The sequence below is a fragment of the Phasianus colchicus genome, chromosome Z (genome assembly GCF_987193195.1).
Source record: "Phasianus colchicus chromosome Z, bPhaCol1.hap1.1, whole genome shotgun sequence".
Classification (NCBI taxonomy): domain Eukaryota; kingdom Metazoa; phylum Chordata; class Aves; order Galliformes; family Phasianidae; genus Phasianus; species Phasianus colchicus.
The window spans coordinates 38,282,005-38,354,093 of NC_143476.1; the positions used below are offsets into that span (position 1 = coordinate 38,282,005).

The 72,089-nt window shown below is 38.4% G+C and overlaps 1 protein-coding gene and 1 long non-coding RNA gene across 4 annotated transcripts; one reads left to right on the plus strand and one right to left on the minus strand.

Moving 5' to 3' along the window:
- Positions 1–23,179: 23,179 nt before the first annotated feature.
- On the minus strand, positions 23,180–24,108 carry TUSC1 (tumor suppressor candidate 1). The gene has a single exon (XM_031608477.2). It carries the CDS (start codon positions 24,016–24,018, stop codon positions 23,323–23,325), a length of 696 nt encoding a protein of 231 aa, XP_031464337.2. The 5' UTR covers positions 24,019–24,108; the 3' UTR covers positions 23,180–23,322.
- A 4,436-nt stretch (positions 24,109–28,544) lies between these two features.
- Positions 28,545–43,442, plus strand: LOC149912890 (uncharacterized). Of its 3 annotated transcripts, none has more exons than XR_016461758.1 (5): positions 28,545–29,188; positions 33,854–34,000; positions 36,361–36,395; positions 38,029–38,159; positions 43,382–43,442. It is a non-coding gene; the product is annotated as an uncharacterized LOC149912890 (long non-coding RNA). The 3 variants fall into 3 exon arrangements; XR_016461757.1 differs by lacking the exon at positions 43,382–43,442 and adding an exon at positions 40,695–40,769; XR_016461756.1 differs by lacking the exon at positions 43,382–43,442 and having other exon boundaries at positions 38,029–39,233.
- Positions 43,443–72,089: the final 28,647 nt, after the last annotated feature.

Below are 72,089 nucleotides of genomic sequence, written 5' to 3' on the forward strand. Positions count from 1 at the left end.
TTCCCCAGAGGAAGTGTCCCAACATCTCCAGCTGATGAAACCAGCTGCAAAGCTACTGAGAAATACAGGCTGTATTTTAGATTGACTGCAGAATCTGGTCCTCACTGTCTTGGCAGATACCTCACAAAGCCATGCAAGATCCCGTGTCTTTGAAAGGTTATAATGAAGACATTTGTTGAAAGTCTGTAGAAAACTAGCTGATCACATTAACACAGATGATAGACTATGGTAAAAATGCACGGTTCTGATTACTGTTTAGATATAAAATAATACAAATGTTAATTACTTATAAAAAGTAAGAAACATTTTCCTTCCTTTGGAGTTTTAATTTTCAGATTCAATTATAAAGAAATGTGGTCTTTAATTATTATATTGACTTCACCTCTTTCCCAGAGGTCAGCTAATTCAATTATTTCTAATTATGTGGGTCAGGCTAATTTCAAAAGACCATCCTACAAACACAGGCAGCTGTGGAAAAGCCATGTCTCTTCTTTTGCAGAGAAAGAGAGGGGAGTAGAGAGTCACTATAAAAGATTAGACAGTTGTGATGTTTGTCTGGAATCTGCAAGCAGGTTTAAATCAGTCTTTGGCAGAAGAACTGAAAGAAGTCAAGAAGCCCAGAAGAAAACAAGATTAGGCCTTTGAAAGCTCAGATGAGCCAAGGTCCTGTAGAGTCACAAGACCTGAACTCTGTAACAAAAACAATTTGCAGAAGTGAAATCTCTTTTACTGAATTACCGCACGGAACAATATGTGCAGCATTCAAACTGAGGGCACCTCTTTGTTCTAACAAGAATGCTTCTCTTAGGAAAGAGACATTTCCGCCCATAGTTGCACATTTTGTCTCATTAAGTCAATTTTCTGTATAAACACTGCAAATTATTCCTTCCACATTTTTCAAAAAGTAACAATTGTCCTTCCTCTGTCAATATTTCCCTCTTTAGAAACTACTTCAGTCAGCTGCATGTGAGCTACCCATCATATATCACATGGACAAAAGTCATTATGACTAAGACCAGAATTTGACTTAACTCTGTGTTTTCTGTGTGCTTTTTCATCCTTATTTGAACAGCATCTTACACATTCACATACACAGGAATCTTCTATACACATTTATCACCCCATCACTGTTACAGAGCTGCCTGTATTTGCCTTTTGAGGATCTAGGAATAATGTGGGCAGTGCTCAGGGAATTTCTGGTATAAGAGGCTTATTCTGGATAAATGCATTCAGTACCTACATGCATGTTAAGAAATGCTTAAGAGCTGTTGCTGTAGCTGAAGTCTGATATTGGCTGAGATTTCGAAGGAAATATGAACTCACAAGCATGAGAAACCATCTGAATGATTCAATGAATAAACAGATAAATAAATAAATAGTACTGAGTACTATGCTCTAGTGGCAGACTCTCAGATTGGCAAAATTTGGATGGAAATATTGTAAGAATAGTTTCTCAGTACTGTCAGATTTTGAACATCATGTTTCCACTCACAGTGGAAATAATGAGGACCGAATTTCTGATGGAGTACTTTTGCTTCTGCCAGGATGGAAGTACAATGAAGGTAGAAATAATGGATTAAAAAGAAGAAAAAAGCAAACAGCAAACTGTTGTATACCTCAGACAACATTGGATTCCAACCCAGAGAGAAATTTTGGCAAGTGTTATTATTATAAATTTGGTTAAACTTTTCCTTCTGAATACACTAGAAAAGATATTTTTGCTGTAACAGTGCTGTAACACAAATATTGTCTAAGCAACATAGAACTTAAGCAATTACCAACCAATTATTTCCAAAATACATTTTGAAATTGTATAAAAGATTCAGAAATTTACAGCCCACTGATTTTATTAAGAAAATTATATCCTTCATACCATTCAGCCACAGATCAATCCATCTGTGGTGATGTAAAATCTTATGCATAATACATAGTGCTCTTTTTGCTTCACTTTATTCGATTAATACATAGTTTACTGAAAACTACACAGAGAAATTCTTGTTTCACAGACTCCAAGGTCTTAAATCCCACAGAACTCCATTGGAGCAGGATTTCATATATACTTCCCATCCTAAGACAAGATTGCACAGTTCAGGACTGAAACTGTATGACAAAACTCTTCAGAATTCTTATCTTTGGTCATTGATGAAACTAGTCTTTCTTTATTGACAATTTTTAAATAATCTTGACATATTTTGTTTTAAAAGAAAAAACTAACAACAAGAAAGTACTTCTGTGCAGTAAGGAGGAATAAAAGTTGTGAAATCAATTTCTGGAATTAATTAAATGACAATATTCACTGAGGACTGGGCCAGCACCACAAATAATTATCTCTTGAGACTACACAGGCAAAAAGGCCAATTAAGCTACCAAATATAGTTAATGGGAACTCTTAATTGATTATTTTTCATGCTCTTGGATTAAACTTGCATTTATCCTTAGTTTGTCACGCACACAGAATCATTTAAACTGCTGCTTCTGTGCTTAGTGAGTAAGAACTGTCTTACACAGAGAACGGGCTGTGAAGGAAAGAGATTCCTGGGTGTCCAGAGAGGGCATCTGCATAATGATTTAGCCATTATTATAAAGAATGTGGAGAAAAAACAAGCCCAAGAACTTGCTATTCCTCACAGCTAAATCTATTAAAATTATTACAAAGGTCCACAATATTTATGTGGTTATTACCCTATAAAGTAGATGTCAGTGAGAAGAAAATACAGCCCAAAGTCTCTACTACCTGCCTCTGCATATGGCATATATTTCTCCCCTGGCTTCACAACCATATGTCAATGAGAAAGCATTTGTTTCCACGTCCATCTTCTGCTCTTTTCAGCTTACCTGCCCATTTGCTCAGTTAATTTATCATTCAGACTTTGAACCTCTCTCTCTTTTCGTAATAATATCAAATTAGATGTTGCTAATAGGAAAAAAAAAAAAAAAAAAGAAAAAGAAAAAGGGGAGGTCTAATTGTGTATGGAGGGAAAAGAAAATCTGTTGAATAGAACCTTGTAAACACATTTCTTGGATCTCTGTAGCTTGCAGCTCCATAAACAAGATACCATCCATAACCCATAATGACAAGAACACGCACATTCCTCTACAAAAGGATGCTCAGCAGATTAGAGAGTAGAACAGTGCCTTGGTATTCTAAAAACTGTTTTCTTTGTATGTATATACATACAATGTATTGAGACTTCTATGTAAGGAATAGATACTTTGTTCATGCCAATCAGAACTGAATTGCAGTTTGGTAACTGTCACACAACAAAAAACATGCTAAAGAGCTCATCTGCCAGGTTTCGTTCAGTTACTTTTTAGAGGGGCTGGCAGTGGTCTTCATCCCTTCATAAGCTAGTTCTTCCTTGAGCATTTACAAGTTTGTCTGCCAGTTTGGGATCACATTTCCTCTGCCAAGAAACATCAACAGTGAGGTCCCCACGTGGCCTGGTGGTGATGAACATGAATCCTAAATATCACTGAGATGAAAGGGGCAGGCATGCTGACTGCAGACCAACATTTTTGAAGGAAACAAAGACAGCATCCAAATACACCGCTTAGAAACTCCAACTCTACTTCAGTTACATTAGTACAAATTCAGGTTCATGGCATTGAGTGCACTCACAGACCAGGCTGTGCTGCTTAAACAAACCCCAACACCCTAGCATGGAGATGCCTGATGCCCACGAGTGTGCTACTCCCTCTCCCTGTGGGGGAGGCCTGGCTGACAGACATGTTTTGACACACCTGGGGCAGTCCCTGATGCTTGCAGCTGCCTGCAGTGCCAGGACACCTGTGTCTCAGCATTCAGGTGTGCACAATAACTTTGAAGGTGCACCAGCTTACCATGCCTAACAGTGCTTGCGTTTAAGTCTCTGCATGTGCCCATTGTAATTTATTATCTAAGTAGATATGGGAAACAGCTAAGATATCAGACAACACAGCATCAGGCTACATGGGTTCAATAAAAGCCAGTAGGATTTTGTGTCCTACTCAGCTTAAAGACCTTGCTAAAAACAAGGTGAAATGTGTTGTGGGGAAAAAAAAATAGAAAAGAAAATTGAAGACAAAAGTTTAGTTCACCAGTTTGAAAATGAACCTTGCAATCAATAATACGTTTTGTAAGGTCTTTTTAAAATTGTTATTTCCAGCTCCTTCATCTACTAAAACAAAAAATGTTCTACTTTCTAATTGCAATTCACTGAGGCTTTGGGCTGCCACTTGCCATTTCTTTTCACATCTCATTCACTGATCTGTTTAAAGGCTGAAGTGTGTCTCATTTACCATTTTCAAGCACTAATTAGTGCTTCTCCTAATTGTATGAGGGACAATATCAGGATAAAACTAGTCAGTTTGAGTAGGGTCATAAGGTTATTAATGCTCCAGCTGACTCATTCCCTCATTGTGATTAATATCTAATATCACTTTAGTTGATTTTTGCACTACATTTTCAGCGAGTATACTATCTAGGTTAGAGCTAAGTCAAGCTACATAACTTACATTATTAAAAATGTTCCTTGTCCATCACTCACTGAATTTTCATCCCTAATTATCTCTCCATTGTATATTATAATCAAAAAACACAGCTTGCATGCAAGAAAAAGCAAAACCTATCTCTTCTGTTGGTGTCAGAATGACTTCAAAGAAAAGTAGCTAAAATCAGTCTGAAACTTTGTTTTGCACAATACTTCCTGCTCCTTTTGACTTCTAAAGCAGACTCTATATCTTCAGACATCAAGGCCTTCTTGAGGAAGGGACTAATCTGAAGGCTTCTTGAAGGCATCTTTGTATTTCAAGATCTTTTTTTTTTTCTCCTTTACACTTTTTCAGAATGATAGATAACCAACAGAAGAGCATTAAACTTACATTTTTTATATGATGTCTCTCCTCAGCTTCTTCATCCATTCATGTAATTTCTTAGAATCACAGAACCATAGACTGGTTTGGGTTGAAAGGGACCTTTAAGATCACCTAGTTCTAACCCCCTGCTGTAGGCAAGGACAGTTCCCTCTAGACCAGGTCACAGTCCCATCCAGCCTGGCCTTGAGTGCTTCCAGGGAGGGGATCCACAACTTTACAAAAATTCACAACAATTGAAACTGTTCTCTCTTTGAAAGCACTCCTCATATGTGATCCAGTGCCATTCCAGTAATAAATGCATCTTAATTACTCTTCTTTCATAGGAGCAAATCCTCTGTCCTATTCAGGGAGATGATGAGTCACCACTGATTTACAAGTAATTCATTTTATTTATCTGGTGTTTGTTCTGGCATTGTTATAATCCCATTGCTGATAACTTTTGATGATTCCCTTATGCCTTCTTATAAAGGCCTATTTTCCATCTATTTATTACTAGTGAAATTCCTGGACTTATCAGAACTCTGTCTTAACTATGCTGCCAAAATACCTTACATTAAAGTATTTTTGGGAAAAAAAATAATAAATGAATAAGCCCTGACTGAATCCTGTGAAATGCAGCTGTAATGGGATAACTCTAGTACCACAGCTCTTAATTCTTCAGTTTTCTTTGCACAGTCACGAAACAGCAGCAAGAGAAACATCTGAAGCCTGCCATTCTATTTATGAGTGGATTCTTTCTTCTTGCAGCTCCTGGGGAGAACACAGGCTCCACAGGTTGTGTATGTAGAAATGACAGTTGGGTAAGGAACTGCAAGGGCTTCCTGCAGAAATATAAATGAATTTGCTATGGGAGCAAAGCTTATTTGTTTTACTGTGTATAAGTGTTTTTGTCTTAGTTTCATCTGGTGTGGAATTGTTTTTTTCAGAGTGCCTGGTATGATGCCATGTTTTGGTTCTAGGAGAAATCAATGCTGATAATTCACCAGTGTTTCTAGCTGCTGCTAAGCAACATTGGACAGAGTCAAAGCCATTCTCAGTGAAGAGTCCAAGGAGCTGAGAGGGGACAGAATTAGAATAGCTGACTTAAACTGGCCAAAGGAGTATTCCATTTCATATGGCATCATGCAGAAGGAGTTTTGAAGGGGGTGGGAGTTCATCTTGCTCTCTTTCATTGCTTGTGGGGTGAGCTAGGCACCAGCTGGGGGTGGTAAGCAATTGCTTGCACATCACTTGTTATATACATTCATATACACATATGCATATATATATATATCATAATTATGATCCTTTTCTCTATCTTAATAAATAGTTTTATCTCAGCCCACAAATTCTACTTTGTTCTTTTTTTTTCAATTCTCTTCCCTATCCCACTGGGAGTGAGCAAATGACTGTGGTGCTCAGCCACCTGCTGGGTTAAACCACAACAATCTTAAAGTGTTTCATGGCTGCTCACAAGTACTGTTTGGCATGAAAGATAATAAACTACCCAGAGTTGGAAAAAAAGTTTCTGTACAAAGCAAAGGCATCTGATGCCTCTAAGTTATGGAAGTATACAACAAGATGTAATTAACCTTGAACATCAGTATAAAGGTACTAAAAGGTGCAAACTAAGAGTACTACACAAATATTTCCTAACACTTCAGTGGCGCACCAAGTTTTCCAAATGTATGTGGGCTGTGTAACCACTAAACGGGCAAATATGTGTAGTTGTATGGATGAGACTCCAAGTAAAAGGATGAAACAAGCAGAAGTGACAGATAGTCAGCATATCCTTCTCAGTAGACGAGGTTGACAAAGACAAAAGAAAACAAGATAAGCATTAAGAGGAATGGAGGAGACCTTTTTTCAGGCACGGGCAATAGTCTAAACACATTAGCCTTCAACCAGGAAATTTAGGCCACAATAAAAACAAGTTTCCTCTACTCTTACTTGTCCAACCCATCAGCTCTCAGACTGGACTGTGGAGACCTCCATGGTCATATGACAGCAAGGGAACTGACCTACCTATACAGCATCAACTCCTCAGGACCACGTCTTCACAGCACATTTAGGATGTGTGGAAGACTGACAACTTTGTACACATATCTCTGATGATAGTTTTTAAGAACAGATTATTAGCAATGGTAGTGTTGCTAATTAAAGAATAGTAAATGATTTCTTTGGAATTTAAATCTGACTTAATTCATCAGTCTTTCAAACTCTCCATCACAGCAGTCATTGGAAATGCCTAAATGATGCATAGATTTTCAAGAAAAAGATTGTGTTCAGTCCCAATGTTGGGAATGTGAAAAAACAAACAAACAACAAAAAAAAACCAGTTACTGGCACATAGGCTTTTGCAGGATTTACAACAATAATTAGCAATGAATGATCTTAACAATCAGCATGACTTCATTAACAAAGAAATTGATTATTTGTAAAAGAATGTAAATCTGGAGCCTCTCTAACTGAGGAATTTCAGTCAATGTTGCTGTTTACCACATGCACTTTATCTGACACTCCAAGAAGAATGGGCAGTTAAACATAACAGCATACAAACCCTGCAGCTGCACCATTTGGACTGAGCTCACATCTGCAGAGACTGTCATGCTTCTGCTCTGAGCTTTCCCTATCAGAATAACCTTTTCCTGCTCTGGACTGATCTAAATGATGTTCTGGTTATTTCTGCAGAAAATACATACATACATACATATCACAACCAGAGCTACTTGCACCAGCCAACCTGTAGATTTCATAGCTTCACATTTTTAACATCAACTGAATATATTCAAATATACTTGCAATGTTACCTTTATTTATTCTCTCATTTCCTTTTCTTCCTCTCGTATCTATTTATCTGGTTTTCTTTCTCTACTCTTGACAATAAGGAGGTCAATCTGTCTGATGGTGTTGATATGAAACATTATGAATTGATGATGGGCCATCTGAGCAAAAGAGCACAGCCTCTCTCTCTCAAAAAAAACCAAACCAAAACAAAACCAAAAAAACAAAAACCAAGAAACAAAAACCAAAAACAAACAAACAAAACCCTTCCTACCCCACAACTGAAAGAAAAGATCACCCATCACATCTTAAGAAGACTGTCTCCTCCCTTATTACACCACTTGTCAAGCTTCACAGGACAAGTGAGATGTTACCCATCAGCAATCAGAATGCTAACAAGGACGAGCAAGAAACTTGTTTAAGGTTACTGAATACAAACTAAACCACAATCTCTAGCACACCGCTCATTTCACCTGCAAGTACATTGTGCTCAAGCGCTGCACCCTTATATAGCAGCAATCACATCAGAAACAATATATTTCTATACAGAAGTAAAGGCACACATGCTGGTGTGCGGATAGAAACAAACTGATTGTACTTTCCAACATCAGTAAGTGATATTCCAAACTTCTAAAATTATATTCCAAATACTCAGAAGCTATCTGCATGGAGAGTTCAAATATTTAGAAAGAAAAGTATCATCCTCAGGTTTTTAGGAAGGAGATTTTCAGTGCAAAAAGGTTGCATAAATTCTTACAATCCATTCTTGCTAGTGATAGATTATAAAAAACAGGATATAATCTAGAAAATGTGACTGTGTCAGTCCATATTACAGCAAATGACAATCTGTGCCACAAATCCCCATTGCATTTGTTTATTTACTGGCACTCTCATACTGTTTTTCTCATGCTTCTTGAAGAGGAAAACTTGTGAACTGAAAAGAGAAAGAAATGATAAAAATTTTATGTGGTGGTTACCCTTACGAGTGTTGCAGAGAGAACGGCAACATTACCCATCAAACTTTATTGGATGCTGTAACCTTATAAAGAATCTATGTGTTATAAATTAGATTACTAATTAAGTTCTTATTTTTAATACATAATTAAATTTTTAAAAATAGCTTTAGTGGAGCGACAGTATCTAAACTGATTGCTAACTGTGAGTCATATTATTTGCTTTCCTTTCCTTTTATCCCTAGAATCTAACTACTGGATAACGGCAGTAATTAGCTGTGGTCAGTGACATTGCTCAGTCCAAACTTCAGTGCATTATCAAAATAAAACACATTCCCTAAGTGATTATAATGCTGATGTTCAACATTTGAACTTCTAACTGTAAACAGGATGTCAGTACAGAAAATGAACCTTTTAAAAACTAAATGTCTTAGACTTTTTTTTAGGGAAAAAGATATTAATTCAACCCAGTTTAGCTACAGGCTAGGTGTTCAAAACTAATGCATTATCTTTAAATTCAACACTGAGCAAGATGCCCTCAGAACAGCAGCAGAGCTGCCCTTAACATAAGCCCTTAATAATGGTGAAGTTGGTTGAGTAGAGTAAAAGTCATTAAAATCTTACAGAGGTCAAATACAGTGTGAAAACATTCTCAATTATAGAGTCAGGAGTTTTAATCTGATAGATATTTTGCTGCTCTAAAGGCAAATTTTTGTGTCGTGGAAGTCATCCTGTGAACCTTGCAAAACATTTTTACAACAAAATTCAACAGCTTATTAAAACAACAGAAAGGCTTGTAGAGAATTCATTATTTTGTTCACTTTTCATGCCTTGATGCTACCAATATAGGTTTATAGGTTTCCAGAGAACATGTTTTTAAAGTATACTCTTGTTATCAATGATACTCTGATATGTAGTTGACACAAACCAATTGTATCTTCATAGGTAAGAACTAGTCACATATGTCAGTAACTAATGAAAATTAAACAGTTGCTGCTCACAAATTAGAAAAATTGTCATGTTTATACTTACATTTAGTTCTACATTATAGCTGACTTTGTTATCTGTTTTTTAGCTGTGCTTTTGGTTAACTTTTGCTGTTTATTTTCAGAAGACATGACTGTAAGTAGTAGATTCTCTGAGCAAGAGTTTTGGACGAAGGTAACAGATTCATTATCCTGCTGGCAGCGAGGAAAAAGGCATTCAGACGCTTTGGCACATCACATCACATTTGTTCATTGACTGCTCTCACCTCTGCAAATATGGTTTGGCAAATGCTTATGCAGCTTAAGATCTTAATCTGGAAAAAAAAAAAAAGAAAAAAAAATTAAATATAATATGGTGAATATAATATTCACACTGCGAATGGCAATGCAATGAACCATAGCCACTGATAAAATAGAATCACAGAATGGTTTGGGTTGGAAGGGACCTTAAAGATCATCTGCTATGGGCAAGGTTACCAACCACTAAATCAAGCACTAGATCAGGTTACCCAGTGCACCAACCAACCTGGCTTAGAAAACCTCCAAGGCTGAGGCACCTACTCTGGGAAAGCTGTTCCAATGCCTCACCATCCCCCAAGAAAAAATTTCCTTGTAGCATTCAGTTCAGCCTGTCTTTGCAGGGGAGGTGCTCCAGCCCTTTGATCATCCTCATGGCCCTCCTGTAGACCCACTCCAACAACTCCACATCCTTCTTGTGTTGGGAGCCCCAGGCCTGCAAACAGTACTCCACTTGGAGTCTCATGTGGGCAGAGCAGAAAGGGAGAACTCCCCTCCCTATTCCTGCTGCCAGCCTTCTGTTGTTGCAGCCCCGGACACTGTTGGCCTTCCTGGCCAACTGCTTTATCTTTGTCTGCCTCGCAGATTTTTATTTTTTTTTCTCTTTTAAGCATATGATCTTCAGTAAACTAAAATTCAATCCTCCCTTCTCCAAATGTCAAGTATTTCAAATATTCTTCAGTATTTTAAAACTTCAACTGCTGCTGTCAAATACTTTCTCTTGTTCTCCTTTTCTATTGGCTAGTACCTCTAGTACCAGTACCTCCATGGACAAGAAGTACCAGATAGGAATGCCAAGACATTTTGCAAAATCCTTTTATTTCACACACTGTGTATTTTACAAAGTCACTTCATGACACAGAGAGTCCTTCGCCAAGACCAAGTATAGTGCTTGCAAGTTGGAACGTACAGTAGCTTTGTTTTCACTCAATTCCATGCTAAAAGCGTGTCCTGAAGTTGCTTAATTGCACTAACAGCCCGAGAGTGTATTACATTTTTAAGGAAATCCTACTATTAATTTAACATGGAAATGATTGAAAGTGATATTCCTTACATATTTTGGAATTGTTCCAGCCTATGCTAATGTGTAATTGGAAGGTGCCTGAGGCACTTGCATACATTAACTTCATATTCAGAGCTGATGAAGGAAAACTGTAAATAGCATCATGACTGCTGGCAATGAGATAGATAGGGAGATGAACAACTTCTGTTAATAAAAATGACCTTTAGTGGAAATATTGTCAAATAGGACAACATAAAACACCATAAATAAAACACAAAGTAATATTTAGCAGATTTCTTTCCCCAGAGCTGGTAACAAGCAAGCTTTCTGTTTGCAATCCTGAGTCACTGTTTTCTTTACCTGTTTAATTTGTTTTAAAGCAGAGCTATTTTAAGTGGAGCCATAATATCACGTTCAGGTATGCAGGTGACACATCTTTACCAAAAGAAATCTCCAATAGATTTCGTAGGAACAGATACTTATTTATATTTATATAAGTTGGCATAGGTTACAGTGAATTGCAAAACAAAGCAATAATGTCCTCTTATACCAATCACACAAGGTGAGCTACAATGTATACATTTTGTATGCAAGCTTATAGAAAGGAAATAAAACAGAAGCTGTTATCTAGAGCTATGTTTTGATCTAAATAGTACATGTGAAATTTATAACATAAGAGAACCATACACAAAGGTCTGTGTGTCAAAGCCCTCAGCATAAAACTGACAGCTCATGAGAACTCTTGCAAAACAAAGCAAAATCCAACATTTTTATTTTGATTCAGAGCACTGTTTTTTAAGAAATAACAAGCTCACTGGAGATCACTGTAACATTTGTGAGATGTCAAAATGTTTTGTTTCTTTTTCAAGAATAAAATGTTAAAGGCATTAACATACCCTGAAGTAATTTCTCTCCTCCCTCCCAAAACAAACAAACAAAAATAAAAAAAAGAAAGAAAACCCAACAGAACCTAGCATATGCCCATATTCCTGAAACATTCTGTCCCTGCAGACAGCCAAGGCTGGGCTGGGCTGGGCTCTGAGCACTGTGATCTGCTGCAGGTGTCTCCCTTCCAACTCAAATGATTCTGTGAGTCTATGAATTATTACTGTGTGTATTCATCAGCTCATCCCATTGTGTGAAAGTAACCAAGTTGTTCACACCAACTGAGCCAAGGAATTTGATTCAATGGCTAAAACCTGCTTTCCTCGGGGGGGCATAAAGGCCAAACTAATAAATCCATCCCTAATCAGGAAATGCAGTGTTGCTCCTTTGCTCAGTACTACACAGAAGAAATAAAATCATTAAATCAATTATCCTTTTCTTTGACTGAGATGACTAGCAGCTAGCATATGATGGTTTGGGAAGAGAGAATGATCTTCCAACTGGATTATCCCATGAAGAAAAAACAATTAATTTAATATATTTTAAAGAGGTATCTTTCTATTTTGAACACTAAATTTGAGTGACTGTGCTGTGGTTAACATACAGGTCTCTAAAGCATGAGAATTCAAGCAGAGAAGGAAATACATGTCATTTTCCTGACAACAAATACAGAATACTACTTTTAAACACCAGCAAGCCACTGAAATGAGAATATTACTGAATATTTTAAAACTGAACAAGAGGATAGCAGAGGCACCTAGTAATTATCTTCAGATCAAATCTGAAATCATTAAGCATAAAATTACAAAATAAGGAGAAAATCCCTAAAATCAGCTCTAAATATTTTTTCCTTGTTTTTCACCTTCTCTGACATTTTGCAACATCTCAGTGGTACTATCAGATGGATTTTTTAGTACAGTTTAAAGAAAGTAGATCCTTCTGGATGCTTGTTCAATACATATATATATACACTCACATGTTTATATATGCATATATGTTAGGGACTTGCCTGATCTACAGTTCTTCCTGAACCATTTCCTTACAAACTGAGTTTGGAAATGTGACAATACTTTTTACAAGGCTAAAAGCTTTCTAGTTCTTTGCCTGCCCCTGGTTAGTTGTTTCAACTTCAGCGCTACCAAGCACTCACTACCCAAGAAGGTTTTTGAAAGGTTGCGCTTCCAACTGGAAGACTAAAATTCTTGTACTTATTTATACAATAAGCAGGATAGCCTGTCTCAAATGTGTGTAAAACCAGGAAGAATAGAGGGGAATATGGGCACACCTGAAGATGAGTGATTAATTGTGCTGCTTTCATTGGAAATCAAGATTTAAAAAAATGCCTACCTTCCAGCTCTTTAATATCTTCCAATTCTGCCTTCAATATACTGAGCCTCTGAAAGTACTTCTTTCAAATTAATGAGCTAACATGCCAAGTTGTGGAAGATAAATTATGTGACGGTATTCAAAAGATATCCTGTGAAATAGCTCACACCAACATCAATAAAAATGGTAATTTTCCACCACTAAAAGCATCTAATTTTAATTGCTCTGTGCTGTTCATTTAAAATATCCAGCTCTATCATGTCAGTAACTTTTAAGTCTGAAATTAAAAAAAAAATAAATAAATGTAGGAATGGGAAGTGGTCATTTTTTCACATGCAAATAATAACAATTGTCACCTCCATTTTCAGAAGTCGTTTTTAATAGGAGGGGAAAGCAGCTCCTCCTGCTCACTTATGTAGGCACCTCATGCACAGTGAAAGAGCTCCATGCACAAGGTAGACGTGGGGACAGAGTTCTTCCATGCATTTCCTCTCTCGGCAGAATTTCTCACCTTTTGGCACTTAATGCTTTCCAGCAAGCATGCACCATCAGTATTAGTTGCTATGCTACTTCCATCTAAAGCAGTTGTGGTTATCTGAGAATACCCACTGACCATAGGGAAATGAGCCAGATGAACACTGGAAATCACAGACCATCCTTGCTACTTGCTGGGACTCCCGTGGTACTCCTGGCCATATCTGCAATGGCACAGCACTCGCCGTGCCTCTCCAGTGGTGGGCAGCTCAGGACCCTTGCTGGTGGTCCTCTGCAAGATGAGGTCCGTGCTCAGGTAGTGCCATGAGCTTCCTCAACCGGAGGAGGAAAGCAAATAGTCCCTATTAGATGCTATTAGATACAACGATCCGTTCCTTCGTGCACACTCTTTCTCAGGTGAAGGAAGAGATCTTCAGGGTTTAGGGTTTACAGCAAGATCTCTGTCTTTCTAAAACACAACCACTTAGTACAAGCAACAGTTCAGTGAATACTCAATCATTTCTTGCCACAGTTGTCATGTTTGTAGCAACTGTCTAGATTAGCTACTTCATCACCAATGATAACTGAATTTATTGGGGAAAAAAAATCTTCTCTTCAATATTGATTTGGCTGTTTTTTTCCTGTCACCAGTTTTTCAGAGTAAGGCAAGCTGCATTGCCCTTACACAGCACAGAGCCTCTCTCCATAATTATCTCCACTGACTGCAGAGGTACAGTTTCTGGAGATCACTAGAGACTACACATTCAGTCTGTCTCCTGCTTCTTACATGAAAAGTGCACTAAAAACCTCACAGAACATAGAGGAAGGTAACACAACATTGTCTCAATCAGAAGGGTCATTTTGTACACTTACAGATTTTATTCACACCTTTTTACAGCACTTTCTTTTACTGAACAGTCTGAAGAAGAAAGAACAATTAATCGATCTTGTCATTCCCTAATGGATTCTTTTAAGCCCACCAATTTCTGCTTCACAGTTTGCTTTCATAACTTCTTAAATGTTGTATTTGATATCACTTGCATTAAATAGCTAGCAATTGTGAACTTAGATACCTCCTTTAAGTTCATTTCTTCTCTTCTTTCCCAGAAATCCTTTCCTAACTCTGTATGATCATTTCATTAGGCCTTTTTCAGTTTGTCCTGGAAATGTTTCTACTGGTGACAACATTTATTCTCTATTCTGCACACTCAGTGCCTCCATCATTTTCTGCACTGCTTTCTCCTTTCTCATTCAATACCATTTTTCCCCGCAAACAGCTACCTTAAAAACCTCTAAACACTGATGGCTGGAAACAGAACACAGCAGAATGACTGTGACTGGCTCTTAGACTTTTTCCCCAAAGCATTTGCTACTAAGTTCTAGTTAGTTCTACAGGTCAACTTCATTTCAAGGTTTGTCTCTGCTCATCATGAGAAAGGCACTGTTACTGTTTTGTGTGGATATAATTTTCATCACAGGAAGCATCCAAGCCTCTTTCACACTTGTGCAAATTGCTCACCCTTCTCTCCCCCTTGACAAACACTGTATTTGCAGCTGGGAACCAAAGTGCTGAGTCTATATCAGAGTAACAACTACATCCCAGTAAAATTAAATAAGCACCATATGTTGCTATCAATACTGGTGTAGCAGAGGAAGCACTTGAATCCTTGTCTTGTGAAATGGAGAACACTCTTAAAAGTTCACACTGCAGACCAAGTCTTGAGAGAACGACCAAAAGCACTTCGGACTACATTTGCTTTTTAGAAACAAATCCTTCCCTGGATAATCCTAAAATAAAGGCACACAGATGCACTAAATTCCTGCCTTCAAAACCCTTGTGAAAGAATTTCAGTCGTTCATAAAACTGTGTTTTTGGACATATACAACATAGCCAAGAAACTGCTGTTTCAGGTAACAATAACACAAGTACCCATATGCAGCTCTGGACTATGGTAACCACAGCCACCCAACATGTTCAAAATATGATGTTTAAATTTCAAAGTTGATTTAATATACTTGAAAGGAATATTGTGAAGATGCATTTCAGGTTCAAACTCACTTCCATGACACCAAAATATTACTAGTATTTCAATAACATTTTGATTTTTTTTTAGTTTGTTTTTGTTTTGGGAGGGCTTTTTACTGAACAAAATGGAAATATGCTTTCTGTATTCCTTGGAAAGGGAGATTTTAAGGCAAGTTGTTCCTAAATCAGGCAAGATCTACTGTCTGGGTGCTTTGATCTCTCTTTGTTCTAGCACAGAAAGAAAGGTATTCTTTATAATTCCCAACTTTATGAGACACTTAAGACAAGAGGAACTCACATAGCTTACCTCTGCAGCTTTAGGACAGGCATAATTAATTTTAATTATCCCTTTATAGCAAACAAAATATCAGTACAATACCATCACTTTGGAAGGGTCAAAATTTGTTGGCTTTTCTCCCATGATTACTTTCCCTGTCTCCCAGAAAACAGAGTAGTAGTAAGATGGTTAATTCTTTCCTTACATGGTCTAAAATATTAGTATTACCTAAAAGATAATGCTGAGCAGCTGGTACATAGCAAGAGGGGAGAGAAGGAAAACAAAAGCAAAAAAAATCCAAGACGGTAAGTATAATTACAGACAAAGAAGTTATGTCCACTGCTGTGCAGAACTCAGTTAACTGTATTTAAGTGATGGGCTGAACTCAATGCATGTTTTCAACTGTCACGACTCAATGAAGTTACACTAATCCACCCTATTTCTATAATTTGCATATTAGTGTAATATCATATTGTTGTTCCCAAAATTCATACCTACACATAATGTTCTGTAATACTTTCCATACACCAGAGAAAACCCATATGCCATTTCAAGCAAAAAGCACCATATGCTGACTTAACATTCCAGAGAATATTATTACAAAAACACAATAGTACACTATAAATTTTCGAGTGAAGCAGCAGCACTGCAATTTGCAGTTAACTTTGAAAACATAGGAATAGCCTGACAGATTGAGCTAGGTCAGTTTCCTAACGAAATGGATCATCAACCTTAATTTCATTCAACAGAATTTATTCTACTATCTGAAAAGAAATTTCATAATAGGATTGCTACTTTCCAATTTAATGAGATAGCTGCTTTAAAAATAAAGCATTTGGTGTAAAAAGTCTGAGACGAATAATCATAACACTAAGAGGACTTTGCACACACACACGAAATGATATGTTTTTATAAATTTAGAGCAAGAAACAAAAAAGATAAATTCAAAATCTGATTGTGGAGACTCAATCCTATGCCCATATGCAAGATGATTACTTTTGATCGTGTTAAATCTACGCATAGGCACAAAATCACAAGCTTTTTTAAAGCAGAACTGGAAGCTTTCTTGATCTAAAAGAGACCTGGTTTTGGTCTGAATATGGATCGTATTTGACCCTGGTACAAGACCTGAACATTCCTATCAGATATTTTATTATATGAGACATGGAAATGACGCCACAAGAACAGGTAATAGGGAATACTCAATTCTCCTGGAAGGTCTGAAGGAGGAGCAACTCTTGTAAGAGTACTTTATACAAACCAAAGTGGCTTAGATCTCTGCATCAAATGTGAAAAAGTATTAAAGAAGATTTGAAAAATTAGAGTGGCACTATCGGTAGCAGCTAATTAACAAGGGTTATGTTGTGGATTAGTCAAAGTCTGACCAGAAGATTTATCTTTTTAGAGAAGACACACCAGAATGTTTCTGACTACTGTGTATATGGAAGGTACATGACACTGTTCAGTTCTGTACAAATTTCAGAAATTTTAACAAACTGAATGTTTACAAATGTAAATGGACAGCTGATTTAGACAGCAGTTATGTTAGATCTCATTTCATGGCAAAGCTGAGTGGTCAGTAAGTTTTTTGGCTGTTTTTTTTGAATATGGTCAGAATTACATACTTCCAACTTCCATAAAAAATGCTCATAAAAATGCATCATTCTTTTCTTACTGAAACAGCAGTGATAGTAGGGACTTCAATTACAAATAATGTAACTAAAAATTAAGGTGTTTCCTTTAGCAAACAACACCCCCAGGTTAACAACTGTGTTACAAAAATTACCTTTCTTTTTCCAGCAAACCCACGTAAGATGTGAAACACCTTCAAATAAAGGGGATATCCTTTACTGAAATGATTCCTTTTGTGAACTCATACCTTATTTCAGACTCTTTAGTTCTTCAGTAGATTCAGTCAATCACTGTGAAGAGCAAAGAACTATATGGGTTGATGGCTGGACTACATGGTCTTGGCTGTATTTCATAATCTTAATGACTCTATGATTTATCAAGCATTAAATGTAGTTTCTTTTTATCCACCTGCAAAAACAAACAAACAAATAACAGCAACAACAACAAAAAAACTTCCATAAGATTTCTTTGAAAAAGTCTGTTTTTTGGATTTTAGCTATGAAATGTTGATTCCTTGGGAAAATGTGTGTACTCTGCTCTAAGTGGTTTTACACTGTCCAGCTCGACGCTTTTTTTGCTCACCAATGCAGCTCAGCAAAATCCACTCTTCTTCAACCTACTAAATCAGGAGAAGGTTTTTTTTCATAATCTTAATTCTTAAAAAAGTATCAGTCCTGAATTAAAAACAATTGCAACTGTCAAAATTAGAAGTCGTAGAAGTCTCAGCTGAGAATAAGATGTTCTAATATCAGGCTGAAAAAAACTGACTGTCTCTATCTTGAAGAAAGAATTACCAAATGAACACAGAGTCATGGATCTGAGTGAGGAATATATAACACTGAAGGGTATTTAATAATGAGAAGAACACAGGTGCAGCTAATTGTAAGCAATATGCATACAAACACACTAGCTGTTGTTGCTGTAGTCCATGTAAATTTTGTAGACAGTTATTACAGCAGAAGAAATTACCACTGATTTACCAGAGTGACGGTATTTACGCACTTCTCAACCACCTCAACTCTGTCTATCATCTGGGCCCTCAAAAGTCAACCAGTGTTGGTTCGGGTGCTTAGTGGGGATACTTTGTCAAAGTATTCTGCTGGCTGAGAGCAGCACACTCCCTTTATTTAACCAGTCTAGGTGCTAAATTCTAAACTGCATGTTTGGAATTACTGACAATCTTACAAGTCACAAAATAGACATGCTAAACTGGCTTGCACTCAAAATTTCCACATGGAATACGCTGACCCTAATGAGTAGCACTGCTAATGTCTGTGGAGGATGAGGTTGTTTATAGATCAGTTCTTCAAAGCTCACTGCCACTTCAGACATCTAAGTGAATGTCACTTATTCTTCTCTGTAGTGTAAATCTTTTACTCTATCTCAACCTCAATATTTTAGTCAGTAAAAATACACCAGTATACATGAATATAGTAACTCCATTAGTTGCTGTCTAATGGCCATGTCTTTTCACAGTAATTCTCTTTCACAGAATATTCTATGGGTTACCCAACCAATTTGCTTTCTTCTCAGCCTACTGTCCTGCAAAGCTGGACCTAAAGCCACCACTTCATGCACTCTAAATGTAATGTCTTTTATATCCTGATCTGTTACAACAACATTCTGACTGCACAAAGACTTTTGGCAGAAAAAAGAGCAGACAACCGGCCTTGAAAATCATGAAATAATACAGGCAGCAAGCTTTATTAAAAGGAGCTTTATAGTCACTTGCTAATATTATCTTCTGGGTTTTACTTAGGAAAAAACATGATAGTAAATTCAGTCTGGATATTGCACATAGTGATAGTTCCCCAGGCAGTAATTCCTGAACTTCCCAGTCAACATTACAGATAACAGACAGCACTTTAAAACGTACAAAACAAACAAACAAACAAACAAAAAAACAACTCTGTTGCTTTGTGATCTGTCTCTTGGTCACTTCTTTAAATAATTTCTGAATCTGAAAAGGAACATCAGAAATACCTTGTTCAGCTTAGTCTTGGCTGAACTTAACAAAACCAAAACAGGATACAGAACATCGTGAGATACCTGGAAAAGGAAGTATAGCAGATGCCTGCTCTGATAGGAAAATAGCTGAACTAAAGTAATGCTGAATGGCGTTAGTTTATCATACAAAGACATTTAATTTATGTCATTATTCTCTGTGGACAGGTAAAGCACCCCAAGGCCTTCACATATTCAAGATTGAGCATAGTGGACAAAGGCTCTTTCAAAGTGCAATATTTAATGAAACTTAAATTATGTCTCAGAAGAGCAATAGAGTGCATATTAAATATGACACGCTGAGCCATTCTATTTAAATGCATGTGCTTTAAAGTAATTGCCATCAAGTTCATACAATCCCAAAAGGTTTTAGTCAGTATTTTAATACAGTCATGAATACAGCTTCCATGTTAACATACACTTCATCATGTTTTGTTTACATGAGGCACAGGACAGAAGGGTAAGTAAAGGTCTGCAAATAAGACCAAACATTTAGGAAACACAGAAGTATTTCTGCCATATCAGCAAACATGCAGAATACTACTGGATTGATTGCCTCAAGCCACAAAAAATGGGAAAAAAAGTGATTTTTTTCCCCAGTAACTGATGAAGGAGATAGTTAAAAGCTATATTCAAAAACCTGAAAAAACAAATGGGCTTGAATTACATGGTTTTGAAAATTGTTGGAATAGAACTGACATGATTTTGAAAAAGGTCAAGCTAAAAGAAGGATAAAGGAGAGCATGGTTGTGTATGCTGACTATAATATAGGAATTCTGTTATGTAATGCACTCCCTCTCAAACCAGGGAAGTAGCATTCAGACAAGAGGAAAAAAGGCTCAAAGCAGCAAGACTTAAACTCAAATACACTGCTTCAACAACTACAGCAAAAGCATGAATACTTGTCATAGTACAGAATGTGATAAACAGAATTAAAGACAATACTTGGGAGTAGGAAGTGAAAGCTAGAACTTCAAGATTTGACTCCTTTCTGGCACAAAGTAGAATGCAAGAACAAAACAGACCACAAGAAAATGTTGAGGAAAATGTAAGTATCTCATACAATTGTACTAGCACTTCATCAGATCATAGAATCCTTTAGGTTGAAAAGAGCTTCAGCATCGTCAAGTCCAGCCATCAAACATGACCTACCAAGACCCATAGCTAAACAATGTCCCTCAGTGCCACTTAGAAACACAAACTCATTTAGATTGGAACAGATTTAAAAAAAAACCAAACAACAAAGAAGTGAAAAACTTACCAGATAATTTGAAAGTTATTCTGCGTTTTCTGCCAGCCATGAACACAAGGGGTTTGGGCTAAATATCAGCTTTAAAGCAGATGAGATCATTTCTGCAATTATATTCGAAATACTAAATGTTAGAACTAGTGTGTATAAAAAAAAATTCAGATTACAAACAATAAGATTTTAACAGGCATATCCTTTAGGAAGTGTATTTAATTTTACAGCTTTGTAGTTTCCCATAACCAAGGATCATGCAAGTGTAAACCTACCACCCAAAGACCATTATGGGATGAAGTGATAATTTAGCATAATTTTATTGGAGATAACTTTATTTAAATTCTCAAAAACAAGAAGATAAGACAATTGGTTAGATGAAACTTTTGCAACTAGACTTGAGAAAAACCTTACTGTGAGAGCAACAGAGAACTGGTACAGAAAGGTTATGGAGACTCCTCTGGAGATGCTCACAACCTGCTTTCAGGTGCAACATGTTCTATGGAACCTGCTGCTGCAGACTGAATGATCTCCAGACATCCCTTCACTTTATGGTTCTGTGACTGCGTGACTTCAGTGATAACTTACTGAAGTTCATGCAGACGCAGCAATCTCAAAAAATGCTTAAAAGCTCTTTGTTATCACTTTACGTGGATTTGCCTCTTATCAATATATACCTCTGAGATTTTTATTCCCTGCATTTTATAGATCTCTACTTTCTGCTCAAGAAATGTGTCTGCTTAAGAAATTAATAAGAACACTTTATATAAAACTTGTGTATAACTGTGAAATATGTTTACATTAGCTAGCCTATAGAGACTTCCATTACTTGGAGGGACCCTAAAGTTTAATTTAAAAGCTTTGCACATTATATTAAAAAATATATATATAACACAATCCTTTCTTTTTTGAATATGCCAACATATTCTAAAAGGATGTTTTCAGATTAACACTTTAAAAGTTACAGCTGCACTCTTTTAGCACTGTATCTTCACATAGTTCTGTTGCACTATTGGATTCTTCATGTTGCACATGGATTCTTCATGCTGCTTGGGTTATGCACATCGCAGTGAAACCTGCTGGTAAAGCGGACAATCCTGTGGCTGTTGGGTGATTGTACCCACTGTAATTCCTGAGCATTTAATTAACTCACACATTTCTAAGAATACTTCCACATATATAAAACAAGCAATCAAGTAATCAAGCAATACATCCAAACAACACCCAACATTTATCAACAAGTCACAACTGCACCATGTGATACTTTTTATTACATTTTGAGAGCACATTATTTGATGCTGTAAATCCAAAGAGAGAGACAGAATCACCAGTGTTGCAAAGGTCCTCTAAGACCATCTAATCCAACTGTCCACCTATCACCAGTACGTTCCCACTAAACCACATCCCTTAGTTGACACCTCAATGATTACTAAATTCCTTCAGGGACGATGACTCCATCACCTTCCTGGGCAGCCCATTCCAGTGCCTGACCACTCTTTCAGAGAAGTTTTTTACTAATACCCAACCCGAACCTCTCCTGGTGCAACTTGAGGCCATTCCCTCTGGTCCTATCACTAGTTACATGGGAGAAGAGGCCAAACCCCACCTTGCTACAACCTCCTTTTAGGAAGACTTGTGCTCCAGACTCCTCACAGCTTCATTACCCTTCTCTGGACATGCTTGAGGGCCTTGATGTCTTTCTTGCAATAAAGGGCCCAAAACTGAACACAGTACTTGAGGCATGGCCTCACAAGTGTTGAGTACAGGGGGACAATCACCTCCCTGCTCATATTGGCTACATTATTTCTGATACAAGCCACAAGTGTTAGCGCACTTCCTAAGAGGTTTATGCTGACATTATATAGGAGAGGAACAACTACTACTAACTATTGTTAGTTTGACACTGAAATAGAGTGCTATAAGAAACCAGTCCCAAACCTGAAAACACCAGGGAACTCTTGGGGGAGGAAAAAAAAAAAAAAAAAAAAGCCTGAGTTCTTTGCAAGTTATCATTACAAACACTATTTTCTGAAGGAAGATGGGTCAGGAAAATGATTTCTTTGACTTTGAGGAACTGCATTACAGAGGCCTGAGGTGCGTTTCACCTCACAATTCCAAAATAACTGCCAGTCACAAATCACACTTGAGATAACCATTTGCTGAATCACGTTTTTATTTAACAACTGTGATTTTACGTGGAAGTGTGAAATACAAATCAGTATTTATGTGAGGGTGAACAAAGTCCATCCTTAGAGACACAGGTGCCGTTTCCCATTCAGTGCCCAGGCAACATGGAGCTCCAGGGACGAGAGGCTTTCACAGGAGTGCTGCTGACATAACAGTCAACTAGGAATTGCCCAGAGACATCTTCTGGTATGTGCAACTAAGCCGACACGATCCTGTCTACAGCACGGTTCTGAGGTGACGCGGGACCAACAGGGGTGATTCTCTCCGCAACAACGGCGGCTGTCAGTCCTTCTTCGACTACAGCGTCGGCCTCTTCCAACAAGTGTCCCTTTCCCGGCTCCTGCAACGCTGCTCAGACACACGTTCAAGCGAGGGACACCCCGCACCGAGCTCCGTGCCCGGAAAGCGGCTTCCCTCAGCGCGGCTCCCCTTCGGGGCTGCGCGGGGCGGGGGGAAGGACGGCACCACCCCCATCTCCGCCGAGCCCGACGCAGGGCAGCGCCGCCTCCTCCTCCTCCTCGGGAACGCCCACTCGGGTGACGTCGCGCTCGTCCGGTCTGAGAGCGGATGGTGGCCACGCGTCGTCCCGCAACAGCTCCTGCAGCTCCTCGTCGTCCAGCTCCGCGCGCTCCCGGCAGCGCCGCAGATGCTGCAGGACGCGGCGGTGTTTCTCCTGCAGCCGCTCCAGCTGTACCCTCAGGGTCTCCGCCTCCCCGCCCTGGCCCGGCCACTCGCCCTTCTCTGGCTCGTGTGGGCCGGGTCCCAGCAGGGCCTGGCGGAAGAGGCAGCGGTTCTCGCGGCGCAGGCGGCGGTTCTCCAGACGCAGCCGCGCGTTCTCCAGACGCAGCCGCGCGTTGTGCCACTCGCGCTCCTCCCGCTGCCGCAGCGCCTCGCAGTGGCTGGCCGCCAGGTCCGCGTAGCGCTCCGCCAGCTGTTGCGGGGAGCCCCGCGACTGGCCCCGCCAGCCCTTCTCGCCGCCCGCCTGCAAGAGCTCCTCTGCCCCGCCAGCGCCGCGGCCCCCCCTGCCGACCCCGGCGGCCAGCCCCGCCCGGCCTCTCCGCAAAGAGCCATTGCAGCCCCAGCGCCCGTCCACCGCGCACATGCGCCTCATCCGTGCCGTTGCCGCCGCTGCCGCCGTGTTGGCCGCCGTCGCGGGTGGAGGGAGGGAGGGAGGAGGGAAGCGCACGGCGCGCCGGCGCCGCTTTATGTAAATAGAGGCGGGGTTTCCCTGCCGGCGGGGCGGTGCCGTGCTGGGGGCGGTGCCGTGCTGGGAGCGCGGAGTTTCTGTGCCCTGAGGCGGGCTGCTGTGGGGCGGTGCGATGTTGGCCGGTGCGCTGCTGCGCAGCTTTGCGAGGGCTGCAACGTGCCGTGCTCCACGCAGGATATCAGCGTCCATCCTTTCACCTGACGAGGTGGGGCGTCGATAGCTGGCACCAACCAGCAGTGCGTTTACTCGGAAAGCTGTCGGATGTGTGCTCTTCGTGTCTCTAGAGTCCTAGAATCATAGAATAACCGGAATGAGTCCATACTTCTATGATTCTGTGAGTTGGAAGTGGTGATAAGGGTGATAAGGATCACCCCTTCGTCCTGGCTCTACACTGGATCACCCAAAATCCAAAACCTGTTTCTGAAAGCGTTGTCCAAATGCTGCTTGAACCCACTGCCTGTTCCATGCCCACTGCGCTCTGGTGTAGATTCTTTTCCTGATATCCAGCCCGACCTTCCCCTGACACAGCTCCCTCAGGTTCTGTTGCTAGAGAGCAGAACTCAGCGCTGCCCCTCTGCTCCTCTTTGCTCTCAGGAGGGAGCTGTAGTCCAGCATGATGTCTCCTTCAGTCTCCTTTTCTATGGGCTGCAGCAAGCAGTAAAATGTCATCTCAGAAGTACTTGTTAAACAAAGGCATAGTCCTGTGATTTTTATTTGGTCTATTATTCCAGAATCCCATTGTTGGGATTCACAGAGAAAAAATGCAAGATACAAGCACAATAGGCTCGTACTGCTTATAGATAGTTTGACTTAAGTAGCTTACACATGGCTTCCAGGTGAAGGAAAGGGCATGTGAGTTCCCTGTCCATGTCATCTGATCATAAAGAAATCCATCTCCTGAAATTCTTTCTCTTAACTGTCCTTTAATAGTTTTACACATACACGCCTGTACAGTTAAGTTGTCCTGTTGAGATTACCAAGGCTACTCAGTGCATACCACTGCAGAACTCTGCTTTTTTTTTTTTTTTTTTTTTTTGCACTTCAGTTTGTAAACTGTCTGTGAAAGAGACCGTGCTTTACTAACTGCAGGAAGTGACTTGATCTAATGTTTTGTTATTGACCAGCTGAACATTTAAAGGATCGTGTATTTAAAGTTCAACAAACAATGCATTATCACAATTATCACAATGCATTGTGATAATTATGTTCAGAACCTTATTAGTTCTGAGTGATGTTTACTTAAAAAGTTTGGAAAATAAAAAGCAAATAATCGTAGAACAGTTGTAATCTTGGTATTGCTTTAGTTTTGCTGGGGCTGCTGATCAGAAAAAATGGATCCATAGCAATTATGTCCTGTACTAAACCAACTACCGAATCAGAGGGCATTAGAGTAGTCCTTTGCAGTTTGTGACGAAGCTGGTTTTACATTAAAAGAAGCAGGTTAACACCTGTTTTTTAGTCAGTTTATACTGGTGCTAGCTTTGGAAATCCAAAAGCACACTCAGTGACAAGATGCCCATAAAGATATACAGCATGGGCATCCAAACTTTCAGTCTGCCTGGGTTGCACTGACTGAAGAGGAGTTGTTTATTTCTTATTGGTTTTTACGACATAAAAGCTACAAAAATGTAAAAACTTGTGGGGTATTTCACCGTGTTCTTGTGGAACTAATGCATTCATCCAGTTTGATGAAAGTGACTGCAATTTTTTGTGATCTTTCATACTTCTGATGACATTTTACTCTTCTATTAGATCCTTACCAATAATTGTTCACAAATGTGCATACTGCCAAAAGTAATGACGTGAATAAGGTGTGATTATGAGCTGAGAGATGCATTTCTCTGGTGAGATAGGTCTTATGGAAGTATACTAGAGACAGGGTCAAATTTTTGAGTTAATGATTACAACTCTCCAGATTCCACTTGAAAATTTTTAGTTAATTTCACTTAAAAAATATTAACTCTGTATGCAAACATGATGGTGCATCAACAGGGAGCAAGTTGCAGTGCGAGCTGTGCCAGGCTGCATGGGGCCTGCGGGCTGTGGGTTGGACAGGTCTGATCTACAGTGAGCTACAGGTCAAATCCAGAAAAGTACTAGAGACTCGTCAGTGTATAGAAGGTGGGCAGACACTGGAGTGCTAAGAAGCTATGCATATGGTTGCTGTCGTCGTTAAGTTCACCTTCAACGTTGAGTTGAAGCTGAATGTTCCTTAAGTCTTCTAGTAGATGTTGCATTATGACTTTCAATTTATATTCACCTATTTTAATTTTTCACATATTTTCATGTACTCCAGGAATTGACTGTGCCCATGGCAGGTGGGTTGAAACTAGGTGATCTTTGAGGTCCTTTTCAGCCCAGGCCATTCTATGATTTTATGAAATTACATGCAAGTATAGAAAAATACCAGCTGATAAACTCTATTCCTATAAAAACTCCGCCCACATGGGAGAGGTGGATTTACTGCATTTCAGATTTGTTAGACAATGTTTTAACACCAGTTTGATATTCTGAGTTAAATGGCAACGATAGCAAGTAGTGATCTGGGGAAGAAGGTAATTCAAGATAGACAAATGTAAGTTGTTTGACAGGGTCACACTGGACAGCACAGTTCCCTTGAAGAGAGGGAAGTAATCAGCAAAGTATGCATGACTGTCTGCTCACAGAACACCTGTGAAGCATACAATATTTTAAATGGCAACAATACAGGTGGTTGAATGTTATCCTTACTCCTTCTCATTATAGCCTTTTTTACATCTAGAGGCTCTAAATCTCCTTAGATGTGAAGAGAAAGTAACAATACTTGTAGAGCATCCTCTCCCATTGATTCTGCTCCCTATTCAAGGTCAAGGAAATGTCTGCAGTACATAGAAGAGTAGTTGGTGCTTTTATTTTCTTCATGGCTTAGGAAACAGAGTTAATATTTTTTAAGTGAAAACAATTCAAACAGCTCAGCAGTTTGTACAAATATGAAGATGTTTGGATTGCTGTGATTCTTAAAAGAGGTTATACAAAAAACTTATGCTCAAAGTGAACTTTTTCCTGTCTATGTATTACTTTTCTGCCCCTAGTGGCCCATTTGCACTATTCTTGTCTTCAGGATGTAGTGCAAAGGTAAAGGAATGTCCCATTGAGACTCTCTTCCATAACATGCATTCCCATGAAATCCTTCATATTGACTTTCCAGAAATTAAGGTAGATAATTTTGCTCTGGTGCAACCAGTGCACCATGTTGTTCAGTCTTAAATTTTGATTCCAAGTTAAAACTCCGAATAGCTCTCAGAATTTTGAGTCAGATGTTTAGTTTGTGTAGTCCTTCCAATAAGAGCCTTCCTGTGTACTTGTGAAGCAAGGTCATCCAAAGGTCAGCAAGCAACAAGATTAAAAATACAGGATGGCATACAACTTTAAATCTGGGATGATAAGTGCCTTAAAAATAGTATGGTTTGGTGATGTCATCTTTCAACATGCAAGGCCCACTTGAGCAGTTTTAATGTGTTCATGTAGTCACCACATTTTAAGAATCTAAATGTGTATTAAGAAAGTTTCTAGCTGACAGATTCTGAGTTTTCTGAAGGGAGATAAATGTTATCTAATATGTATGTTTTTTTCGTGACTTAGCCTGAAGGGAAGTCTTACCTGGAAAAGATAACCAGTCTCATCAGAGAAGTTGTAGATCTTGCTTCCAGACTTCTGTGATGGCATGTAAGATACTAGCATTGTTTGCATCACTGATTACATTTCAATGGACAGAATAAGGTGATGTGAGTTTTTGGAAATATTAGCAACTGAAGAACTACAGAAGAAAAACAAATATAAAATCAGGGAAAGAAGAGCAATGCACATAAAAGAATAGTGCAAAGGAAGAAGGAAGAGAAAAATTGATAACTTTGAAGAGGAACATGCTTCCTAGCTGAAAAAGACTGAAAGAGATAATATGATTAGTTAATAAATGACAAGATAATTTACTTTCAGTATTGCCAGCCTCGCTTAGGCATTGCATTTAATTTATCATAGTTCTTTGACTTTCGATAGTACTGAGAAATGGAGCATCCTAGATGTTGTTATCCTTGGAAGAACAAACATTTTGGGAACCATGCAAGCCTACATTTTGGAACATTCTGAGTAGGGGATGGATTAACGTGAAGTACCCACAGGATATTTGCTGCTCAGCTGGCTTGCTAATCTTTGCTTAATTGATGTAGTCTTGTCATCTGAGTTGCTGCTTCCTTTTACTTTCCTTTACTTTTTATTAGTTTAGTGCACTGAAAAGTTGTATAAAATACACATTAAATTGCTGTTACTGCTAATTTTCTTTTCACAATCATCAGTGGGCATAGTATATTACCACCACATAGGTATATCTAGTTTCTGTCAGCAGATTTTCCTGACACTTGACAGCATAAGTACTACTTTAATGAAATAATTACTAGAGAGGTAAGAATAAGTAACACTAATTGCATTTATTTGATATGAACAGCAACATTAAAGCCTTCAAAGAGCAGAATCTCTGTTTGACAGGACCATTTCATCCTATCAATGTGCTGCCATGAGTAAAATTGATATATAAATAAGATTCCAACTTTAGATTGTTCCAAAAGTAATCCTCCCATTTATTTCAATGGAAAGTACAACAGATACAAACAGCATTACCATGCAATTTGATAGAGAAAATTCTCAGCTACAAAACATTATTTTTCAACATAGTCACCACCATTAGTTCTGCATTTTCATCGGCAGAGCATGCTTACACTTGTAAAAATCTGCACTATCAGAGCTGCCCCCCTGTCACCAATGCTGAAATGCACCACCTGCTGCCTCACAGTGCTCACATCTACTAATTGGTCTCTATAAACATTCAGCAAGTGATGATGAATGTCAGTGGGTACCTGTATGGGAATTGCTGAATCACAGCCTGAACCTCTGATTGATCACCTGAGGTGAGCAATGAGTCAGCCACAGGAGCACAGGTGAAGGCAATTCACCTAGACTCATTTAAGAACTGAGTACCAGTGGGAATGGATCTCTTCTGGAGATCCATCCTCTGGAGTTTTGTAGCAAACCTAGGATGCAAGTAAGCTTTCTGTATATTTTCTTTTTTTTCTTTTTGTTATTATAATCTGCTTTGCTAAACTCTCTTGTTTATTTCATAATTATAACATCTTTATATTCATCAACTGTACAGTATCATTTTTCTACAGAGAAGAATTTAGTTCCACTTCTGTTTCATCCGCGCTTCCATGTCAGATACCGTTCTGTCCGATTGCCCCTCTGCTGCCTTGTGTCACACACTGACAAAATGTAACAGGATATTGGTGGCAAGGTTCAACCTCTACTGCTGCTGGTGTTGTGGACCAATAGCATAAAATAGGTGGCATTACTTTTGGAGTAGCTGTTGCTGTAGGAAAAAAGAAGCCTTTGAAGACATTGTGGAAAAGACTAATGGAGCTGAGCTGTGAGCTGCTCATGTATTAATGGAGAGAGAAGAGAACGTGTTATTTGTTACATGCTGAGTAAAATAATAAAAACCGTGCTATGAGCTCACATTCAGCTTGGCTTTCTGAATTGTTAGGCTTACAGTATAACATAAATGGACTGGTAAGATTCATAGATACAGGCAGAGGATTGAAGGCATCTGTGTATGTGTGCTACATGTGCATATGAGATTCTGCTTATGTAGATAGATGAAAACAGAATTCCATATTATGTGGGTGTGGTGTACCGCTCTAAATGACAAAGCTTATTGATATCTAGTTAAGCTCTGGATTTTTGTTTGGAGTGAAACTCAACAGATTAGCCTTGGAAACTGTGAATTGAATAGAAATAACAAACTGAAATTCAGGCAGTTGACTCATCAGATTTGATAACCAAGGATTATGAGAGAAAAATATGCAACCTAATTATAGATAATAGTTGAGGTCTCAAGAAAAGGGAAAGAGGAAAAGCCACAAGGAAAAAAAAAGGTGATAAGAAAATTGAATTTGAAATTAGACTCTTAAAATCTGAGCAAGATGGGACAGCTAAAATAATGAATGAGTTAAGTAAATTTATTGTATTTACTAATATTAATGGTATGTAATTCCTGCTACAAAGGGCCGTGTGAAGTCAGAGTGTGGAAAATGTATCTGTAAGTGAGAGTTCAGGAAGAAAAGTAATTGTCAGCAATGTTTTCAGTGAAGTTCAGTGAAGTTTTTGCTCTGTTGGCAAACAACTACTATATAAACTATTATTTTTTAAAATTAAAGCAGTTTTTTCCTTCTTTCCAGCACAAATATAGAAAATATATTTTAAAACCTGTTGTCTTGAGCTAAATTTTGTATTGACGGCATGAACAACTGTCAAGTACTGTTTATTTTATCAGAGGTTCAGGCTGGATGTCAGGGGAAGGCTCTACATCAGGAAGGTGGTCAAGCACTAAAACATCCTCCTCAGGGAAGTGTTCACAACACTGAGCTTGCTGGAGTTAAGGAGTGTCTGGACAATGCTCTCAGACATGGTCTGATTTTGGGGGTATCCTGTGTGTAGGCAGGAGTGGGACTTGATGACCCATATGGTTCTCTTCCAACTGGTATGTTCTATGATCGTATGATTTCCTGAATCATCAAGTGAAATTCATCTTGCATTTGCATCACATGTTCTTACATCCAATTACATATGCTCCATTTATGGTCAATTTGATCCTTTTGAACACGGTTCATCTCACTGTGATGCAGGTGTCTAAAACAGGCCACACAAATAACGTTTTAGAGTACTTTTTTCTTTCTGTTGGCTATTAACTAAGCCTACAAGATGCTTCAGTTTTACATGACGTTAGACCACTGTGTTAAGTTTATGGGACATGATTTTGTTTGTTTGGTTTTTTGGTGGGTGTGAGGACTAGTGGACATTATGAGAAGAGTCTCATGTCAGATAAGAGGCAGTTCCAGCTCCTCCAAAAGCAATCTGCTGCCTAGTCCAGAGCTGAGCCTTGAGCAATGCTGGTTGTGCTTCAGGGTGAACACATTTGAGGAAAGGTAAAAAATGCTGCATTTTTCCAGCATTTGCTACTGATTGTCATAAACAGATCACAGAATTGTAGGGGTTGGAAGGGATCTCTGGAGATCATCCTGGTCAACTCCTCTCCAGGTTCCCTGCAGTAGGTTAGACAGGAAAAGCAGGTTTTGGATGTCCTTTAAGAAGGAGACTCCACAAATTCTCTGAGCAGCCTGTTCCAGTGTTCTGTCCCTCAAAGAAAAGAAGTTTCTCATGTTTGAACTTTCTGTGGTACAGTTTGTGTATATTGCCCCTTGTTCCATCACTGGGAACTACTCAAAAGAGCCTGGCACCATCCGCTTGACTCCCACCTTTTATGTATTTATAAGCATTGATAAAATCTCCTCTTGGTCTTCTCACCTCCTGGCTGAACAGCCCCAGCTCTCAGCCATTCCTCATAAGAGAGATGTACAAAGTCCCCAGTCATTTTTGTGGCTCTCCACTGGACTCTCCCCAGCAGTTCCCTGTCTTGTGAACAGAGGAGCCCAGAAATAGACACAGTACTCCAGATATGGTCTAACCAGGGCAGAGTAGAGAGAGAGATTATGTCCCTCAACCTCTCTTAATGCGCCCCAGGGATACCACTGGACTTAATGGCCAGAAGGGCACACTGCCAGCTCATAGTCAATCTGTTGTCTGCCAGAACACCCAGGTACTTTCTCTGCTGACATCCTTTCAGGCAGGTCAGCCCCTAATCTGTACTGATATGTCTGATGATTCTTCCCCAGGTGTAGGTTTCTATGCTTTGTGAAAGATTCCTCTCAGTCCAGCTCTCCAGCCTGACCAGTCTTGCTGAATGGCAATACAGTCTTCTGGTGTGTCAGCCACTCCTCCCAGTGTCGTATTAGCAAACGTGTTGAGGGTGCACAAGTCTATTTCAATTTGCACTGATCTGACAGAATTTATATCTGAAACAGATGTCCTGTTACATCATTTGTTCAGCGCACATGCTAACTTGGAAATAATACTTCTGTGTAGCACAGAGGTTGAGAGAGTGGAAAACTTTTATGGTGGCAAGTATCAGAATACCATCTCTTCTAAGCTGTTGCTGCATGAGATATGTAGAGTTTCATCTGTAAGACTGTCTTTTTCCTGTATGTCATAATGTCATAATCAGGCCATAGGATTATACCAATGTAGGAACAAAGGTTTTTTTAAGAAAAAGCATGAGGGGAAGGTGGGAAGGGGAGTTGGTTGTAATGTAAATAATTACCTTTTGTTTTATCTTTCAATTCTCTTACTTGCAGCTTTTGTACCCTTAGTGATATTGCTAAAGTTGTGATTGCTAAGGAGATGCAATTCAAAAACCTATATAACCAATTCCCAAATTATGATATTATTTGCTGTGCTTTTGAGCCTGAAACCTTCATATTGATAAAACACTGTGAGATCAAGGCCTAATTATTTTTTTTACACCTGATTGTCAAATATGATTGACGATACTGATATTGGCAAGAAACAGCCTTAAGAGTGGGATTGTCTATTGTGGCAGTCTCTTTAAGCTGAAAGTAATAGGTTTTCTCTTTTGCATGTAAAACAAAGAAAATCAAACACATCTATCTCCAGGTGGTTCAAAGATAATGAAGTATATCCATATCAACTCAAGCATCAGTATAATGCATGCTGGTTCTCAAGATCTCTTTATTCTGTTTGTGCATATTCAGGCAATTTATGTTTATGTTTGGGGGTTGGGGAGGGAGAGAAGGAAAGATAAGGCATTCTGAATTATATTTAGAAGAGAAAAAAACAGTATGAAACTGAAAGAAGTAATAGACAAATCTTCCAGATATAAGCTAAAGTTGGACACACTTTCCAAAGAATTTCAGTCAGCACAGTGTATCTAAATTCTATGTCTTTGAAGGTCAGTTTTCTGCAGGTCACAAAAATAACAGCACTGGATGGATCTCTTTTTTTTCACATAAGGCAGCCATACTTTCAAACAAGCTTTCTGCTTATAAAGAACAATCCATCTGTTTAAAATGATGAAAGTGTTGCTTTTATCTTGCCAAAGTTGCTAGTATTAGAGTGCTATTCAGAAATCTGTGAGGACTTGCTTTTTAAATTAACATCAGTATTGAGTACAACAAATGCAGCTAGAGAGCAAACTCCACTGAAGGCTACTTTGTGAGAAGGGAATTACTCATAAAGAGCATAGCTCTTCATTTATTTCCGCAGACAATTGGGAATAATTAAACAACACTGACATTCATTATAGAATGTGTAACTTTTATGCCATGAAACTGATACCTGCTATTATGGAATTCCACTGTATGGAGAGCCTGCAATTTCATTGCCATTTCACCTGATGGTTTGGGTTCCTTTAAGCAGCTGAGATCAGAATCTCATTGTTTACCTGAAATTATACTCTAAATAGAAATCTTTCTTTTGAATTTACACTTAAGTCAAAATTACTAAGATCACTGTCTTTTCGTAGAATCATAGAATTACACATCATAAATGGTTTGGGATCATCTGCTGTGGGCAAGGTTGCCAACTAAATCAAGCACTACATCAGGCTGCCCAGGGCCCCATCTGGCCTGGCCTTGATGGGATTCCCTCTAGGGATGGGACATCCACTGGGTAGCATCTCTGGGCAACTTGTGTCAATGCCTCACCATCCTCTGAGTGAAAGATTTTCTCCTAGAAGCTAATCTAAATCTCTTTAAGTTTAAAAATATTTCTCTTTGTCTTGTCACTCCCACTACAGCTATCAGGACAACATCTTGCAAGAGGATCTCATCCAGTAATTCATGAAACAGCCAGAAGTTCGCTCTTCTGAAGTTCAGAGTTTCCATGTTTATGTAAACTGAAGTGTAAACTTAAGACCTGAATTCTTAGCTTGAATAACTTACAGGTATGAACTCTGATTTGTAAAATGTATGTGGTTTTTGTATTAACCAGGAGATTAATGGCATAGCCATTTCTCACCAAATTATCATTAAAAGGAAGCACTTTGGAGCCCTGAAGAAAAGTGAAAACTACTAAAAGATTTTCCTTGTAGAAGTAATGTATTAGGATTTAATCTATATCATTTATGGTCAGATTTTTTTCCCATCTCATATTGATGTCAGTGCCATTTTATGAATGATCTTCATCCTTAAATATAATGGAATGAGCTATTGTGACCAGAATTTGTCCAACAAAACCCAGAAGCAAAGTAGCAGCAAGCAGAGGTGGCTGGCAAAAAACAACTAGGTGACATCTGTTTTTCTGGAATCAATTAATTTCACATGCAAAGCAACTATGTAAGTTGGTTCAGTCTTGCTGTTAAGAATCTTTATGTTGCAAATGCATCTTTTTTTTTTTATTTGGCACAATAAGCAATGGTTATGGAAGTAATTGCAACTCATTATCCTGTCCATCTGATAAACATGTTGGAGTAATTGCAGGCATGTTGATTTGAGATACATATTCTGTTTGTTTTTTTTTTTTTTTGTCTTTCTTCCTTGTTCTTGCTTGAAGAAACAAAAGTAAAAAGTCAGTAAATGGTTACTTCAGGTATAGATATATGAGAGACAAAGAGGTTTGAATCCCAAAATGCTAGTCTTAACGTGTTGTTTTCTGTAGATTCTATGACCAGTTCCTTTTGGAAATTATCCAGTGGAGAACAGGCATAATTCCATGTCTGTTAGTCCTGCTTTTCTAAAAATACCGTGACAACTTTGTTGCTGCTTCTTTGTTAAAGGATCAAGAATACTAGCAATCTCATCTTTCACTTGTGCACTGTCCATATGTGTCTCTTCTATTATCATGCAATTTGAAATACAGAGGAATGACTGTATATTTCCCTGCCTCCTTTAATTATATATAAGCTTTTTTTTTGCGGGGGGAGGGGAGGGGAAGGAAGAAGGGGGAAGAGGATGGGGATCTCAGAGCCATTGTAGAAATATGTATTTGGAAGACAAAGGAAGAAAAATGGATAGGAAGGAAAAATCTGGGTTGAACATTGTCTTGTTCCATCCATTTTCCTTTTGTAAGGACCAAGTGAAAGAGCATCCTAACACTGTTTAACACTCCTATGTACCACATTCCTGGTGAAGTCTGGATTACATTTCAGTTTTGGAAAAAAGATAAATTAGTTAAATGAAGCAGTAGGAATCTCTTTTTTCAGGAAATGCTTATATACAAGCTAGTTCTGAAAATTGGATGAATAGATTTCTAACTTTAAGGGCTTCTTTGATTTTTCACTAGCTGAACACAGAACTAAGTCTAAAAAGACCCTTTAAAATTCTGTTCTAAAAGAAATGTAAAGGGTGAATTGAAAGCATGAGCCACTTTAAATAAAAACTGTGATTGCTTCCTGCATTCAAGAGGCTGGGGAAAAAAAGGTGCATTTCTGGCATCTTGTGTATGTTTAGATTTAAATATGACATTCTGCACCTCTTGGGGGGGAAAAAAAGAATGTTGAAATGAACAGCCAGAAGATAGCTTCTCATACAGTATCCTGATAGCTGTACTTGTGTTATGAGAGAGTGAGAGATGAGTAAAAGGCAGCAGTGACTCATTCAGTCAGGTAGGGTTCAAGGTTAGGTAATCAAATAAAATTTCTTGTAGCCTCACTTTCTGTTACACTTGCAGTGAATATCCAGTTTATTTTTGAAAGTGAAATGTAACATTTTTGATAGGCCACAAAGAATGTGGCAGTGGGGAAAAAAAAACAGTAAAAATTCTTTTAAAAAATTGTTTTTTTTTTTCCTCAGTCATCTGCTGCAGGTAACAGTTTTAATCCATACCTTGTGTTTCATAGCCAAAAACAAGTATAACAACAAAAGTCTGAGTTAACAGTATCTGATTTTGGAACTTTTTGTAAAGCTTTAGACTTTTGTATCCCTGTCATAATGCTTTGAGAAAATTAAAAAAAAAAAAAGAAAAAAGCTGAATAAAAGTCTCACATTTCTCATCCTGAAAAAAAAAAAAAACAAGTATTATACTAAAACGCATGGGAGTTCTTATCAAGAAACAACTCTTACTTCTAGGAAACATAGTCTGAAAAACCAGGTCAGAGCATATTATTCAACCCAGGCAACAGGGCCTCAGGAGATGTATCTGTCTCATTTGTCTATAGAGAAAGTCTCTATACAACTTTATCTTAGAGACTTTTTTAGATCACAGAATCACAGAATGGCCAGCGTTGGAAGGGACCTCAAGGATCATGAATATCCAACCCCTCTGCCACATGCACTTAACATCTTTTTCTTGTTTCATGCTTTGTAGGATGGCGGCGGAGTTCTGCAATGCATTCAGAGCGGGTAAGATAAATGGAAGGTGGTGAAGGTTGTGTGAAACTATGCTGAAGTAATATTAAAACAAAAATGTGTTGGTTGTCTTAAAATCAAAACTAGAAGCAGCTACAGTGATCATTTGTATTAATGTTTGTTTGTTCCTTTGTTAGTTTCAGTGAAGCAAATCAAGCTACTGGTTGTCCTTATTTTTACGATTGTTAACTGATGATTGGTAATTGTTAACTATTAACTGACAGTATCAGACAAAGTACAATGGTTTCAGGCATGCAGGCTGATCCACTGCTGGTAGTTCCATGTCTAGAACTGGCAGCATTTGCTCTTTACTAGTAAGGGCTCTGGCCTTACTGCCCTGTTCACAGAATCCAGAGGCAGGAAGTGGGAGAATAAAGAACTTCCCTCTGCAGGAGAAGATTAAGTTTGAGATCATCTGAATGTGCACAAGTCCATAGGTCCTGATGAGATCTGTCCCAGGGATGTGAGGAAAATTGATGGATGAAGAACTGGGCAGTGTGGAAAAAAATGGCATCTAACACAGAAGTGCGTATGGAGCAAAGGTGTGATATAGAATTTCTCCATGCAGAAAAAATGACATTCACATTCACTTCCTTTCACGTTCATTGACACTTGCTGAATTTTGATGGAGACCAACCAGTGGATGTGAGCACAGTGAGATGGTTGTACGTTTCAGCAGTGGTGGCAGTGACAGTGGGTCATGTCTGCTGGTACATCTTTTTAAGAGCGCAACCTGCAGGCTCTCTTTCATTGCTGGGGAAAATGCATAGCTAATGGTGGTCACTATGTTGAAAAATAATTTTTTGTAGCTGAGAATTTGCTTTATCAAACGGTGTTACTGTGCTCTTTGTATCTGTTGTAGTTTCCATGGAAATAAATAGCGTTACTTTCAGAGCAACCAACTTACATTCTATTCATGCTTCCAAGGACAGATAGTCTTACTAACAGTTTTAAAATATGTAATCATGAAATTAATGTCTTTTCAAATTAAGATAATAATTAGACTTTTATTAGACTACTTATTAGACTAATTAGACTATACAATTTCATGTGATGTTTGACATCACTGTTTTAGTATTCTAATTTGGGGGATTTTTTTGTTAGACCTTTGTTTTCTGCAGTCTCCATGTGCAGAGAGCTATTTTTAGTTCCTATTATAAGTTTTCTCCACCAAAAGTAGATACTGAAAGGATCTGCAAGTAAATATCAATGACATATACACAGTACTTACAAAGGGAACTTATAAAGTGTAACCACCCTTTGGTAAAACATGATTAAACAGACTGTGATGCAACTGACTCAACAGGAAGCTCAAACTGCATTAAGAAATAGCATCAAAAAGAGCCCTTACTTCTTAGCCTTGTTCTGCCCTAAAAATGGCTGGTTGTTATTTGTTGTGCCACTCTCAGTGTCTGCTGACAGTGAAGCCCCATTCATTTTCCATTCCTTCTTTTCACAGAAAAGCCTGTGATACCTGTGATTTTTGCTGCATTTTGTTGCTGTCTCTGAAAGCGTCTTTGTATTAGTGCTCCAGGGAACAGAAACAGGAAATAATATGGGGTAGCAGACACCAATTTAGCAACACTCCATGTGGTACCATGTGTGTAATCACTCTCTTTATCCTCAGAGTAACCGACTGTTTTGTGGATGAAGGAGCACCCTGTTGTTGGCAGCTGCAGTTGGTTCAGTGCTACTGGAACTTCGTTACAGCTGTCATGAGCCATGATGAAATTGTGCCACTCGTGGCTTTTGGGGAAGGTAACGTCACGTGAGGTTTTTTCTTGATTTTGGGAAGATGGACAAAGACAGGATTTTACTCTGGTAGTGTTCTTTAGGCATCCTTATTTTCTTCTCTGTATACAATTTCTTCTGTGTATAGAGCTGCTGGTTGCACGTTCCTGTGAGTGTGTGGGCAGCTTCAGGCTGCAGGCAATACTACAGCTGTAGACAATATAGACAGGCACCCACAGCTATCTGAGCAGTCCTTTCTTCAAAGCACTGTTTCTTTGATTGATTACATGCCAGTTTTTAATCAGTGAGGGTATTTTAGACATTCACAAATTCAAAACAATCAAAGCAGTGTGAAGGGAGCTGATGAGTGGGAACAGCAGAAGTGACTAGATTTGAATGAGAAATACAGATGTCTCAGAAATTTGTTTGTGTACATTTAACTGCTGTGTATAAACAAAATTCACACTCGTTATTGTGGTGTTCTTATCAACAAATGCTTTCTCAGCTCATAATTGCCTTATTACACCCCCTTGCACTTAGTTCTGTCCTCAGAGCGATAGGCAAGTTAATGCTTTGGGCTTTAAAGGCATGTCAGTAGCTAATCAATAATTTGCATATTTTAGGTTCATAATGTGTGCAGACCTCAACAATGACTAATGTAGTGCGAGGAGGTTTCATGTTTGTGACATTACGTATTTCACAAATTCCTGTGTGATGCATTCTTTAGAAAGATGACTACAGAGTACCATTTACATGCAATGGAAAGGAACTGCAGCTATAGGCTTCCTTAGTGCTATAGGCTCACTAAGTGTTCTGTACTATCACATGTGAAGTAATCTTTTTTCTGCGCTAAAGACAGAAACTTGTGTAGAACTGATTGCTACAGTACATATCTCAGTTTTTGTTTCCTTTGTTCTATTGTAATTTAATATTATAAATTGTGGGGCTGTATCCAGCTGATATGTAAAAACTCCCTTTTAAATATTTCAGTGGGAAAAGCTTGAGCTTGAGTGTCCAGTTATTAAAAGATAGCTGTCATATAGAAATGAGATTAGAATGCTGTTCATATAATTCTGCTGGAATACACAAAGCCTAAATGGGGATATAAATTACATCTAGTGTTCATATTGTGTCTTGCTGCTGTGACAGAAGCCTTTATAAATTCTATACACAGGACTTACTAGCAACCATCCCCAATAAAGATTCATCTCTGTGTGCTAATTTCTCTACAAATTCTCTACAGAATACTGTATTAAAGACTGAGTGATTTCTCTATAGTATTTAGAGTATTACAAATCATATTTACAGGATTTCTTCCAACTTGATGTGGAGATGGGATTCATTTGGTCCTTTTCAATAGATTTTTTTTAAGTAAGGAGGAGAGAAGAACATTTGTTCTATTTGGACAAATGCTTTCATAAGGGAAATCCGTGCATGTTTGTGATGAGCACTGTTGTAATATTAATACGACAGACTATAGCTAGATGCAGAGCTATGGACAGTGGCATTTTGTCCCTAAAATGGTATCTTTAAATGTCATGAATTCCATATGTCTTGTTCCCAAATAATTTATCATATGCAGTAAATATAAACAAAAAGGAGTAGAGAACAGCTGCACTTATTAGGCAGAGCTGTGTTTACTTTTTAGTACCCTATTTTTTCATTTCAGTGTCACCACTTGTAAAACATAGTAGTAAAACCATGTATAATCTCTGCTGTCTTTTAAACTAATGGCCCATTCTAAATATGTGCCCTAGCCTTGCTAGGGCAGTGATTCTGTGGGTGCCTATAACCTAAGGGCCATGAGCCCTTGTTTGTGGGGTAAGCTTTAGCATGAAGTTGTCAAGCTTTTTGGCACAAGGGGCCTTTGATGTTCTTTTCCTTTTGTGTAAAATAAGTGCTTATTTGTGCTTTGTAGCTTTAGCTTATAAGCTCTCCAGTGCAAACTCTTTATTTTTCTGTTCTGCACAGTACCAGTAATATTGTTGGCTTTTAAATAGTAAACTAGAATGATGACCCAGTCAAGTTTGTTGCAGGCACCACAGAAGTTCTTAATCATCTCTTTCTAACAGAGATCAGCAGTCATGCTTTGAAGAGAAATAGAAATGGCCACCAGTCAGGTTATTTTCCACAACAGTTCTCAACTTTGGAGGAAATAGGGTGCAACCAGACTAAATCCAGTTCACACATCTTTCTGAATACATGTAGCAATATGATGGTGGAGCAAAAAAGAACAAGCACAAAAGAAAATAACCACATGGCTTTTCTTGATAATGGTTTGAAGACATCTGAAACCTTGTGAAAACAAATTAGGCACTGCTCCAAAAGATAGGAATTTAATGAGATTAGCTGATTTCACAGCATCTGGGACTTTTCCAAGGTACTACTTGGAAGCTCTTTAGTGCAGTTTGTTTAGGCCCGAGTAGTAGCTGGTAGTAGCTCAGTTTGATGTCTGAACTCCGTGTCACATTTGTCAGGTGTCTGTGATTCTTATCATGGCCCTTCTCTGATAAGTTGCTATTTAGGTGATTAGATTCATTTGATTTATTTCTTTGCCTTTAGATTGCGCAGATGGCTTTCAGTTTTGAACTGAGTCTGGGACCAGAGCCTGTAAGAGATTCGGGTGGCTGAAGGCAGTAAAAAGTGAGATTTATCTAAGTAAAAAATTCACTTTTAACAACTTTCCTTTATTTCTGCTGAAATCTTGAACTCACTGAAGCCTCAGAGCTTATATCATTACCCTTCCTTGAGGCTCAAAAGTTCTGATTCTGGAAAACTTGACAAGGACACAGCACTCCTGACAAAACCTACCCATTTCTAACCAAACCCATGCTTGGTTTTTTTTTTTTTTTTATCTGTGTCACTCAAAATGTAGTACTCCCACTGCCTCTCCTTATAAAAGGCAGCTCTCTGTTACTCAGTGTCTCAGTTGACTGTGCTTTTAGCTGAGAAATAGTAATTCTAAATTCATTTTCCTCCACGTGAGTAGTATTTTTCCTAAAACCAAAAACAGAGTATTCCATTTGGGTTTGTTTGTTTATTTTTGAGGTGAGTTGATCACAACCAAAAGACATAAACTGAATTTGAAAGTTTTTCAAAAGACTAGTGTACACCTTGCACTGGGGTATTGAGGTCTATCTTCAGTAAGTTCTGGCTGAGCTTTGGTTCTGTGCTCATGCAGTCATGCTGTCTGCACCATGAAACAGAAATGTTGTCTGTACAGTAACAGACAAAGTAGTTACTGCTAGTTCTAAAACCAAGTTGTCCTTTGAAGAAAAGAAAAAAAATAAAAATAAATAAATAAACTTTCCACAAAATTACAGTGGAGAGTACCCACCTTCATAGAATTCAGGATCTCCACAAGAGATTGTAAACACTGTACTGTACAGTGATTAATAACTGCCAGTGAAGCTTGCATGGTACCATGAAGGAAGGGGAAAAAATATTTTAATTCATGATAAACAGAAAGAAACTGCATCTTAAGTTGGAGCAGGGCATCTGAGAGAAAAATAGCAGTGATCAGAATAACTAGGGATAGTACATTATCTGTATTGCTGGAGATCTTCATGGACAGCCTACACAGCCTCCTTCTGGGGAGGGAGTGGGCATAGGCAGTTGCTTCAATCTACTGAGCTATTTAGCCTAATGAACTGGAAAAGTTTTTCTGGAGTTCCATACATATCTGCTTCTAATTTAGTAACTCTGAATCAAGTTCTTGTATCAGGTTTTCTATGAAGCTCTGCTACCACTTCTGAAAATCATGAGCCGCTTATATATAAAAGCTTGTGTGAGAGGGGTTATTCCCTCCAATATGTAAACAGCTTACTTGCATATAGACCTAAATATGTCTTTATACCATAAATGACATTTAACATGGCATGCATGACTGTACTTGCTGCTTTAAGCAGAGTTTTTTCCTTCTGCACATAAACCTGTTCTGAAGGGCCTTGATTCATTTTAGTTTGGACAAATATACTTTACATTCAAACTGATTTTGATATTCTGGCTCTACTTCTAACAGTTTTCTTCTCCATAGAGCATGGAAATGCAAAGTTTATACCTGTGCAGATAACTATTGCTAGGGCTATGCTACAGGCAACATTTAGGACCAGAGGGGCTGAGTGATTCATAGGAATGTGCTGACTCTCTGCTGAGCTGTGATTTTCATTCAAGCAAGAAGAACCTTATTCTTTAGCAGTTGCAGCATAGTATGTTAAATGTCAGAGTGAAGTCACTCAGGTTCTTAGTTCTTTGAGACATATTAATTCAACAGAAATTGTATTCCACTTGAAAAAAAAAAAAAAGATTCTCCACCTATCTTTCATGAGAGAATGATTTATTTTTTACAGCTCCCTATCAGTCACAGAAGCTTTGATACTGATTGATTAATCAAAGAGATTTTATCATCAATCACAGTGAAACAGTTTTTTAAATGCAGTTTTCCCACATGTCCCCAGACAAAAGACATCACATCACTGTAACACAAGGACAAAGTTGCAACAAGCAAAACAGAATAGATCTTCACTGTGCGTTTTTCTGTAAGAAGAGAGAGAAATCGAGTCCTGATGCCAAATTTTTTCAGTTGGATTCAGCTTTCTTAGGCTTTGATGCTAAACTACTGTTAAATATCAGAGATCATCACTGGGATTAAATGTGCTTTGAAATTTATAGCTTGCTTTTATTTTGTTCTGCTAACAGATAGATGAAGATGGACAAGCATTTGGACAATTGGAGATAGCTAGAAAGGGACCTGTATTTTCATGAACTACCTCATTTTTGGGGAGTGGTTGTATCTGGATCCAGGAGTTGGCCTTGATCCTTATGGGTCTCTTTCAACTCCGGATATTCTCTTCTATAAGGCTAGACATTCTACTAATGCTTAGCAGTCATCTCTTAACCCATCCTGGCCCCAGCAAGCATACATGAAAAACGCTTGAAATTCAAAATTGAAAATGTTTTATTTTGTGTATGTGTCTCCTGATAGTTTATGAACCCAGTTCAGTGACATATTCCTATCATTATTTAGCAGCAGCATGCATATTCTACTTGTTTTATGTTTCATTTACTGTTGGGCTTTGTTTATCAAACATCAGCAGCTCCAAGCTGTGAGGGTGAAGACTTTCACAACAGTTTTGAAGTGCAAAAGGTACTACATCCGTACCTGCTTTTTTAATAAAGGTTGGGAGTTCTCTTAAAATGACAAAATGTTAAAATATTTATTCTTCTTTTTCTTCGTTTTGTTTTGCTAGCCAAGCAACTTTGTGTCTTATGCTGAGAGAGTTGTCTAGAATGCTGGTGGGAATGAGCAGGCCAGCGTCTATGTTCACCATTGAACTAAAATAGGTACGTAGATAGGTAGGTAAATACTTTTTTACACCGAGCCCTCTACTTAGCGTTGCAGTTTTATGTCATCCTACCCACTTGTATAACGAGGTCATGCTATTAAATTGCAAGTTCATCTTATCTTTTTTTATGGGTAGTTATGGATCTTGCAGCATCAGCATCATAACTGCAGCTTGGGGGTTCAGAATCACTGCAATATGTATAGCAGCGACTCTACAGCACAGTGCTTCTTCCTTGTCGTCCCAGTGTATCATCTCATCAATTCTCTAGTGCTGACTTCTTTACCCTAATTTACCAAAAGTTTCAGACTGAAAAACTAAGGGTTGGTGTAGAGAATCAGAACTGCAGACAGATTTGCATTGGAAGAGACCCTAAAGATCATCTAGTTCTGCAAGAAAACTCTAGGAAGCTTGTATTCTTATATTCTTGTATTTAAAGTCACATTGTTAAAAATATGAAAGATGAACCCAATTCTTTGTTCATACACATCTACAAGCTCTGTGGGAAAAGTTAATTTGATGGACTAAATTCTGACTGCTAGCTTTTGATAGAGCAAAGCGTGGAGATATCACACAGCAAGTGATTAAAAGCAGCAAACTTTACTTGTTAAATTGAGGTATACATCATCTGTTCTTTATTGCTAAAACAGTGTGGAAGATGTCTTTGCATCATCCTTCATACCTGTGTCCAGAGGAGAATAGGGAGTTTGATCATGGCTTGTCATATTGCCTTGTCTTCCTTATCATTCCTCACTGTAGGATCTTTTCAGACAGTCATGGGCACCAGCCAGGCATCTGTGTCTTATTACCTGCCTCTGTGATGTGATTCTTTCCTGTATGTTGTGCTTAATACATCCTCACTTGTCCAATGCAACCCCAGGGACAAGGGAGGTCATACCAATGTCTTCAACATCCCTGGTTCTCACAATCTGCTACCATAAGATTTATGAAAATGAAATTCCCACAAGAAAGGAAGACATCTGTTCAGATGTTATCCTGTCAGTTTTTGGAAGTCTGTCTAAAAAAATGTGGTCTTGTTTTTAACAGACATACTTGAGAGTGAAGTTTCCAGTAGTTTCCATGATTTCAGCTTATAAGAGACATAATATGGAGTATATATTTAGGTATACTTTTGAAGGATTCATTTTTACCTTCAGGTTTTCATGTGATTGAAGGAGGGGATAGGCTGACAGGTGGGAGGTGAGCTTTTATTTGCTGCTCTACATGCTGTTCCAGCCATGGGAGTCACAGATTAAGGCAGAAAGTAACTCTAGAAATAAAATACAAATGAATTTGTATCCCTTAGCAGTAAGTATCTTCACCTGCACTGTAAATGTCTATAGCCACAAAATTTGCTAGAAGCCACTGCATGCTGACAAAATACGGAGCATGGAGATTTAACAGTCCCAAACTCATTCTGAGGACATTGGACAGTGCTGATAAATTAGATTGCGTCATACAGAGAATATAGCGGGACTGAAATGAAAGGGAGTTGGCTCATCAGAAATCTTGTTTCCTATTCTTGTCAGACTGCCTCAATAACAGTGGCTCATCTGTCATTTACATAACTGATGTCCAAATATAAAAACACTGAAAACACAAAGTATGGCACAGAGGTTTATAAACAATATTTTCTAGTAATGGCTAAACCTAACTCATAACAATCTAATAGCTGTTAACATGTAATATGTGCTATACGTTCTCTAACATTTATTTATAATGTTTATACTGAAATCCTTTTCATAGGAATGTATTTTAGGAGCAAGGTGTGTGGATTTCAAGCGTGGAGTCAAAGCCCAATATTCAGTATTACCATCATTTTTGTTTTTCACATAAGCACCAAAATCATACTTTTTTTTTTTTTTTTTAAATTTGAGTAGGATTCTCTCTTTTTTCCCATCACCAGTTCTGATTTAAATTTGCACGTGAAACTAGAGTTTTGAGTTTTCCTCTCATCACTGTTTAGAAAAGAGAAAGATACTTTCACAGAATCACAGAATGGCCAGGGTTAGAATGGACCTCAAGGATCATGAATCTCCAAGCCCTGTGCCACAGGCAGGAACACCAACCTCCCCCTTTAATACTAGACCAGGCTGCCTGGGGCCCCAACCAACCTGGCATTGAACACCTCTAGGGACGTGGCATCCACAACCTCTCTGGGCAGCCTGTTCCAGCATCTCAGTGCTCTCATGGTAAAGAACTTCCACCTGACATCCAGCCTAAATTTTCCCTCCCTCAAAACCCTTTCCCCTTGTCCTGCCATTCTCTACCCTTTCAAAGAATTGATTCCCCTCCTGTTTATAGGCTTCCTTGAGGTACTGAAAGGCTGCAATGAGGTCACCCCGCAGCCTTCTTTTCCCCAGACTGAAAAACCCAGCTCCCTCAGCCTGTCTTCATAGGGGAGGTGCTCCAGTCCCCTGATCATTCAATCGTGGCTCTCCTCTGGACCCTCTCCAACAGCTCCCTGTCTTTCTTGTACTGGGAGCCCCAGACCTGGACACAGTACTGCAGATGGCGCCTCACAAGAGCAGAGTAGAGGGGGACAATCATCTCCCTGTCTCTGCTGGCTACCCCTCTTCTGGTGGAGCCCAGGATACCTTTTGCTTTCCGAGCTGCAAGAGCCCCCTGCTGGCTCATGTTAAGCTTTTCATCCATCAAGACCCCCAGGTCCTTCTCTGCAGGGCTGCTCTCAAGGGCTGCTCGTTCCAGTCTGTATAAAAACCTGGGATTCCTCTGGCCCAAGTGCAAAACCTTGCACTCTGCTGTGTTGAACCTCATTACGTTCACCTGGGCCCACCTTTCAAGTCTGCTGAGGTCCCTCTGAATGGCATCTCTTCCTTCCACTGTGTCAACTGCACTACTCAGCTTGGTGTCATCAGCAAACTTGCTGAGGGTGCACTCAATTCTGTCACCGATATCGTTGATAAAGATGTTAAAGAGTAGCTCTAAAAAGTGCAAAAAATTTTACAAAATTTAGTCCAGAGGGATTTGTCTTCACCAGAACTATGAGGAAATTAAAATGTAGATTCTCAGTAAAATATAGATTCAGTTTTCGAAGTGAACACTTTACATAACATTCTCGAAATGTTCCCAAAATGTGAAATTCAAGCGTTATAATCAAATACTATGAAGGGATAACAGGAATCAGTGATATTCTGTTACTTTTATGATGAAAGTATTATTTTCAATACCTCATATCTGTGTGCTTGTGACAAAGAAAGAGGAAGAAGCTATAGTATAAAGCCTCAACTCTTAATAGAAAACCATCCTTATACTTTTTTCCTGAACTTATTATAGCATTGCAGATTTTGTTTATTGAGTAAAAGTAACTATACAATGCTGTTACCTTCACAGAAAGAAATCAAGAAGCATTTGTCCTTATAAAAATTCTGACTATCACATTCCTTGAATCTGCAGCTTTTGCAGCTAAACTCTATAGAACATACATATTTCTTTCTTCCATAATCCAACACCGATGAACACCAGTGTGGCTTTCAGCAGCTTTCTACTGCCTTGTGCAGTCCAGTCATTGTGAAGCTCTAATGCTTTTGGCAATCAAACAGCCTCTTTCATCTAAGTATCTCAGAGAGGTTAACCAATCAGTGAGGCTCCACCATTCTCTGTGAAGTTCATTATTAACAGCCCTTTTTTTTTTTTTTTTCCCAGAGAATTATGTGCAGAGAAATAACTGCAATACATAAAAATTACAAGACTTGCAATTTGCTTGTCCATGTAAATAGTATCCCTGAGGATTAAATTGGATTAGATTTGAAGACGTCTGTTCTTTTTCTTCTTCATTTCTTCTTTTTTTTTTTAGCTCTATCTTGTTGATGGCAGGTACCCTCCAGACCATGCTTTGCACCAAAATTTTAAATTAAGACATTTCCTCTTGTTTTTTATTATTTTTATTATCTCCTCTCTCTGACATAAGAATTTCTGTATTTCATGTTAAATGATGAAAACTAGTTGTCCTGCTGTTGCTGGCTTTGTTTATAATTTTGCATTTGCAGTGTCATTTATGTCTCAGTAAAACTATATGGAGCATCAGGTTAACTCCATTATATCAGTTCTGGGTAGTGCTCAGTCACTGACACAGAAAGTAACGATCTAGGATCATTTATTTTGTCCATAAAATAAATTTGCATTCATACTTTCTGTATCAATTTGTCTCCTATATCAGCCAAAGTGATTTGTCCAGGTGTTTGCAGGAATGACATCTTCACTTCAATGTACTGTGTTGTCTGAATATTAAATTTGATAGAGATGATAAAAATATATACATTTGTACTCAAGGCAAATTTAATTAAGATAATAAAGATTAATTTGAATGGTAAAATCTTTGAAGATGTCATTTCATCTCATGAACTATTTCATCAACCACTCTGGAAAATCCATGCTTAGTGCTTTACTGAACTTGACAATGATTTTTGGTCTGTAATATTTTAAAGGTAGTTCTATGTGATATTTTGTTAATCGAGCTTTCTATTGTTTTCAGTGCAGATGTAGATTGCTTGTAGTGTGTATGCTGTGCAGGGAATACTAAACTTTAGATCTTTTATGTTCAACTTTGTTCAGAATTCATTTGCATTATATCAGTAGGCTATGAGGTACTAAGTTACTGTGTTAGCTTTTATCAGTATACTTTATCAATATTTGGATGAAGGGGTAAAATTGGAGAGAAAAGTAAAATAAGATGTTCTGAATCTTTCAATGGAGTTCTGAAATATCTGGTATGAGTTCTGTTCATTGAAACCTGCAGTTTTGAGAACATCAGGGAACAATTATTTTCCTGAAATGTCCAAAATTTCTTTTCTGGGAAAGCTGTAATATGTCAATATTCAGGAAGATAATAATTTCTTATCCAGCCTGTTAGCCATGGGAGAGGGTGGTGACACACTGGAACAGGTTGCCCAAGGAGGTTGTGGATGCCCCATCCTTGGAGGCATTCAAGGCCAGGCTGGATGTGGCTCTTGGCAGCCTGGTCTGGTGGTTGGCGACCCTGCACATTGCAGGGGGGTTGAAGCTAGATAATCATTGTGGTCCTTTTCAACCCAGGCCATTCTGTGATTCCCTGATACTATGATTCAGGCCATATTGAATCACCAGTTCATAGCACTCCAAACACCCACTGTCTTGTTGAGCCTAAAAAAATCAAATCATAAAAATGAAGTGCTGATTATAAACATAAAACCCCATGGATTATAGAAGAAGAACTGCAAGGAAATAATATGTTAATATCATTTTATTACTATCTTGTAATAAAATAAAGTCAGTTTTTCCTTGCCTTTATTCTCTCTGTCTTATCCGTATTCTAAATTTGGAAGGAACATACAAACATTACATTTCTATAATCTTTCATCAGTCTTGTAAAGCGTGTTATTGACAAACACGGGGCTCATTTCTCAGTCCTAAAGCTATTTTATGCTTGCATGACAAGATTCAGAGCTGTCAGTACATGCTGGGATTTCTAAAGCATCTATTGAGAGTGAGTTTTGTTTTTTGTTTTTTGTTTTTTATTATTATTATTATTATTTTTGTAGCATCATTCAAATTAGTCTATTTTTAAGTGAACTTAGCTAGCTGTAGTCTGAAAGTTCTGACAGTCAGCAAAATAACTCTATACAAAAAGAAGAGTAAAATTATAATCTATAACTTTTTTTTTTTTTTTAATGTGTATATTTAGAAGGTAGCATGTGTAAGTTTTAGGGATGCTGTCATAATATTAGGATGAGATATGATCCTATGTGGCTATTTGATGTCTTTGCTGTATAGAAGACCCTACAGGACTGCACAGGGCTAGTTGCACTAGGGTAATAGCACTAGGTTTGTCCATACATCTGTCACTTACAGTAGCCTCCAAGATGTTCTAGGTTTATTCCATATCTGCATCCCTATCTACATCAACATATGGCCCCACAGATTTGTTGGGAGTGACCATGGAAATCTGTAGGCAGAATCCATCAGAAGACAAGTGCTTGTGATTGCAGTTGTATCTTCCTTCTGTACCCATGTCTGGAGAAATTGATATACACTGTGCACTAGAGTTTCTTAGGTTTAGTGAGTATTTTAAGATGAATTACAACAGAAGTTGTTTGGGGGGAAGAAGTGCACTAACTAGAGCTGTAGTTGAAACCAGCAAAATATTTATAATTAATCAGTTACTGAATTCCACCTGGTTTGTTGGTCCTCATCGAAGCAAAACTGAGAAACAGGTTACATTTAATCACAGACTCATAGAATGGCCTGGGTTGAAAAGGACCTCAAAGATCATCTAGTTTCAACCCCCCTGCAATGTGCAGGGTCGCTAACCAGCAGACCAGGCTGCCCAGAGCCACATCCAGCCTGGCCTTGAATGCCTCCAGGGATGGGGCATCCACAACCTCCTTGGGCAACTTGTTCCAGTGTGTCACCACCCTCTGTGTGAAAAACTTCATCCCAGTATCCAACCTAAATCTCCCTTGTCTCAGTTTAAAACCATTCCCCCTTGTCCTATAACTATCCACCTTCATAATCAGCTACTGTATTTAACTGTCCTGTCCCTTTGTACTATACAGTACTAATTGACGTTGCTTTGAATGACCTTTTTTTTTTTTTTTTATGACTAATTAACAAGGTAATCAACTACTTATTAAGAACCTGTAGCTATTTGGTAAGCTTAGAAAGGGTAATCTGTTACAAAATGATAGGTCAATGGCATAGCAAAGTACAGAAATAAATTTACTTAAATTTGTGTAAACAAAATCCCTGAATTTGAGGGTAGTGTGGATCAAGGATTAAAGTTAATATCTTAGAGTCATCTTATTTGGGTAACATAGAATTTAGTTTCCATTAAAATATGCCAGTAGTGAATGTGTAGGGATAGCAGAATAAAATACAGGGTCATATGACTCAGAACCCAAACCTTTTAAAGTTAGCAAGACTTTCCATTGGCTGTGGTATTTTTGGAGGTACCACTGCTAATACTCCATCTGCATTTGGTTATAGGGCATTCTGAGCCTAAATAAGGCCAACAGGTTCAAGCAGCAAGCTCCTGCAGACATTTCTATCTGTGATTGAAGACTATAGACTCCTGTGTTTTAGAGAGGATGAACCACCAAATGGAAAAAGTAGGTAGCATAAGGATGAGTGGAAGAATTATGAAGAAGTGAACGCTGGAACAAGTGCTTAGACACTGCACTACAGATTGCCCAGTTCTAAATTCACCATTTCTTCAGGACCTGTGTATGGTATGTACAGTATGGTACAGATCTCAGTATGCATCTGCTGAGACACAACGCCCAGAAAGTTAACAGACTGTTATCAAGGTGCAAGGCAGTTTATAGCAGCTGTTCCATCTCTCTTGCATTCCTCTGTGGTAATTCTGTTATCTGTCCTTGTAGTGCAGGGTACTGAGGAGACTCTGATGCCCATGGTGCCTCTGGAGAATACAGAGGAACTCAGAAGACACAAGACCAGACCAGGACCCACCTTTTTTAATGTTTACTTTCACAACCAATATTCCACAATCAGAAGCATGTATTTGAGGGTACCATGGGAAATTCATGACTGTGCTGCTTCTGTATTTTCTGAGGAAATCAGTCTGAAGTCATCAAAATGCTTCCAATCACTGTCACAAACTGCTTAAGCCTTCAATTATGTTTGACTGATCATTGTAGGGGGGCAGGTGCCTGAGGACTGAAAGGTGGAGTAACTGCTATTAATAGCAGGAGCAAATCTTTGATAATAATTGTCTACATACAGAAGGTACTACTGCTGCTGTTCATCAAAAATGTTTCAGTACAAACAGCAGAACTCCAAAAGTAGATGTTTTCCAGTAACTTTTCTGAGAAGTTACAGCTCAATGCAAGCCATCTGCATGGTAAAAAGATTCCACTATTTATTATGTTCTCAAACATTTTGCAAGGGACAAAAACCGCATCCCACAGCAGGCAGTGTGTTTTAGTCAAGAAGCTCAGTGTCAACTCTATTACATTTTCATTTTCTGTCAACAGTTATGAATTCTTTCATAGAAAGAAAGTTACAAATGGGCAAATCCAAAGCAAAAATTCAGTTGTAGTCCTTAAGATTAATCCAGAATTCTAGTTCTAGTAGACTGATTCACATTTAATCTTGTTCAAAAAGATAAAGGGAAAAGCAGCTCTCTATCCTGAAGGTCTACAGATTTCTCATGCAGCCTTTGACTCAGCTTACATTTGGTTCAAAACTACCCCAAAGCTCTCACAATGTAAATCCATAGCTGGTGTAAATGGCATTCCCTTCTGCTGCTCTAATTATACTGGCGTACATCAGCTAAGACACGTGCTACTGTATTTTAATCTATTTTCCATTAGCTTACGAACGCTAAAAAAAATGTGTGAATCCCTGTGTAATTCCAGTAACTTCTGTGCAGCATATATTCAGCGCTATTGTAGGAACTCCAAGTGTGATCGGCAAACATGAAAGACTTTCAAGTAAATTTCCACCCTGGGCTGAAGACACCCAGGCAAAATCTCTGCTCACAATTGTGTCGAAGATGTTCTTTCTCATTTCTGTCAGCACTGGCCTTTATCTTCAGTATGTACTGATATAAGTTGAAGTTTTAATATGCATTTTGTGGAAATACAGGGGCCTCCTATTTGTTTTAGTGGAAACTGCAACAGATACAAAGAGCACTATTTGATGGAGAAAATTCTCAGCTACAAAACACTGTTGTTCTACACAGTTGCCACAATTAGCTGTGCATTTTCACCAGCAATAAGCAAGAGCCACACTTGTAAAAATCTGCACAGTGGAAGTGACCCACTGTCACCACTGCAAAAAGACAGCATCCATTGCCTCACTGTGGTCACATCCAATGTTTGGTCTCCATAAACGTTCAGCAACCATCGATGAATGTCAGTAGGTGTCATTTTTTTTCCAAATGGAGGAATTCAGTGACACACCTTTGCTCCATATGCACTTCCATGTCAGACGCCATTGTGTCAGACTGCCCCTGTGCTGCCAGCTGCCTCATGGCAACAAAATGTAATTGGATATTGGTGGGAAGGTTCAACTTCTAATGCCATGTTACCAACATCTGCCTCTGACATTGTGTTAATGTCATAAAATAGGAGGCATTACTTTTGGAGCAGCCTATGTTGAAGGTGTGGTTTGACCATTTTTATTTCTCCATTAATATATGGTAGTCCATTTGAATTTGTAGTGCATTTTTTAATCCTTTACACTTCCTGTAAGTTTTCTCTACAAGTATATTAGGGACCATATTTAGCTGCAGAATCCAAATATTGCAGTGACAGTTAGCTGGCCAAAGTCTGTTGCCTTTTTTTTCTGGTTGCGGTGAAGATGGTGTGGTTTTTCCCACACAGAAGTAGAAACAAGACTTTCCTGCTCTCCTAATTAGTAGAATGGGTAATCAGTGGAACTCTTTAAAGTTGCAGGATTCAGAGGATATTAGGAAATTCAGAGATACGTTTACAAATAAGTCATTCCTTTAACAGGAGAGACACGTGATAAATTTCATTTGTTTATTTCATACTTATTATCTCTTGTGCAGCATAACATAGATTTGTTATGCATGAGCAGAAAGTAGATTAATCACTTTTTCTGTAACACAAAGGATAAGCTTACACCATTTGTGATAGCCTATACAAATCTTCAGTGGTTTACAAGTAATTTAGTATATCTTTGCCTGAACGAAAAGATGAGAGTTTCAAGTGGAGATTAAACTCCACTTGACTGTGAGTGATTTAGTATTAATTGACATCCACATTCATGCATTGTTTAGGGTTGTTAAAGAACTTGCCAAGACATGCCAAGATCTTGCCTGAGGAAAAGTTGATTTTGATAGTATTCCTGTCAGCAGAGGAAGGGAGAATATTACCATTTACATTTGCAGTCAGTGACATCCTTGCGAGTCATTCCGTAGATTATAGCTCCTGGTAGGTGAGCCTGAACTATCCTTACAGTGTAACTTTCCCTAATTGTCTGAACACAATATTGTTTGATCAGTGGAGTAAGAAAAGGAAATAAATGTTCAAGGCAAGAAAATATATTTGATCAAAATGGTTTATACTGAGCAACACTGCAGCATGAAATTCTGTGTTCAAATATTAACTAGTCAGGCAACTGCTGGAAATCTGAGGCTGTAATTGACACTTTATGTCACTTAATTATAAATAGCTAGTAAAACTTACTGTGTGTGAGTCATTCTTTAAGCATAATATCACAACATTTCACAGGGATAGGTGAAGCCACCATCACAAAACACTGTTGTGGACTGCTATTTAGAGAAATTTAGACTTATATTGTCTCCTAAATTTTGGTTTTTTCAAACCCTTGAAATTCAGTATCTCATCCCAAATGGAAGTGTTCCTCTGCATCTTTGGAACTGATGAGCTGTAGGAAGAACACAGAGACAACATCAGAGAGGAAAATGGAAAACATCAATTAAAATCAAACCACAGTGGGAGCAAAAGAAAAAGTTCTTCAGGCAGTTCTTCACACCTTTTTGAGATCATGCTGAACATGTTATTTTGCTTACAGGTTGCTCTTTTGTACTCCGATTATTTGTTTGTTTTGAACATGTTTCTCTTTACCCTTCAAAATCTGTTTTGGCTGTCATTCAAAAAAATGTGTGCTTCCATGGTGTAAGTAAAACAAAAGCAGCGGCAAACTCTTTTTTTTTCTTGACAATCAGTTTAGAGCTGGGCACCTCTTGTGTCATTTCAAGGGTATTATTTGAGGGTCAGTCTTTGCCCATCAATATTTTCTGGACATTTATCCAGATTTTTAGTATCAGAAACATCTGGGATGATGTTTTGCTTTGAAGTGAGATGGGTTTTTTTCTGGCCTGAGGACTATTCATAATTTAGATCCTCAGAATAACATGGAAATGGTACTCTAATGGCATTCTGTAAATCTTGTGCTGGCCCAATGGTTAGAAGTGGGTTTTACTCTTTACAAGCAGAAAATATCCTGGTAGTTATTTTCTCAGGAACAGAGCTTTACTTATTTTTAGAGTTTCCAATCTCAGTTTAATAATATTCACAGCATTACATTGTGTCCTTTGAGGATTATGCACAAATAGGAATTCCGAAATGGTAAGTATACACCTTAAGAAAAGATGTTCACTGTAACAGAAAAATAAAAGATGTTGAAGTACTCTTGTATGAGCTGAATATGTATTAGTATTTTGACTAAATAAATAAATAAATAAAATCTTAACCACCTGACAAATACAAGGGCTTAATTCTGATTTCAGAGTAGCTGAGTCCCTGGAAAGAAAATGGACTTCTTCCAGCTTCAAGTCATGCAGCTGTGCTATAACTCAGTAAGCAGTACTGGATAGCATACAATTTATTGACTGGAAGCTCCTGGGGTCTTGAAGCCTTCACAATGGGCATCTGAAAGCAGCAGCTCTTCCATAATAATATTGCTTTAATACAGCTGCAATACTGTAGATTGCTATTGGTGTAATGATATATGATGTATTATGGAAAATGTGATGCTGGCCAGAAAGTCACCAGGGGAACTCATAAAATGTTATTTAACCTTGTGTTAATTTAAAGGCTTCAATATTATCTAATTTATTTATTGTGTGAGGAAAGAAGTTGAAGTCAATTACACAGTGGACTGTGAAATCTCTATATGAGTTTCAGCATTATGGATAGTGAAAGGCGGAGATTTAAGCTCTAAAGTTTTCAGCTAAAAGCTGACAAGGTGTAGCATAATTTGTATTAGTGAAAAGTATTGCTCTTCAAATGGAAGAAAAATATTTAAAACCATGGTAAGTTCCCTTGAAAAATTTATTTAGTAACCAAGGGTATAGTTTTTTGGTTTCAGGTTGTGCTTTTTTTTGTTGTTTGTTCGTTTTTGTTTTTTGTTTTTTTCATTGGCAAACCCCAGAGGAATGCATTGAAATTTCGCATGAATATTTTTTTTTTTCAATTTATAAACAATTCATCTAACCTAAAGCAAACCACAAGGTTTTGCACATTACAATGGAACATCACTGTATTAGGAAGTGTAAACTCAAATCTATCAAAGTCAGTTGCACTGTGAAACTGCAGAAGCTGAGGATAACTTTAGAATGAAGAGAAAAAGGATTTCTTGGACAAGAGCTTTCATATGTGAAGAAAGATTGCAGTCAAGGTCTTGTATGTGAGAAGTCAGTTTCAGCCTTAAATATATCAAGAAGTTTTTGGGTGGTGAGGAAATTCAATGCTTGGTCCCTGACTACTAGGAATTGCTGTTGCAGAGCAATGAAATAACAGGGGCACTTTTTTTTTTTTTTTTGCTTCTGTATGAATTGTTTATAAACTTTTAACACGCTGCTCAGTATTTCCTGCTGGGAAAACTATAGTAGCAGGTTTACTTCCAGTAGAGTAGAATAGAATAGAATCATAGAATAGAATCGTAAGGTTGGAAATGACCTGTAAGATCACCGAGTCAACTGCCTTCTCACTACCATTGCTACCACAAATTAAATCATATCTTGCAGCTCCTCATCCAGGCTCCTCTTGAACACTGCCAGGGACGGCGACTCCACCACCTCCCTTGGCAGGCCATCCCAGTGCCTGACCACTCTCTGAGAGAAAAAGTTTTTCCTCATGTCCAACCTAAACCTCCTCTGGTACAACTTGCAGCCATTTCCCCAGGTCCTGTTCGTTGCCTGGGAGAAGAGGCCAAACCCCTCTTCACCACAACCTCCCTTCAGGAAGCTGTAGAGTGCAATGAGGTCTCCCCTGAGCCTCCTCTTCTCCAGACTAGACAATCCCAGCTCCCTCAGCCGCTCCTCATAAGATTTGTGCTCCAGACCCCTCACCAGTTTTCTTGCCCTTCTCTGGACATGCTCCGGGGCCAAAATTAATGAAATTAAAGAGGATGGGGTGGTTTTTGTTTGTTTGTTTACTAGTTCACTTGTCAACTTATTTATATTGGGGATTTTTTATGTAATTTACTCTTGTGCAAGCAGGGTATAGAACTGCACAGATCAGCTACATGACTCAATGGCTTAAAATTTTTATACAAAAGAAATCTCATACATATTTCCGCCTTTGTTGTGAATGGCATCCTGTTTGCAAAGCAGTCAAAAGTAAAATGAGGCAAGGGGAGTACCATATGTGATATGTCAGTAAACTCACATCAACCTCACTTTAAGTATGTTAATTAAATTCATTCCTTTTTATGTCTCTTGTCATTATGACTTCAGATTAATTGAATAAGATGAATACGACAATGCAAAATAATTCCTAGACTTTGTGGGGTTTTTTTGTTTGGAGATAGAAGCAGGTGGTGCAGCTGAGTCTGGAACCGTGCTGTTCACAAGACCTCATGTTCACAGTGAGCTCTTCTTCGTTAATGCTTAGATCAGTCCACTGAGATTACAAAATTTATTTTGAGCTACAGAGATTTAAAAGAGGAAAAGACCTGTGCTGGCCCCTATCTTGGCCCAGTTCTTCCATTTTTAACTTTCTGTGTCAGTATCTTCGTAACAGCCGTTTAGAAGGGTGGAGGAGTGGTATGGGGGGGGGGGGGGGAGGGTGCAGATAGTTTTAAACTAAGACAGGGCAGTTTTAGATTAGATATTAGGAGGACGTTTTTCACACAGAGGGTGGTGACGCACTGGAACAAGTTGCCAAAGGAGGTTGTGGATGCCCCATCCCTGGAGGCATTCAAGGCCAGGCTGGATGTGGCTCTGGGCAGCCTGGTCTGGTGATTGGCGACCCTGCACATAGCAGGGGGGTTGAAACTAGATGATCATTGTGGTCCTTTTCAACCCAGACCACTCTATGATTCTATGATTCAATGAGCAATTCCAGTTTCACTGCTAAGTGACGCTCTGCACGATCGTGACTGAAAGTTGTGCTAAATGAGGTGGAAAGGAACTTGTGGGAACTTGTCCTGCTTCATAATGAAGGGATTTCGTCCCGAACGGAAAGGATTCTCAAAATCAAGTGAGCAAGGGAAAATTGAGGCAGAAGTTTATACTTGCATACCTATTTTTGTAAGCCCAGATATTCTGCAAGTGCTTGGTACAGCTGCAAGTAAAATCCTTGAGGTTCTTCAGAACACTTGTTTAATGGTAAAAACCAAGGGCTATTTGCCATTGGAATAGCTTGAAGCCTAATTTCTTCTTTGTTGTCAGAGTACCAAAGCAATCTTTTTATTGCTCTGTTTGAAGTGCATACTGGTGTCTTCTTGTCTCCCTCTCTCATCCTCCAGCCACTTGGGCTGGAAAGCATGATGGCATATCCCATGGTTCCCTCATTCTTCATACACCCAGACTTCCTTTGAGAGTGCAGCCTGGGAATACTCACACGCAGGCCTTGTTCTAACAGATATTCTTCCTGTCTAGTCTCAGAGTGGAGGGCTACAAAGTGACCTGGCTCTTCCAGTTTATATGTTGTCTTTGCTTATCAAATTAAAGAATGTACTTAAATGCAGGCAGCATTCACTAAGCATCATCAATACAGTAAAAGCTACACACGTATGCCTTGGATCCATTGCCCTTGGCAGTTCAAGTAATCTGTGTAGTTACAGCCCTATAACTGAATGGTCATGAGACCTCTGTGTCTAGGAAGTATATTCACAGATACATTTCTGTAGTGTATAGACTTTGTCACTTCTCTGCTTCTCTCTCTCTTCACACCCTAAAAATATCTATGTCTGTGTATTGGAAGTGGTAGATAACAATCTTTCTTGGCTCAGCAGTTTAATCTTTCCAGAGAAAAAGAAATCACCCAATTATACACACTCATAAATTAACTTGACAGCCCACATAGTGGAATTACCATGCTTTCCAGATCTGTTTAAATTGTTCATGAGTTCTGAGTCCCTGCAAGCAGAGGCCAGAAAGGAACATTACAAGCCCCTGTGGAAACCGGGTTCCTTCTTTATTTTTCAGGCTTGCTGTCAGCACACTTGGTAGAGGTGATAGTTATGCATTTCTCTTTCCTAGTGGAGTCATTATGCTAAAGAAGCCTCCTGTGCTCTCTCATATAAACATATTCTTAGTAAGGTGGTTGGGATTACTGCTGGCCCATTCATCACATTCACACACACACATACTCAAAAAAAAAAACAAAAAACCGCTGGCTATACAGGTTTGAAGTCTGCTGAAGTTTATAGCTGAGAACAGGATATTTCTTCACATTCTTTCCTCTTAGCTATCTTATTCCCTGACATCTGAAATGTAGGAGAAAGACTGGGGTAAATTAGGGCCGTGTATTACTCCCATAAATACAGACTATAATATTTAGTGTTTGATGAAAGCCTGCAAAAGAATGCAGCTCAGTGGGCATCTTGTCCAGCTCAGGATACCTATGGTTTTGATGATTAATTTCTGAAAGGCTGAATGGAAGCAGATGCAGTATATCAGTTCTGTTTCCAGAGGATGTATGGATAAATATTATGGTTCTCTCCTTGGTCATACTATTGTAGCTATCTTACTGGAGAACCTTTGGGAGAGACATGCATTGAAGAACTCAGATGTACATGTGTAGAAAACTCCTGTTAATATTTTTGTGAATGGACTATTTACTCTGAATGTATCCAGTTGGAGGCAGACTCATGTAGTTTGCACAGAGCTGCTCCCTGTATCAGAAGGCTGTGCATTGTTGAAGTTTAGTTCAGTGTGACGCTATAGATAAGATGCTCTGCTCCTGAGTCCAGCAGCACCTTGCCTTCTGTGAGCATCAGCATAAACTTAGTGATGGCTGAAATCAGGGCATGCCTTCAGGGTGTGAAAACACCTTTCTGTTTGCACAGGAAAACTCCATCACATAACATGCAATCACTGTACAGTTTTAGACCATGTAGCTCTCCTGACTCTGTAGCCAGCAAAATGCTAGTTCAGTGTCCTGTGTGGGTTCACTGAGCTGGCTGCATTTCTCAAAGGCCGATGACACAGCTCATTCACTGGGGCTTCAACACAGCATAATCCCCATTGCTTTCCCTTATATAGTATGCAAACAGTAATCACTTGTTCTTCATAGTGCAGAGTAATCAGGTCATTTTTATTCCCAGCATTACTTAAATATTTTGAAATACATTTTCTTAAAATGCCTAAAACACTTATTTGAATCCTGTAAGCTTCTTATCATATAGTGTTTCTGACTTCACATTAGCCTGTTTTGCCCACAATCACAGTGAGAGATGGCCATTGTTTGGTGTGATGTTCCTAAGTCAATGGATGCACTCAATCAAAGGGGGGGGAGGGAGTTCATTTTTTTTCTCATTTTACAGATAAAGAGCTAGAAGCTTGAGATGGTCTACGTTTTTAGGCTGATCCTACCTGATAATCCTTTCATTTAGCCAGGATGTGAACTGCGGTGTTGGAAACCACTGAAGTGTTGATTAATTTTTCCCATTCTTTAAAAAACTTTTGCTACCTTCTGTTTTTGTTTTTCTGTCTTCCTCTACTCATATGACACCTCTTTAGAAACTTAATAAGCATTATACAAATCGTCCCTTTCGTTTCTGCACTGAAAATCTCTTTCTACAGATTAATTCTGAAGAATGCTCAAAATCAAAATTTGCAATATTAATTGCTACCATCAAGGCCAGAATGTTTTGGAATCCAGTTCATTGCACGTTGGAGGGCTGTAGTCCATATATGTTGAAGTTTATTGCTAATACTTTTGGATATCAGCATGTTGAGGAAAAGGGTGGTGCTGTTACATCTTGTTAGCAAATTTTGGAAATCATGCAACCTTGTGAAAAAGAAGAAACAGATGCATGGGTAGATTTATAGATTTGTCTATAACTTGTGTGGTTGCTAAGAAAATAAGACATTTTTCTTTGCTTCCTGGGTAGTGTTTAAGCTGCTTTGTAATTTTCACAATGTAAGCTGTAGAATTAAGAATTTAGCTTGAAACCCATTGTGTTACCTTTACAAGTCCATCTGCAACACTTTGATGTACTGTTGTTTCCATACCAATGATAGCTCTGAATCATAATGATCTAAAATTATTTTCAGCCTTTGTACTGTTCATTTGCCAATCAGCTCAGTTTCTGAATGCATCTTCTCTATCCTCAGCCAGCTCCAAGCCAACGACGTAGGTTCTGCTGATGGAACCCAACTGGTTATGGGACTCAATGAGGGAGTATATCTGCTGCAGATTTTCAGACCTGCACCCTCAATACTGCAGAAAGTTGAGAAACCCACAAGACATTTGGAAATGCTCCTCCGTAATTTTTTTATTTTGACAAATGCAAGTGAACACTTCACTAGTGGTTGGCAACCCTGGCAATGGCAGATGGGTTGGAACTGGATGATGTTTAAGATCTCTTCAAACCCAGTGCATTCTATGATTCTATGACACAATCCTGTGAACTCATAGGAATAGCTGTTGTGTGTGTAACATCCACAGCACACCAGCACAGAGAATTGCCAATTCCCCCAAATTTAAACCCAAAATGTAAAGAATTGCACCAACTTTGTCCACGAATGAGCTGCGCCAGGGAGAGTTTGTTCGATGCTGTGGAGTAAACAGCACTGAATATTGAATGTATATACTTATGTGCTAAAATGACCATATTAGATGTATTTAATGCATCCATCCCTTGATAGAGTGCTACTGCAGGGAGTCTGAGGAACTTACCACAAGGAATGCTGCAAGCAGGATCTGAAATGGTTTTGTTTGGAACCTAAGTGATGCCTGAGGTAAAATGCACTGTGTTAAAGTAACAGTAATTGGCTCCTCCTGGCTTTCCCCAGTAAAAGAAATTGAATTTCAATTGAAGTTGAGTGGGAATAGTTGTAGAGCAGCAATTGTAATTGCTGTGACATTGTATATTTTTGTACCACGCAGTGCTCAGAAGCCAAGAAAATGTGTTGTCTTAAATTAGAGTATGATCAAAGAATGTATTTGAGAGGTAGGGGGGAGGGAGGGCAGCATGTATGATGACTATCTTATGCTCAGTAGCAGTGCTAAGCTGAATGGTTTTGTTCGGGCTGCTTGTATGCACTAGAAAGGATGCAGGAGTATACTATTCTGTTAGATGCAGCACTACATGGATGAAGCTTCCTTTCTGGAGCATAATAGCAGCATTTCCTACAGTAAATCAAATGTTGATTTAATCATTTATTATACTAGGAGGTGGATATTTAACAGATATTTGAAGAACTTAGGGTTATATATTCTATGCTGATTTAAAATGATTGAGAGCTCATTTGCCCGAGACAAATGGTAGAAGAATCTCTTTAGTCAAACTCCCAGTTTTTAGCTAGCCTCAGTGTTAGACAGCTTTTTCTGACATCTAATCTAAATACCAGGAACATAATCCCATCTCATTCCCAGAAGACAAACTGAAAAATTTATTTGCTTGTTCTTTGCTTAATCTTCTTCAAATATGTTTTGACTATTTAAATCGTTTTTATCTCTTTAGTCTAAGCTAAAGAGTCTTACATACTTTCCCAATTTCATACATCCATTAATTTTTCCAACTGATCATTTATTGACTTAGTACCCCTAATTCAATAGGGAACAGTTTAACATTAGAAAAATAGATCAGAATAGATGTTTTATGAACTTGTTATCCACCAGACCTTTTTCTGCACGTTATCTCTATGCCTTCATTTGCCACCCTCCATCCAGACATATTATTCTTTTCTACCACTTCACAAACTTTGCACATTCTCTTGTGGAATTAAGTAGTATTTTTCAAATTGTTTCTCTTATTCCTGGACACAGCTTTGTTTTCCAGTGTGTGTGATTTCTCTCCACCCTGACAAAATTAATTTTCAGTTTTTCTGCAATTTTCACAGCAGCAATATGTAGTACTGCAACCTATGTAAATGGCCCTTTCAGCACTGTGTTGGACCACTGGTAAGGTCTGTATGCAGTTCCAACAAAATATAGTTTACAGCAGTTTCAAACAGTCTACATTTCCCTAGATTGTTTGGAAGAATCTTATAAATGTCATAAACTGTACTAAAGCTGAGAGACATGACAAATTCAGACACTTCTTTATCCACAAGGCCTGCTGCGTTGTCATAGGAATAAGTTAACTAGTTTGGTGCTGAAGGTTCTTTATGAATTGTTTCCTGCTAGTTATATTTTTTATGACTTTATAGATGCTTTATTATTTTTTTCAATATTTTCTGCTTATGAAACCTTTAATTTTTACCTCTAATTTTCTGAGTGCTCTTTTTGTCTTTTCATGGGCAGAAAATACACTCCTGATACTCCAGTCTGCTGATCTATCTGTGATAAAGAAAATTGCCATCACCACTGCATCACAAGCCTGTTCCCTGCATAGAGCTCTGTTTTCAAAAATTAAAGGCTGTTTTAGGCTGAGACCTTACATCTCTTTCTTGTCATAGGCCACAGATATTTTATTGAAGATGTAAGTTAACAATCTACCAAACACTTTGCCTGTCAGTGTTGTGGTGGTAACTCTCACTCTTCTACAAGAAGCAAACTCTTTTTTTTTCTGGTCTTAGTACTAATATTCAAATTGCCAGAGTGGATCAGATCAGTTAATGGATTACTCTAGCATGCTCTTACCCTATGGAGGAATAATTCACTATAGGCAATCTTTATTTTCAGTGCCACAAGGTGGTGGTTAAGTCCAAAAGCAGAGGATGTCTTCAGTAGCTTGTTTAAAATACTTATTTCCACTGTGGCTCTTAAATATTTTCATTACTTACCTTTCTGTTAAAATTTCTAACCTCTCACTGATGTCCTTTGAAAAACCGTGAGAAGAAAAAAAAAAAAAAAGAGAGAAATAAAATAGTGACAAAGCCTTGAAATTTCTTTAATGTTTTAACTATTTTCCTTATTCCTCCTGGTTCACTGTAGATCAATGAGAAGGATGTATTTTCCACTTATAATGAAATCTAAGGATGAAATTTGATAGAAGTACTTTTTCAGTGGTACTTTTTTCCAAACTTCAACAGATGAGCAGATGCACAATGTAAATATTTTTATTTTGCAGTTTTCCATTCTGCATTTCTGTGCAGTTCGGAGTAATCCTTCAATCAGTGTGTTCTTTGGAATGAGCTGGAAGCACTTGTTCTATATTTTATACTGAGCTTGGGCTCCTGTCTGCTGCTGACAAATGGCTTGTTAACTTACTGTTTCTGAAGTGCAATTTGCATTTCTGTGAACTGGGGATTAAGTGCTACGTGTAGATTAGGAATAATTTATGTCTAATTAATATTATATATTTTTTTTCTCTCCTGCTTCAGAATTTGTTTTGCATGAGAACATCAGAGTACTCCCTGGTGATTACAGAGGAGAGAATTTCTCAAGTGCAAAACATGAAACCATTAAATTGGAAGCACTTCTTGTTTTAACCTCTTGCTTACTGACCAGTAAATTAGTTTTGACCAAGTAATATCCTCCCTGGAGCTTTGAACATAGTTGGATGCTACATTTTGTTGATCTAAATAGGTCTCCTGCCAAGACTATTTGGAGTAGTTTATCCTTGCAAAAGTACATTGGCATAGTGAACATTTAGATCCATGTAATCTGTACTGGGTAATTTGTAAAAGAGTAATTTGTACTCTTTTATCCAATGTGTTAATAATGATCTCAGCTGAAACGTAGTCTGTGAGAACTGTGTTATATGCTGTTTTAAAAGAAAATCTTATCCTTGCAAAAATTTGTTTCTTCCTTACCTTTAATCATACATACAAAAAGATAGAACTATATGATAATAGGACCATTTTCAACTTCTGAATATTCAGTTTTGCCTTTCTTCATTGTTTGCTGCTTTGCAGCTGTAAGCAGAAATAAACCTTTGTGTTGGGAATGGTTAATTCAGGCTGGTGATCTTTATTGGGTGGGCTGACAGAATTGCTTTGCTATAAATAATTTCAATCACTTTAATGGCAACTTTGTAATCAGGAGGAAGCCAAGAACAAATAATATGCATTTGATGACATAGATCTTCCCTGAAATACATGTACTTTCTTCTCTTCATTAAGGAAGAAATGGATTATAAAGTGAGTTAATGAAGAGGACCTTCCTGCAGTCTGAGTCTACTTTGCTGGAAAGCTCTGCTGTTTCAATGAGATGTTAAACCTAGTTCACTTCTACCCATGAGTATAATCTGTGTAAATAATCTCGCTGTTCTCATAAGACCACTTTTTCCCATTAAATGGCCTTCTAGTATCCAGACAATGCAAATTGTTTATGAGCATCATGGGCAAAATCCAACTCATGGAAATAATCCTCCTGATGTGAGCAGGAAAAGAACCAGCACTGCATAAATATTTTTCATTGGTGCAAAATTCAATGAGCTATGCTCATGAAGCCCCAGTAGTTCAAAGTCTGTCTCAATTGCTTTACTCATTATTAAGTAGCAAAACAGAAGTTGTAGCACAAAAGAGAATCCATGTGTGATGCTGCTGAAGAGGGAAGTACCATGAGGAAGAAGGTTTATCTGCTCCTCTAAGTTGAATTAGAAAATGAGAACAGTCTCTATCCTGTGACAGTCATAAGAGCTCAAAAAGTAGATTTTTACCAGCCAGGCTGTGTAGTAGGAGATTTTTTTAGAGCCCTGCTGTGTCAGTGAGCTATCCCTAGGCAAAAGGAAGAGTTCCTCTATATTGTGGACTGAAAATAGCTTTGTTCAAAAGCTCCACAGAAATAAAGCAAGATAGCAATATTTAATAAAAGAGAAAAAGATATTGCCCAGAACATTGGAATTCATGTATGCTTTGGGGGCCATCTCTTAGGATAATTTTCTATCATCATGAAAAAGAGCTACCTGTTGCATTATGGGCACTCTTCAGAACATTATTTGCTCAAAGACCTATCCAGTGAATGCAGTCTTATTGAAACTAACAACTTTTATGTGATCTTTCCTGTCTAGTATGAAAAGGTTTCTTCTAAAGATGTGCAGTGAGATTTGCCCTAGGCAAGCAAGTTTTTCCAGGATTGACAGAACCTCAGAAACATAATGACGTGCATATCTAGAAATGAAGTTGTCTTTAGCCCAAAGTTTTTTGGCCCAAACATAGATATTTTATTTTAGAGGGCTTTGTTGTAGACTCTAATTTCTGACTTGTGGGGAATTACCCTCAAAGACAAAAAAAAAAGCTGCTGATGAGTCGTTCAGCTGTGACCTGTAAATGTGCCTAATGTTCTGCAGCAGAGCTTACTGCAAATTGATAAATAAATAAGCTATAAGTGCAGCTGGGCCAAGCTAAAATGCTGCTCTAGCAGGCAGCATTTGTGTTAGATCACAGCACAGGGATGCTTAAATTGTTTAAGAATCCTCTTCCTGTGACATACATCTCTTTTTACTAAGGTGTACTGCTCTACGCTAGATTATAAAAAGCTTGATCTCAGAGTGGAATGCTTCACTCAATTGAGGAAAACATAGATTTTCATTATTGCTTAGCATATTCTGTTTGCCTCATTTCTGTTTAAAAATGTGAGCTCCATGATGTTCTACATGAACTGAATATGATTTACTAATGCTTTAAAACAGAACAAAAATAAAATGCAAATTCTTTCTTACTTAAGTAACATCTTGTGTTGACTGATTACAGTGCATATTTAGAACATGGACAATAGGGTGGACTGTACCCTCAACAGGTTTGCAAATAGCATAAAATTGGAGGGAATTGCTGACTCATTAGGTAGGCACACAGCTGTGCAGAGTGGCTGTGGTAGACTGGAGAGCTGAGCTGACAAAAATATCATGAAGTTCAACGAGGAGAAGTGCAGAGTCCTGTGCTGAGAAGGAATAGCCCCAGGTACTAGAACAGGTTGAGGATCACCTAACTATTGCTGAGCTTGGCAGAATCACAGAATGATAGGGGTTCTCTACAGAAAAAAAGCTGCTCTCTACAGTAGGTTACACAGGAAAGTGTCCAGGCAGGTTTTGACTATCTACAGAGAAGTTAACTTCACAACCTCTCTGTTCAGCTTGTTTCAGTGCTTTGTCACCCTCATAGTAAAGACATTTTTCTCCATGTGTTGATGGAAGCTCTTGTGGTCAAATTTGTGTTCATTTCTTCTCCTGTTGTTGATCAACACCAAAAAGAGCCTGGTCCCATCCTTTCTACACCACCTTTCAGGTATTTTTAAGTGTTGAGATGATCCCCTCTCATCATTCTCTTCTCAAGGCAGAACAGCTCTCAGCCTTTCCTCATAAGGAAGACACTGCAGGTCCCTAATCACTGTGACCCTCCATTAGACTCTCCAGCAGTTCCCTGCCTTTTGTGAAATGAGGAGCCCAGAAATAGACTCAGTGCTCCACATGTGGCCTCACCAGGGCAGATCAGAGCAAGAGATCACCTCCCTCAACCTGCTGGCCATCTTAATGTGACAAACTCATTTTGCATCCCTTCTGGAAAACTAATAATTAGGGTCCTATCAGGCCTAGAGATGGTTTAACTATATGATGCATGTATGCTTGATTTCTATCAAAGTAAATCACATGCAACAGGTGTAAGACAGACCTCCAGAACTCCAGAAAGGAATTTCTTCATCATGTGCTTTTTTCAAGCCACTCTGGGAATGTATCCATCAGCTCAAAAGGAAATTCTTTCTTTCACTGTCTGTACCTCCAAAACTACTGATAGAGCAAAAGCAAATTCTACTGGGTAATAAGGTTAGTAGCAGTGTTTCAACAAATATAGATTTAAATGCCTTTCTGTCCAGCAGCTCTTACAAGCTCCTTGATGTCAGAATACAACAAGGCACTTCATGCAGCACTTCTCCAACAGATCTCTTTGAAGTCAGATTGATCTTTTGTCTCTGTGTAGTCTACAAAGACCTGTGCCGCCTTGAAATAATTCTGAAGTGCAAATGGAAAGGCAAAGGACCTTGAGAATGGGTTTTTCCTTACTATAAATACACATTCAAAAATGAGTTGTCAGGGTTTGTCTCATTTAAAGTTCAAAGGATAGGTCTAGTCTCTGTACATTTTTTTTCTCTAGTAAAAACACAGATAAGCCAATAAGTCCAGATGCTTTTAAAGCAGAATGCTAAAAACTTAAAATGCCACTGTCACTTTACAGTTGATTGATTGAAAATTGGTGTTAGGCCAACCTAGCATGTGTACCTTTGTTAATCAATACATTGCCATTACAGTAAATTTGATTAGTTCTTTTTATGTACTTCTTGTAAAATTCCCTTTTTTACAAACTGCTGAAAATGTAAGGAGGTTTGGAGAGCAATCTATTTGCTCAGCACGGAGCTGAGACATTGTCATGCCTTCTTTTCCTATTGCATCTTACACTGCCTAGAAACTATGCCAATGGAAACAGAGCCCATTTTATGTTTCCAATGGACTGCAAAGGTTCTGAATTTTCAGATGTAGAATTCTGTTGTTATTTGTTGTTTTAATATGCAGCAGGGTGGCCATCAGGAAGTAGGATATATGCACTGTACATTGTACTGATGGTTTACGAAAAAGAGAGAAATTATATCGTAGATCTAACTTCAGGTATTAAAGATGCTATCGCCTTTCCAATCCATTGTTTCATTTAGCTGGGAATTAGCAGCCGGACAGCTGAGATGACGCAGTGTATCTGCCCACTGCCACTGAAATTAATTGAGTTTACTCTCCTATAGTAACCAAAATGATACTGCCAGTTACATTGGGTTGAACATTTCAAACTACCTGCCAGAACCACAGGAATGCCTCAACCCATCCCTGCAGGGCTACTTAGGTCTTACTGACTGAAAGCAGAGGTTTCTGGAAAGGACAAAAAGTGCTTGCTTCTACATATCAATCCATTTTGATCCTACTTTCACACAGTCACGTAACAATGGAATCAGTAATCATCAAATTCTATGACTTATATGTGGTAAATTTTATCATTTATATTGGCATTGATATAAGCTGTGCTCACTGCCATATAATAAGGAGTAATCCCACAAATTTGAAGAGAATGAGATAATCACTACAAAGATGAAGTATTTAAACTCATGTGCTGGATCTATTTTGTTCTGCATTTGTCTGTATAACTATATGGTAACAGTTTGCCATTACTAACCCAGGTGAAGGCGAATACAGAAGGCTTTTTGAGCTGCTTCTGCCAAAGAAGATTTGTGAATAGCTAGTTGATGTGAACTTATAGAGGATGTGGCTGGGATAACAGCAGCTGTTTAGAAACTCTCTTGGGGGGGAAAAAACTCCAAATTATTTGCCGTTCTGCAGACTGAAAGTGCATGTTTTATTTTGGCAATCATCTTTGTGTGTTCATGAAAGAGAACATAAAAGTTAAAACATTTAGAAGTTTTATTTCTTGATCACAGCTTCTCCAAAAACCTTTATATTCTCTTTGAATTTTGAAGCCATTCTGATTCATATCTGAACTAATTTCAGTTCCAGTTTTATTTAGGGAAAGTGATTGATGTTCAGGTCACCACAGGCCACTCTCAGTATTGCAATAGGTACATCGCATGACTCTTCACCTGGGAAAGACTTTAAAAATAAGAGCCTTCTATAGAGCATGTGGTAGATCTCTCATAGTGCCATCAGTACAGTATTTCATTTATTCATTTTCTCATAATTTTACAGTTGGAGCTAAAAATTCTCCTATTGTTTGGTAGTTGGACTACCTGCCTGAGCTTTCTCATTTTGTGACCTGTTCAGTAATGAGCATAAATCTGGCAGAAAGCAAGCAAACAAGCCCAACAAGAACAATTACACAGAATAAAATTTTGGAAGACGGAATAAAATCTGACTCCACTGGCATTCCACCTATCAAAGAAAGTGTTCTGCACTGGACTAAAGTAGATGTTAAAGTCTCAGTATTGTTACTTCCTCCACCCCACACAGAAATCAATGATTGATGTAATATCACATAGTATGAATGCCATAGTAGCATGGAAGGGGTAGATGGAATCTAATGCATTGAATGCTGTAGAATATAACAAACTGAAAATCCCACCTTTGAGGCAGTTGTGCAAATTTAAGAAGTGAATTAGATACACAAATGGAATAGAGTTAGTGTCCCACAGTAAGAAAAGGATGCTGAGAAAAAGATGGAGTGAAAGATGTGTAAGGTGTCATCTTTAGTCAATAAAAGCAGACAGTCATGTAACCGAAGAGTTTTAAAGAGGAATTTAGGAGAAGTACTTCATGTAATTTATTGTTAGAAAACTACAGCAAGAGACTACCTGCCAGAAAAGTAAAAATTTCGTCAAAATTAGTACATTTTCTATACATCTTTAAATGGCAGGCAATTGCTGTATTCTCATTTGAATCCATACATAGGAGAACGATGAATTAACTGACCTAGATAAAATACAAACTCACTACAGATTCCTATGAACACTTAACTTAGGAGTATAAACAGTTAATGTGCTGAAATTTCACATAATGTTCTGTTTATGGGTGATGCTTCAGTAGCTTTAGAATTCTTTGCTTAAAACAAGATCACAGATTTCCAAGACAAAGGAAATGATCATAAACAAAATGAAATCCACACCGGAACCATAATCCATGTTTGTTCTCAATCTACTTTTCCTGTGCCTCTAAAATAAGGTTGCAAAGGCCTCTCTTTAATGTGGATATCTGGGACAAGACTGTGTGTTGTTTCACTGTTGTTCTGATAAGAATCCTACCACTGTTCCCATGCTCATAGAGTCTACACTTTTCTTATGCATTTGTATGTAAATGTAGCTGTATTACCACACAATAATTGGGCGTATTACCTATGCAGTGCAGTAAAATGTTTATAAAAGAGATTGACGTGTCGGAAGTCGTGTGAGAAATTATATTTCCAGTCTTCATCGATAATTCTGCCCACTGCTGTCAAGTTTCTATTCTGGCCTTGGAGAATGGCTGGATATAGATGTGTGGAGTTCAATTCATGCTCAACAGCATAGCAACAGATTTAGGCATACAATCGTATTGAGATCCTAGCAGATGGATAGGAAAAAGAAAAACAGATTTCACTGGGAAAACGTTCTGCATCAGAGGGTGGTGGGCATGAACATCTTCCCAGAACAGTGGACATGGCCCCAGTTGCCAGAGCTTGAGGATTGCTTGCATACTACTCACAGACACAGGGTTTGATTTTGGTTGGTCATGTGGGGAGCCAGGAGTTGAACTCGATGATTCCTTGTGGGTTCCTTCCAACTTGGGTTATTCTGCAGTTTTATGACTTCTCTGTTCTACTTTCTTGGCTGGCATTGAATGGGTCTGCTCTTGGCAATGAGCAGGACAAAAGGGATCATCTGCATCTTAAATAGTTATATAATATGCCTGTGACAGAAACAAGACTGCAAGGGAGAATCTGAAGCCACATTCAGAAATGACAGCATGCAGAAGATGCTGCAAATCTTTCTGCCAAATCACTCATAAAATACATTAAACCATGTGTTTTCTTGTTATGTAGTTCTGTTGAAAAGTGTCAAGGTTAGACCTGTTTGCTCAAAAGTTTGTCCGTTTGATATATAATTTCTTATACATTTACTGTGCTGGGTTTTTCATTCTCTCCTTAATTGCCACTAAATTGCCACCTAAAAAAGCAATGAATGACTCAGATTTTAAAATAACATAAAAATCTTTCTTTTTGAGGTGAATACTGTTTTCTTTTAAGCATAAACTGTATCTACCTGAGTGTGAAGTTTATTTTTATCGGAATGGCACAACAATGAAATTTCCTAAATGAATACTACCATATTTTCCTTTTTTTTTTTCCTGTATGAAATAGTCTGAAAAGCTATCATTTTGTAGGTGAGTTCTAGCAGCTGATCAGTGTTTTAGGCAGACATTGGTGCAGGGGCTTATTGTCAATGATGTGGACAGAATGGACTGTGATGATTTTGGCTGAGATGAAGTTAACTTTTCTCACAGCGGCTGGTACGACTGTGTTCTGCGTTTAGGAGAAGAGTGTTAATAATGTAACCTGTGTTTTAGGTGCTGCAGAACAGGGTTTACACTATGCCAAAGACAGTTCAGCTTCTCATGCTGTCCTGCCAGTGGATGCTCTGGGAGGGCACAAGGAGCTGGGAGGAAAAAAAGCTGGAACAGCCGACCCAAACTGATGTTGCATACCATGCAGCACTGTGTTGATAAAAAAAAAAAAAAAAAAAAAAATTAGGAGGAGTTGGCTGAGACAGAGGCTTTCTGCTGCATAGGAACTGGCTGGGAATCAGTTGGAGAGTGGGGGACAATTGCGTCGTGCTTCAACTCATTGGATCTACCAGCCTGAAATCCATGGTGACATCACAATGAGTGGAACTGGAAGAATTTTCAGGAAAATTTTCCTTTCCTTTCAAATTATATTAAACTGTCTTTATCTCAACCAATTTCCAATTGAATTTCCAACTGAGAGAGTTTCCAGTTCTCACCCCTGTCCCACTGGAGGGGGGCAGCAGAGGGAGGGTGAATGGTCTGTGTGCTGTTTAGCTGTCTGCTGGGTTAAACCACAGCATTAGCTCACTGAATTGTTCACATGTCACAAGGTTTTAGGACATGCAAAGTGAGCAGGTTGTCACCAAGACCATAAGAACACACTGCAAATGATGACATTTTATGAAAGAGCAAAGATACAACATGCCACTTTTTCAAACCACACAGCTTGTTTAGCATTTTTAGGAAATGCGACTGGAGTCCTGAGCCTGGCTACTTTCACGTGAAGCTGTCCGAAAGGAGGAACAAGTCATATAAGTGTTCATATGATATACTATGAACAGAGCAATTAGGATATCAT

What these genes read in the sequence shown, in the direction of transcription:
- TUSC1 (XM_031608477.2), bottom strand. Translation starts at nt 24,018, where the DNA reads ATGAGGCGCATGTGCGCGGTGGACGGGCGCTGGGGCTGCAATGGCTCT.